The sequence below is a fragment of the Henckelia pumila genome, chromosome 2, assembly GCF_033568475.1.
Source record: "Henckelia pumila isolate YLH828 chromosome 2, ASM3356847v2, whole genome shotgun sequence".
NCBI classification, from domain to species: domain Eukaryota; kingdom Viridiplantae; phylum Streptophyta; class Magnoliopsida; order Lamiales; family Gesneriaceae; genus Henckelia; species Henckelia pumila.
Genome location: NC_133121.1, coordinates 132,226,899 through 132,295,774, shown reverse-complemented (window position 1 = coordinate 132,295,774; position 68,876 = coordinate 132,226,899). Strand labels below are relative to the sequence as shown.

The 68,876-nt window shown below is 35.6% G+C and overlaps 11 protein-coding genes across 14 annotated transcripts; 5 read left to right on the top strand and 6 right to left on the bottom strand.

The window, feature by feature from the left end:
- The first annotated feature begins 3,646 nt into the window (after positions 1–3,646).
- On the top strand, positions 3,647–8,179 carry LOC140881616 (probable aspartyl aminopeptidase). The gene is made up of 11 exons (XM_073287070.1): positions 3,647–3,809; positions 4,246–4,381; positions 4,819–4,897; positions 4,995–5,197; positions 5,280–5,349; positions 6,134–6,253; positions 6,429–6,584; positions 6,831–7,004; positions 7,223–7,297; positions 7,381–7,521; positions 7,739–8,179. Exons 1-11 carry the CDS (start codon positions 3,740–3,742, stop codon positions 7,961–7,963), a joined length of 1,449 nt encoding a protein of 482 aa, XP_073143171.1. The 5' UTR covers positions 3,647–3,739; the 3' UTR covers positions 7,964–8,179.
- An 835-nt stretch (positions 8,180–9,014) lies between these two features.
- LOC140881510 (nucleolar protein 56-like) lies at positions 9,015–12,107 on the bottom strand. Its single transcript, XM_073286882.1, has 8 exons — positions 11,817–12,107; positions 11,218–11,432; positions 10,961–11,118; positions 10,587–10,774; positions 10,258–10,510; positions 10,010–10,158; positions 9,776–9,910; positions 9,015–9,497 (listed from the first exon to the last, which is right to left on the bottom strand). The coding sequence occupies exons 1-8, from the start codon at positions 12,019–12,021 to the stop codon at positions 9,244–9,246; spliced, it is 1,557 nt and encodes a 518-aa protein (XP_073142983.1). The 5' UTR covers positions 12,022–12,107; the 3' UTR covers positions 9,015–9,243.
- A 2,349-nt stretch (positions 12,108–14,456) lies between these two features.
- Positions 14,457–24,734, top strand: LOC140880336 (ribonuclease J). 2 transcript variants are annotated; one of them, XM_073284686.1, is made up of 17 exons: positions 14,457–14,751; positions 15,179–15,407; positions 15,687–15,810; positions 16,363–16,419; positions 16,884–17,075; positions 17,170–17,247; positions 18,565–18,747; positions 18,829–18,909; positions 19,774–19,839; positions 19,926–20,018; positions 20,913–21,038; positions 21,448–21,561; positions 21,775–21,870; positions 21,980–22,077; positions 22,167–22,615; positions 23,813–24,252; positions 24,334–24,734. In XM_073284686.1, exons 1-17 carry the CDS (start codon positions 14,640–14,642, stop codon positions 24,427–24,429), a joined length of 2,634 nt encoding a protein of 877 aa, XP_073140787.1. In that variant the 5' UTR covers positions 14,457–14,639; the 3' UTR covers positions 24,430–24,734. The 2 variants fall into 2 exon arrangements, with proteins under 2 accessions (XP_073140787.1, XP_073140788.1); XM_073284687.1 differs by lacking the exon at positions 14,457–14,751 and having other exon boundaries at positions 15,267–15,407; positions 15,687–15,796.
- Positions 24,735–25,920: 1,186 nt separating this feature from the next.
- On the top strand, positions 25,921–28,908 carry LOC140880670 (exocyst complex component EXO70B1). 3 transcript variants are annotated; one of them, XM_073285306.1, is made up of 2 exons: positions 25,921–27,980; positions 28,690–28,908. In XM_073285306.1, the coding sequence occupies exon 1, from the start codon at positions 26,015–26,017 to the stop codon at positions 27,956–27,958; it is 1,944 nt and encodes a 647-aa protein (XP_073141407.1). In that variant the 5' UTR covers positions 25,921–26,014; the 3' UTR covers positions 27,959–27,980; positions 28,690–28,908. The 3 variants fall into 3 exon arrangements, with proteins under 3 accessions (XP_073141407.1, XP_073141406.1, XP_073141408.1); XM_073285305.1 differs by having other exon boundaries at positions 28,684–28,908; XM_073285307.1 differs by lacking the exon at positions 28,690–28,908 and adding an exon at positions 28,560–28,688.
- Positions 28,909–30,180: 1,272 nt separating this feature from the next.
- On the bottom strand, positions 30,181–33,203 carry LOC140882195 (SNF1-related protein kinase regulatory subunit gamma-1). The gene is made up of 6 exons (XM_073288017.1): positions 32,855–33,203; positions 32,040–32,212; positions 31,742–31,942; positions 31,107–31,382; positions 30,812–30,975; positions 30,181–30,615 (listed from the first exon to the last, which is right to left on the bottom strand). Exons 1-6 carry the CDS (start codon positions 33,021–33,023, stop codon positions 30,315–30,317), a joined length of 1,284 nt encoding a protein of 427 aa, XP_073144118.1. The 5' UTR covers positions 33,024–33,203; the 3' UTR covers positions 30,181–30,314.
- A 1,388-nt stretch (positions 33,204–34,591) lies between these two features.
- Positions 34,592–38,095, bottom strand: LOC140882494 (SWI/SNF complex component SNF12 homolog). The gene is made up of 3 exons (XM_073288540.1): positions 37,894–38,095; positions 35,747–37,335; positions 34,592–35,182 (listed from the first exon to the last, which is right to left on the bottom strand). Exons 2-3 carry the CDS (start codon positions 37,294–37,296, stop codon positions 35,110–35,112), a joined length of 1,623 nt encoding a protein of 540 aa, XP_073144641.1. The 5' UTR covers positions 37,297–37,335; positions 37,894–38,095; the 3' UTR covers positions 34,592–35,109.
- A 983-nt stretch (positions 38,096–39,078) lies between these two features.
- Positions 39,079–42,803, bottom strand: LOC140884345 (bifunctional riboflavin kinase/FMN phosphatase-like). The gene is made up of 10 exons (XM_073291077.1): positions 42,551–42,803; positions 42,233–42,419; positions 41,329–41,459; positions 40,993–41,062; positions 40,691–40,756; positions 40,257–40,411; positions 40,095–40,172; positions 39,732–39,865; positions 39,411–39,503; positions 39,079–39,328 (listed from the first exon to the last, which is right to left on the bottom strand). Exons 1-10 carry the CDS (start codon positions 42,621–42,623, stop codon positions 39,158–39,160), a joined length of 1,158 nt encoding a protein of 385 aa, XP_073147178.1. The 5' UTR covers positions 42,624–42,803; the 3' UTR covers positions 39,079–39,157.
- A 7,314-nt stretch (positions 42,804–50,117) lies between these two features.
- LOC140880331 (exocyst complex component EXO70B1-like) lies at positions 50,118–52,761 on the top strand. Its single transcript, XM_073284680.1, has one exon. The coding sequence runs from the start codon at positions 50,181–50,183 to the stop codon at positions 51,795–51,797; it is 1,617 nt and encodes a 538-aa protein (XP_073140781.1). The 5' UTR covers positions 50,118–50,180; the 3' UTR covers positions 51,798–52,761.
- A 1,007-nt stretch (positions 52,762–53,768) lies between these two features.
- Positions 53,769–54,274, bottom strand: LOC140880332 (protein transport protein Sec61 subunit gamma-1-like). Its single transcript, XM_073284681.1, has 2 exons — positions 54,098–54,274; positions 53,769–54,021 (listed from the first exon to the last, which is right to left on the bottom strand). Exons 1-2 carry the CDS (start codon positions 54,189–54,191, stop codon positions 53,906–53,908), a joined length of 210 nt encoding a protein of 69 aa, XP_073140782.1. The 5' UTR covers positions 54,192–54,274; the 3' UTR covers positions 53,769–53,905.
- Positions 54,275–55,306: 1,032 nt separating this feature from the next.
- Positions 55,307–59,259, bottom strand: LOC140883524 (uncharacterized). Its single transcript, XM_073290029.1, has 3 exons — positions 59,110–59,259; positions 55,961–56,117; positions 55,307–55,547 (listed from the first exon to the last, which is right to left on the bottom strand). Exons 1-3 carry the CDS (start codon positions 59,110–59,112, stop codon positions 55,501–55,503), a joined length of 207 nt encoding a protein of 68 aa, XP_073146130.1. The 5' UTR covers positions 59,113–59,259; the 3' UTR covers positions 55,307–55,500.
- Positions 59,260–62,737: 3,478 nt separating this feature from the next.
- Positions 62,738–63,499, top strand: LOC140878440 (uncharacterized). The gene has a single exon (XM_073282042.1). It carries the CDS (start codon positions 62,738–62,740, stop codon positions 63,497–63,499), a length of 762 nt encoding a protein of 253 aa, XP_073138143.1.
- The last annotated feature ends 5,377 nt before the right edge of the window (positions 63,500–68,876 follow it).

Here is a 68,876-nt window from a genome sequence, read left to right as displayed (position 1 = left end):
TCTACCTATTCCTGAATGGAAATGGGAGTTTATCACAATGGACTTTGTGACCCATTTGCCGGTATCCCCGAGGAACTGTGATGCTATCTGGTTGTGGTGGACCGACTCACCAAGTCAGCGCATTTCGTTGCCTATAGCCGGGAGTACAATGTGGATCGTATGGCTCGGTTGTACATTCAGGAGATCGTTCGACTTCATGGAGTACCTGTGAGCATTGTCAGCAATCGAGACCCCAGGTTTACTTCTAGATTCTGGGGGAGTGTTCAGCGTGCGATGGGTACTACTCTCAGTTTGAGTACTGCCTATCATCCGGAGACTGATGGTCAGTCAGAGCGCACTATCCGTACTTTGGAGGATATGCTTAGAGCGTGCGTCATGGATTTTGGTTCAGCCTGGCAGGATCATTTGCCGTTGATCGAGTTCGCGTACAACAACAACTATCATACTAGTATTGGGATGACACCTTTTGAGGCGTTGTACGGGCGACGTTGTCATACTCCACTCTTCTGGGAAGAAGTGGGGGAGAGACAGGCTGAGAGACCAGAGTTTATCCAGCAAGCAATAGACATTGTTGATCAGATCAAGAAACGGATTAAGACTGCACAGGATCGTCAGGCCAGCTATGCCAATACCAAGCGTAGGCCTTTGCAGTTCGATGTCGGGAAGAAAGTGTTTCTGAGAATGTCACCTTTCCGTAAGATTCTCAGATTTGGCCTTAAGGGCAAGTTGTCTCCCAGGTTTATCGGTCCGTTTGAGATCTTGGAAAGCATTGGCGATTTGGCTTATCGACTAGCTTTACCACCGCATCTTTCCAGTATTCACGACGTGTTCCACGTATATCTGTTGCGACGATATGTGGCGGATGAATCTCATATTCTGCAGCGGTCTGAGGTTTAGGTGAGCAAGGATTTGACTTATGTTGAGAAACCTATTCGTATCCTGGATTATAAGGATAAGGTTTTGCGGAACAAAGTCATTCCTCTGGTTTTAGTTCAGTGGCAACGCCGAGGCACTGAGGAGGCTACTTGGGAACTTGAGGACAGGATGCGTGAAGACCATCCTGAGTTGTTTTGATTTCATTCTTAAGTTGTATTCAGTTGCAAACTCTATAAACGTATGATTTGAATAAAGAATATTTCTGATTTCTGTATTACATTCAGTACTTAAGATCTGATTTCGAGGACGAAATATCTTAAGTGGGGGAGAATGTAGTAGCTCGTAACCAAAATCAGTAATCAAGGAATTAATCATAATTACTTGGAATGAGTTCGGAAGCTCCGAACAGGATCGGAAGCTCCGATGGTATTACGTCCGGCATGACGTGTGGCAAGATCGGAAGCTCCGATCAGGATCGGAAGCTCCGATCACCCCTATCCGAAGTCAACAAGTGATATTTTGACATGTGGCAGATCAGGATCTTCGGAAGCTCCGATGGCAGAATCGGACGTTCCGATCGAGGATCGGAGGCTCCGATCGTTGTCTATAAATAGAAGGCCGAGAATTCACTTTCAATTGCCAATTTCGGATTTTCTCTCTACTCTAGTTGTATTCGAGTTGTTCTAGCCTTTCTAGGCGTCCCATCAGGAATCCGATAGTGGCATAGCGATCCAGGCATCGTAGCGGAGCTGTGGCCTAGTTTTGAGGCACTCGACAGCAAAGGGCTAACGACAAACGAAGGTATAGCTTTTGCTTCCTAAAAATATTTAGGAGTATGCTTTAGCTTAGTTAAGGCTTTTAGAGCGCTATAATGATAGTAGTATCATTTGGCAGTGTAGCGCGGATTATAGGCGTGGACCTAGGGCTGATAGCACTTGCCTAGTATTTGAGGTACGAAAGTACTGTTCGAGATATCCTGACTGAGTATGCATGTATTATGTTACTGCATGGTTTATATGTCATTAATTTATGCTGCATTCATTTGCATACTGAGTTATCTCCTTCGAGATGTCTGTTAGTAGGGTTTTTCCCTATCTGTTAGTGGTTGGACTTCCATCGATTTGGGTCCGGCATATCCACTAGTATTATGGTATGGGAGCCACCTCCTGAAGCGACGGCATAACGTGCTACATACCAGGGTCCGGTCTGTCTCTGTTATCTGATCCTTGACCTCGAGTTTATAGGGAGTTCACTTTGCATGCATGTATACTCATACTCTCGTACTGAGCGTTTTATGCTCACGTCTCGTACTCTGTGTTTCTGGACACCCTATTCCATGGGGCAGGTTTGCGATTGGACGAGGCTGGTGGATCCAAGAGGGGCTAGGCAGTGGTTGGCCAGCTAGAGCTTCGTCTAGGTTTTATTTCTGTTGTTTTGGGTTGATACAGCTATTCGATTTGGTTGTATAATATTTGGATAAATTACAGATTCCTTTTATTGGGATTGTATTTATTTATGATATTCGCCAGTTTATTCTGATATCTGTTTTATTAAGTTAATTGCATGCCTAAGTTCTGTTAGTAGAAGATCCGGGTAAGAGTCACTACATTGTACATCTAACATTATTTTTTATTGTTTATTAGTGTGTGCACTATGCTAAGATTAGCTGACTCGCACATTGCCTATTGATGTTGTGTATAAAATTGTATGGGATACAGCATAAATTTATCTATTTTCGATATTTATGTTAAAAAACCAATGTTTAGATATGTATTTATAAAATATTTTTTATTAAAAAAATATTTTTTATAAATTTTATGTTAAAAATAAATATATGTTTAGACAATTTTAAAAAAAAAAAATTTAACATTTCAAAAATAATGTTATATTTGTTGTTCATCTATGTTTTTCATACGTATATTCTAAAAGCATATCTAAAGTGCTCTTAAAAATTATACTTGAATAATAATTTTTTAAAAATGTTTTCCAAAATATTTTACAAAAATTTATACTTTAAGTTTTTTTCATTTATAAAACACTACAAACATTTTAAAAAACATTTATTTTAAAAAATCTCTACAAAATTCAAACGAGATTTATGTGAGTGATTCAAGCGGAGACAATCGATGAATCTAATTATATAGAATAATGTTAAATGTATAATAAATATCCTATACAATAATATCACGAATTTTTTTTATTTTATCGTGAGATTTGATATTTAATTTATCGTAAAATTTTGATAAATTAAATTTTTTAATTGAATTTTTTGTGTTATAATTAAGATTTGATTTACAAATTTAATTAAATACGTATCTATCTCTCAATTATATATGTACTTACTACTTAGTATTTACTTTTTTTTTTGTGACGTGAAAACCCGCAGGCGTTATCTTTCAGTGCGGATAAACCCCAAATTAACGTAATAACCTGAAAAATACGCTAGTCTGGTCAAACACACTAAGCAAGCCTTGTGTGAAGGGAGAATCGAACTCTGACCAATGATCCAGAGTTCACATACTCCATCAACTTGAACTTTCGGGGCTACTTAGTACTTACTCTCAAGGGAGTACGCTTTACTTTTTTCCAAACAAAAAAATTTAGAAACATACAATAGAATTTTTTTTTTCTTTTTTTGACGGAAAAATATTTTTTTTTAAAGCTTTAAAAATTAGGTTTCGAGAAATGCAATTTCGGCACGACTTGGAAAATTGCCAGCTTTGGACTTTGTTTTGTTTTTATGAAAGAATTCAATATACTTTTTTTTTTTTTCCTTAATACACTTGCGAATTTGCGATCCTGCCTTGAGATATTCTCCCTTTTTCCTTTGTGGAGCAGTGACACTAGAAAAGTTGGGTAGTGAATGGCGAAATCAGTAGCACACGATCTTGTGGAGTTCTTGAACGCTTCCCCCACAGCTTTTCACGCCGTCGGTAATGTATTCGATCTTCATGATTTTTTTTTTTTCTAAAACCCAAAAAAAATAAGACTTGCAGTATGTCGTGATTGCCAAAGATTTGTTTTTTTTATTTAAAAAAAAATCTCGAGAAGCCAATATATTCGACAAGATTTTCTCATTTGCAAAAGTTAGGAGATTTTTGGTTCTGGCTGTAGTGGGCTAATCTTATTATCACTCATTAGTCATATCTTGGTACGTCGACGGCTCTTATGATGTGGGTTGTTTTTTGTTTATTAAATTTATGTTGAGACACATTATTTCTTTACATTTTTGTTTATTAAGGTTGACTATATTCATGAAATGTTGATTTCAATAATAAGATTTGGTCTTGTAAATCAATTGTTTGTACTTATGAAGATGATTAATTTCTTGTAATTAATGATATAGTTTATTGTAATTTTATTCATTAGATGAAGCAAAGAAGAGATTGAGAGGTGCAGGGTATGAGCAAGTCTCAGAGAGGGAGGAATGGAAATTACAAGCTGGAAAGAAATATTTTTTCACCAGGAATTATTCGACCATAGTTGCCTTTGCAATTGGTAAAAAGTATGCATCTTATTATTCCATATGCTTTATTTTGCCCTTTATTGTTTTGTGTCAAAGATGCTTCTTTCCCACAATTATAATTTAATTATCCTAGGCTACTTCGTAATAAGTTGTGGAAGTTTTGTTGCTATTGACGTTTTCCTCCGGTATAGATTTATTGGTTTTGACATTCAGAATTTTAAAAGGTTGTTTGGTGATATTAATTTTTTACCAATCATTATTGAAGCATAATACCGACCACCTAACTAGTTTGATTTATCGTATGCATACTCCCTTTGAAATCAAAGCAGGGGACTTGCGGTTGATCTCAAATAAGTCCATACCATCACAATACTAATGCGTCAACTTAATTTTAGCCATCTGCGAAGCAGCAAATTGCATGTAATGAAAAGTCTTACATGGATTGAATGGATGACGGCAATTGTTTTGTGGTATAGATATGTGGCTGGAAATGGAATTTATATAATCGGTGCTCACACGGATAGTCCTTGCCTGAAATTAAAACCAGTCTCCAAGGTATTTACTTTCTTGTGTTGTCTGGTTTGCATTTATATGTCTCTGTTAATAAGGGTCACATTCAGAGATTTAAAATTTTGAATCACGGTCATTTCAGGTATCGAAAGGTGGGTACCTGGAAGTTGGTGTGCAAACTTATGGAGGTGGTTTATGGCATACATGGTTTGATCGTGACTTGTCTGTAGCTGGAAGAGTAATAATTAGAAAGCAAAAGGAGGGGTCAGAAACATACACTCACCAGCTTGTCAGAATTGAGGAGCCCATTATGCGAATCCCGACTCTGGCGATTCACTTGGACAGGTGCTTAAGCAGGAAATATTTACATTTGATTGGATCTTGGAGTGTGAATGCATTTGTTTATTATGTTTCCTTTGTAAGATAGGGGTGTTAATGATGGATTCAAGGTGAACACTCAGAGTCACTTAGCTCCAGTTCTGGCCACAGTGGTTAAGGTAATTTTCAAGATGGCTTACGGATTATATACTTTTTGTGGTTCACATGAAAGATATAATTACCCATCTCTCTTTGCATTTTTTGTCTGCGACCTCGTTGTCTATGTCTTATGACCATTTTGAAAAGTTTCTATCCCGACGTGGAACATCAACATACAATATTTGCTAGTTTCATAACCCTCTCGACTACCATCATATGGAGGATTTAGTAAATATCAGATTGTACTATCAAGAGAGTTACTAGTTGTCAGATGATTACATTCTAAATATCTAACAGGAGGTCATGGTGTAGGGATAAATCTTTTTCCGCTTAACCAAATTAATAAGTCCACAAGGGCTAGACATAACTCTGAGTAGCATAAAGCTGGAAAAAGGCCTGTAATTGTCCTCTTGAAGCTACTTTTCTCGTGATGTACTTTCTCGAAGAAGCGAAATTCCTAGTTCGACGTTTTATCTCAATAGGTGAAAAATAAGCCTGTATGAACTTAAGTCTCAGGCTGATAAATGTGCAGAAAGAGATCATATAAGGGAGAAATGTCAACGTGAAACAGGGACTCGATTTATCACATCACAATACCCCTACCCTCTTCTAAGTTTTGGTTTAAAATTTGAAGCTCATGCATTATGAATCAGTTCTTCGTTTTTAACTCAATATTGCTGTTTCATTGTTTATCTACATTTGCCAAGATATGACAGGCCTGATGGAATACGGTTTTATATTAAAGAAATGGCTACTTTGCTTCATTTTGGTATGATTCTCTTCATGTGATAATCCATAATTCAGGCTGAGCTGAATAAATCAACTGCTGAAAACGGTTCTGTTGAAAGTGGATCACTTGTTGGGAAGAAGTTTGAGGGTGAAACTAATTCTGGCAATCCAAAGCATCATCTCCCTCTTTTACAGGTTGTGATTATTTTTTGTTTGATTGTAGAATCTTTTTGCCTCTTCATCAACCGAATATAACGGTGGAAGTTCAAATTCTTATATATTGTGGTTACTCCCAATTTATCTTTATCAAAGACATCTTGAATATATGCTTTGATCATGATGTTTTGTTTCTTCATCCACTATACTTCAGCTGATTGCTGCTGAAGCTGGCTGTGAACCAGATGATATATGTGATTTTGAGTTGCAAGCTTGTGATACTCAACAAAGTACAATTGCTGGTGCGCTCAAGGAATTTATTTTCTCCGGCAGGCTTGATAACCTCTGCATGTCATTTTGTTCGCTGAAGGTATCTGTATCATGCTCGTGTGTTGACTTGAATAAATTGTTGATTTTGTTTTATAGCACATTATGCTGATACCTTCAATAATAAAAGGCTTGTGATAAGTATGACAATAGCACGAGCATCGACCAAAGTTATTCCAAGGAACAAATTATTCCGGCGACAATGTCTAAGCTTCCATTTTAACAAGTAACTGCAGTTTTGCAAAAGCTACCATCTAGTTATATTTGTTTTGTTTGATTTTTGTTTTAGGCTCTCATAGATACTTCATCTTCTGAAAGCAGTCTCGAAAATGAGACTGGAGTAAGAATGGTGGCCTTGTTTGATCACGAGGAGATTGGTTCTAATTCAGCACAAGGAGCTGGATCCCCAGTCACGCTCGATGCTTTATCAAGAATAACTAGTTCCTTCAACTCAGATAAAAAGGTAGAATCACATTACTCCTTTTCTAGTTTTAAGTCTTTACTGATTCAGCTTGTTTGAATTTCCACAGGCACTGAATAGTTTCTCTACATTGTGAATTTAATCTTTTTCAATTCCTGATTCCCTTTGGTTTGCTTGAAAGTTTGTTTAATATTTTTTTTCCTGCTTCTGTTCTTATTGACTGATGACTTTTTTTTTTCCTCAATGTGTGTTTTAAAAAGCTTCTACCAATCTCTATTCAAAAGAGTTTCTTAGTATCGGCTGACATGGCTCATGCCTTGCATCCGAATTACATGGTAAGTGTTCACTTCGCTCTATTTGAAAGTATGTATAAATGTTCTTTTTTTATTTTGACATCGCATTATTTTTTTTTAATCAGGACCGACACGAAGAAAATCACCAGCCCAAGATGCATGGCGGGCTTGTCATCAAACACAACGCAAACCAAAGATATGCAACGAACGCAGTAACTTCCTTCATATTTCGGGAGATAGCTAACAAGCACAAACTTCCTGTTCAGGTTTGGCAGATTCTATATCCTTCAATAAATCAAGTTTATTTGATGTTTCCTAGGCAGTTGCGATTTGTGAGCAAACAAATTGAGAATAATATGTTCTTAACTTACAACTATGATATGGTATCATGGTAGTTGAATGTTCACTTGTTTTGAATAACTCTCATGTCTCGAAACTGATAGATGCATTCGTAGCTCTTATACAAGACCCTTTTTAATCCAGGATTTTGTGATCAAGAACGATATGCAATGTGGTTCGACCATTGGCCCCATTTTGGCGAGCGGTGTTGGCATCCGCACTGTTGATGTTGGAGCTCCACAACTGTCGATGCATAGCATCAGAGAGATGTGTGCGGTTGATGATGTAAAGCATTCTTATGAACACTTCAAGGTGTTCTTCCAGGAGTTCTCTCTTCTTGATCCAAAACTCGCTGTAGACGACGTCTAGGTGTATTGAATTTGGATGTTTTTGGTGCTCTTTTTCCACATGTTTGGATGTTGGTTTAAATTATGGCGGATGTGCAGTTCGCATAAGCTGTTTCTTTACCAACTTGATCATTATAGTGTGATAAGTTAACAGAGAACAATGTTCGTTGATTCACAGAGTTTCGTAGCGAAGTTGATTATAATTTATTTCCAACATGAATAAAAGCATATTTTCATTTTTCACTAAACATATTTGAGATAATATGTTAAATTGTTATTTTCTTGAACTTTATATCATTATTATTAGGTACCTATTCCTTTGGTTTGGCTCATCATCGTACGATTAGAGTTCATAGAATTCGAAGTTTTGTTTATTTTCTGTTTTATTAATCTAATTCGAAAATATTTGTAATTCTAAAATTAATCAGGATGATATATATTTAGATTAATCAGAAAAAATATATTAAAACTTTGAAGTGGTAATGTAATTAATGGTCAATGGACGCTTTACCGGAAAATTTTAATATAACGTAATAAAATGAGAATACGCTGGGGAAAAAAATCATTTATTACAATAAATAAATATTTCAGTTCTAAGAAAAATTTATTTATATTTACAAATATTTTGAATATCACGCGGAATTTTTAAATCAACCCATTTATCATTTATTATGATTTCAATTCTTTCCAATTATACCTTGAGTGAATCCATGAACTTATTTATCAACTTTTTAAAAAATCTCGTGATATTTTAAAGAATCCAAAGCCGAAAACACGAAAATACTTATAAATGTCTTGAAATTATTTCTGAATAGATTTAAACAGTAAATAATTTTGAAAAATAATCTGAGATCATTTCAAGGCAAAATTATATAACATGTGCTATTACCAAATAACATACACGAATAAAAGTTCTAACAAGAATGAATCCTTGAACTTATTTATCAACTTTTTTAAATATCTCTTGATATTTTAAAGAATCCAAAGCTGAAAACACGAAAATAATTATAAATGTTTTGAAATTATTTCTGAATATATTTAAACAGTAAATAATTTTGAAAAATAATCTGAGATCATTTCAAGGTAAAATTATATATAACATATGCTACCAAATAACATACACGAATAAAAAGTTCTACCAAATTGTAACACCACCATACATAAACTACTGATACATAAACTCAAAATCCCATAGCAAAACCGTATGTATCATCACAGCTAAACCAAAACTTAAGTTACCAAAAGATGAAGATCTTACCCAAATTCACTTAAGTTACCAAAAGATGAAGATCTTACCCAAATTCATTCGCTCATATCATTTCGCGACTTCTTCTTTTTCTTCTTTTTTCCTTCGCTGGCGTCGACAGCTACAGCATCAACAGCCATCGCATCTTTACTCTTCTTTTTCTTCTTTTTCGCGGTTGCATCTTCACCATTTGCATCATTCTTTTCCTCCGCTTCCTCTTGTTCCATCTTTCGTTTCTCCTTCTTTTTCTTCTTTTCACTCTTAGGCTCGTCTTTAGCATCTCCATTTATTAAAGCAGCAGGCTCGTCCTCTATCAAAGATTGAGGATGAAAGTTTTTTTAATAAGCATAAGGGAAAAATAAAGATCAAAGCAAAACACAACGTATTTCCTGAGTCGCGGAAGCATGGAAATATGCTACCAAAACTGGCCGTTTCTCCTTTCTATGATGGTCAATCATTTTATTTTATTTCATAGGCGTCCAGGAACATCCAGAAACTAAAAGCATATTTATCCATGTAATAAATTGACCCTTCATATGCAAGATATCATCTTTACATAGAGAAGTAGAACTGAATGTATGTCCATACCTTTGGTCTCAACGGTTGTGATAGCAGATTTCATCACATCAATGTTTTTACGAGGAGCGACCCCTTTATCATAAAAGTCTAGCCGCTCTTCAACTTGTTCACGAAGTTTTTCACCAAAAGCAGTTGTATTTTTCTCTGCATCATAAAAATATGACAAGGTTCATCAACAGCCCGATGGGCATGCACAAGACGAGTTCATGTCAATCGACGTGTAGAGAGAAAAAATTAACTCGCCTTGGAAACAGTCAATGCGAGAAGCAATAGAGCACTTGTTTGCAAGAAAACGAGCCATTCGACCTTTGTTACGAGCAGATGCACGACCAATAAAGGAAGAATGGAAAATAAGACCATACTTTGGAGTGTTCCCGCGAGTTTTCAACGCTCTGTACGAATTATTATCAGGTAAAGCCAGGAAATGAAAAACCGATCAAAATTCGCCAAATTATAATAAAAATCAAAATTGTTTTACGAGCACAAAATACCTAAAGAGAGCCTTCTCCGCACCAAGAATTTGAAGAGTGGAAGAAGGGCATTTTGCCAAGTTTGTGAGACTACCAGCATGGGAAATTAAACGTGCGCCTACAACTTCACCTATAAGAGTGGCCAAATTAGGTGCTATGTCATTCATTTTGGCAACCAGATAATCGTACAGCTTTTTCCTGTACTCAGCAAGATCAATCACCCTTTGAGCAAATTGCTTGACATTAATCAAGTCTATTATGGATAAATCCTGTCCTGAAAAACATAAAGGACATGAATCAGTATTAGATACAGCATTCGCTCACAGACCAAGTGCAATCAGAAACTGTACCCATGGAAGCTTTGGCGGCCTCTATGATCTCTTTTGCTTTATCTTCATCCCCAACTATGTCCGTCAGGTCTGATAAGTTGCCCTCAGATAACTTTGATTTATCCTCCACATATTTTGCAACTTTGGCATACAGAAAGTTATCATTCACAATCTTCGCTAATTCAGGAAAATGCCAAGAGTACCATTCCCTGCATGAAAAAGAAGAAACACATCCCAAAATTAATCATCCATCTGCATGTTACCATATGCAAACTGCAAGAAAGTAAAAGGATCACAGACGAACTAATGACCATTCAAGCCAGCACAAGCAAGGACTGAGGTATATAATTAACATACTCCAAACACACCCAAACAAGCCAAGTTAAAAAACTGACCTTGCTCTCATGGAGAAGGAATTGACATCTTTATCAAGAGTATCGAGAATAAAGATAGCCTGAATAACCATATTGTCTACGCGATTCACATTGAACTTCACCTTTGCTCTGCTGTAACTATGACCCAGGCCAAGTTGTGCCTTCACCAGATCACCAGGCTATTTACATTTTAAAAAATTAAAGATAAATCAAATACATGATTTTTAAATACACAACAAAGTGTCCTGATTAAGAAAAAAGTATTGATAACAACTAACCTTAAGGTTCAGAATAAACCGATCGAAATGTAATCGCACACCTCGAACAATCTCAAGAATGAACTCATTGCTCTGGCATGGAATTTTAGTTACTTCGTAAATATTTGATCCAAGCTTTGGCTCTGCCACTCCTAAGCTGAACTTTGGCTTCTTACCCTCCTTGACTGTTGGAAGGGAAAGCTCCAAAAAATTCCTCAGCTTGTCAGTCATTTGCCCTTAACACACACAACCAGCAAACAACCAGTATTAGTTTATACATCAACAATCGCATTCTAAAATAAAAACACGAAACTTCACATAGAATAACACTTTAAAAAACCCCGTTATACGTCGATTCACAGTTTCCTTTGCCGTTTCTACAATAGAAAAACATACTAATAATTCACTAAAAAGTAAAAAGGCATAAGAAGCCGACATTCCCCGGATTCTTATACACAACACTCCTTCCTACTTCTAAAACCCTCTAAAATTGATGTCTCCAACTAGCTCCTTGATTAAATCTCACAATATCCACGAACCCCCCAAAATAAAAAAACCCACTGTCCCTCACCAGCAATGACAACCTCCAAAAAATGAAAGAAACCAAAGCTTTTTTTTACCTTCAGAGATTGCGTTACATTGGTTGAGAGCATCCAGCGCAGACTCGTAAGGGCTAAAAGCAACCAGACGGACAACCTTCCCGAACCGGTTGAGGTCTGATACAGAGGTCCTAACAGCCTCCGTATTCTGCCCAATTTCATCAATCCCATGCGCCAAGAACAGCCCATATCCGGAAGCCGACTCGTACAACACGTGCAGAGCCATCTCTCACCCCCTCTCCCTCACAAGAAAATTTTACAACACAGATAGCTGGGGGCGGGGGGCTGTATCTTCCAGTTTAGGGTTTAGGGTTTTCCGCTGCAGCTAAATAATATATCAATATCTATATATATATGTATATTATTTCAACTATCTCCTAATTTTCATTATTTTATTTATTTTACTTTCAATAAAGCACAACTATATTTGTTTTGGTTAAAATGATTTTTTTTATAGTTTTATATATATAACAGTGGCATTTTATATTTAACTTAGTAATTTAATAATTACAAGATGGGGTATATGTATAATCATATGCACGGAAGAGTAGACCGTAGAAGCTAACATATGACGTGATTTTGGTCCATTGATGTTAGCCTTTGGGCAGCTATCCGAAGTGTAGTATCGATTCTCCCCATATGCACATATAGTACGTGACTTTTTTTATGGGGCATTTGTTGTTAGAGTTATATTATATGTACAATCGTATGCGGAAGATTGCATATATTTTTTTTTTAAATAAAATGTATGGATAATTTTATAATCTCAAAACGAATGTGAAATTTATTGTGTAACACTACTACATGTATGTGATATCCGGAGGAGAAAACCACCTCAGCTCATCGATGATTCTAAGATAAAAAGATCGTCCCTAATCAACTAGGACCATCTCGGGAGCTCGGCCAAGCTTCCCCCACCATAATTCCCAGCTCGGGTCGGGAGCTCGGCCAAACTCTCCCACCATAATTCTTAGCTTAGGTCGGGAGCTCAGCTCGGGAGTTTGGGAGCTCAGCTCAGCCCTGATGTCAGTAGGGAGTTAGCTTAGTAGATTGGTTTGACAACCTTGGTTAGCTAGCTAATATGTTAGTATCAGTGTTTAAGGTGAGTTCAGAGGTTCAGCAATGACTCACTCACCCCTTTCCATATGACACCAGGGAGAGCAGCAATATAGAGTCCTAGTGATGACAGTTCAGCTCGGATAAGATGTACATGTCAATATTTTCCTTTATCGAATGAGATTTAGACGAGATCTCCGCCTATATATTCGGGATCGTGATCCCAGGATTCTCGGGTTCTTGATAAGGAAGGTAAGCGTAAGATCCGGAGCCCTTTTCTATAAATACCAGGTTTATTTTCATTGTTTGGATCCTAATTTTCACTCGTGTGCACACATCACTCTATATATTCGCTATCCTATCATCTGACTTGAGCGTCGAAGGAGATACGCTGGACCCTTAATACTCTTGTTCGTGGTTTCAGGCCAGCAACTGTTTATTTTTTGTTAGAGGAGTTTTGTCATCTCGTCAAAAGAGATCACTTTATTGAGGTATATCAATGTAGATGTAACGTTTCTTTTATTGTTATTTAAAAAAAATAACTAAAAAGTTTCAAAAGAAAAAAAAACATAGGAATTCAATGCTTGCACTGTTTTATACGCAACCTTTAACTTAAGTGGGTGTATCCAGTTTGAGAGAAATATGGAGAAATTAATGAATTTTAAAGATTTTGTGTACAACGAAAATAATAGAAAAAACAAAATAAAAATCAAGATGAAACAATAATTTATAAAGAAAATAAAATATATTTTTTAATTATATAATTGAGTAGATATCATTATTCACTATAGCTTGTGACTTATAATCTTTAAATTTTGCAATATTTCAAATTAAAATGACATTTTCAGTAAAATTTAATGGTATACACATGAAAATCAAAATTTTATTGCTCTACAGTGCAAGACACGATGCTATGCACATCATATTCAAAAACAAAAATATTTTACAATTATGCGGAATTCTATACAAATCAATATAATTTATGAACTTTGCAGATTTCTATATTTTTAAAATTAAATTCATGAACTTTGCAAATTTAAGTGTGAAAAATTCTTGCAAACCTCCATTGTTTATTAGATAGACACGTCCTCAAGTTTTTATTACTTACTATATAACTAAACCATGTTCATTAAACTGATTTCAAGTTGTGAAATCGAATAATTTTATAAAAAGTTTAGTGTTTCTCCTATTTCTTCATTTGCTAATTACTAATTAATTGTTGCATGATCATATTATTCTAATTCTTTATCTCTCATGTATACATGTTTTTTTTTTGTTGGTTTTGAGTTCATTATCCAATACTATTTTACATTGTTATGGATTTAGTTATTCTTGCACAATTATTAATCATAAAATATCAAAAAGTAATGATCTTGCTTCAAAAAAAAATTGGAGTTAAAAAAAATATTTATTCATTTTGGGCTTAATTTATCTCCCAGATATATACACACACGACGAAAAGTGATATTTTTCATAATAAAACAAAATTTATTTTAAAATCGCTCTTAACGTAAGACGCGACACATGACGTCACGCGCAAGGCCCATTTTCTATCCTTTTTCTTCTCCCTTTTTCATTTTAGTTTTGTTGATGATAAGCAACGGATATTAGCTATTGTTCCCGCATCACAAATCGCTTAAACCCTGCGCGCACACACGCACTCCAGCATTTTGAAGTTCAGGGTTTTGGATTTTGCTTCCCCATCTCTCATTCTTTCTGAATTAAAATGCTCCAGGCATAGGAAAATTTCCATAAGTACACGTGATTGTATATCTGTATTGTTCGGGAATGGCTTCTCTGGGTGTAATTCCTGTATGTCCCCACAAGCTCTTATGGTGGTGTCAAGCAAAACCCGGAAGAAGTTCCATTTCTTGTTGTTCATCAGCTCCTTCTGTAAAGCGTATGCTGCTAAAATTCGTCAAAGTCTTTGTTTTTATTTGAAATTCTGTGTTATGCTTGACAAAATATGACATGGACGCATTTTACTTGGTGTGGTGTGATTCGACATTGTAATGGGGATTGTATTGACAAAAAGGTTGGCTCAAAGCTCGTTTCTTTCCTTCTTTTCTTTTTTTTTGTACCTTTTTTTTATCAAGAAAGGGGAATGAGTTGATGACAGATTGAATTGGAGTGGTGTTGGCATTTGTTTGTCACCATTAATCGGTCTTATAATCAGGGTATCACATTCTTTTCGCGTCAAATACCGAGCATTTGCTATTTATTGTGCATCTTGGATAATTTAGAAATTTTGACTCGACACTATTTTCCACATTGTGATAGTGTTACAGTTTATTATTTGATGAAATAATAGTACTTCTTTTCCCCAGGTGTCCGTAGTTCCAAAGTACCTCGCGGAAGGTCAGGGAGAACAGAAGGACCTGGAAAGAGTATGGAGGATTCTGTTCAACGCAAGATGGAACAATTTTACGAAGGATCTGATGGACCTCCTTTACGTGTACTACCAATAGGCGGTCTTGGAGAAATTGGGATGAACTGCATGCTAGTTGGAAATTATGATCGTTATATTTTGATTGATGCTGGTGTAATGTTCCCAGAGTAAGTTTCATATCACAAAAGTACCTGAGTATTCACCATCTTCGGTATTCAACATTCTTGAAACTGATGGTTGTTACACGAGGAATTTTTTCTGTCTTAATCTTGCTCCTTCATATTCATTGTTGTTTCTTTAAGAATAGGAAAACTGGTGTTCTTTTTCGCACAGAAACAATTTGTGGATATTGAAACGCTCTACTTCCAGATGCACATAATTCATCTTTTTTTGACACTTAGTTTCTTTCTGATCAAATAATATCTTAATCACGTTTGTAATTCCAGCTACGATGAGCTTGGTGTCCAGAAGATTATTCCTGATACTACTTTTATAAAAAAATGGAGTCACAAAATTGAAGCAGTAGTAATTACACATGGGCATGAAGATCACATTGGTGCGTTGCCTTGGGTAAAGTTTCTATTCTGATTTCTGCCTCTCAAAATGTATCAATTTTAGTATTCAAAATGGATAATTCTTCATGGGAATGTGAGTAAAAAGTTTGATTTTGTCTGAATAGAAGCCCAATTAGACTCTGAAAACCCGTCATTTTCTTTCCTCGGTATCCCATTTAGCTGCTCCTGCGGTGGTGTACATCCATTTGCTTTATGTTTAGTTTTAAAAGGAGCACGCTTTGCCAACTCAATCAGAATACTACCCTGTATTATCAAATATATTACATGTATCGAATATAATGCTATTGAGAGACCTTGCAATGTTTCTCACCTTCATTTCTTTTCTCTCTTTATTCTTCTTTCTCTGTCTTTCAAGGCAGATGAATAGTATGTGGTTTTATGTTCTCAGTTATGACTGGGCAAAGGTTTATGATATGAATATTGTGCCGAGGTAGCCTTCGAGAACGATGGAAGACACATTAAATGTTTGCTGGCATCAAGATGCATGTCTAGTTCCTTGTGCACTTTTTTGCAAAACCCTTGTATAATGACGTCTTAATGTTTGCAGGTCATCCCAGCTTTGGATTCTCACACACCAATATTTGCTTCGTCCTTCACGATGGAGGTTCGTTATTATTATGGTTTTATGTGTCTTTTCTGTTCTCGTTTCACATTGATGGAATCCCATGTTGACATGATTAATGTGATGTCTACCTCGTTTATACCACTATATCATCAATCTATCACTACTCATAATGATTAGAAAGATGGCTAAGTGGGATGGATGTGAATGAACAATAATCCCCTTGTTGTTAAAATAGGATATGGGGTAGAACAATGGCAATGCTCATTCCAACACTCTTGTCATATCATGTTGATATTTGTTTCCTTATCGTAGAAAATTTCAGAAATTACCTTATATGTTCTAGACAGTTATCTTAGGACCAAAACTATTTTATAATCTTCCCCGCTGTAGTTCACTGATTATTATTGATTCGTTAAGGACTACTAATAAATTCCAAGTGTTTTGACTTATACAAACCTGCACATATGTCTCTGATTTTTAATTTTCCTTCTTGGTCCATGCAGCTTATCAAAAAGCGTCTAAAAGAGTTTGGGATTTTGGTTCCATCTAGGCTAAAGGTTTTCAAGACACGGAGAAGATTTGTTGCTGGACCGTTTGAAGTCGAACCAATTACAGTCACACACTCAATTCCTGATTGTTCTGGGTTGGTTTTCCGCTGTGCTGATGGTACCATTCTTCATACGGGAGATTGGAAGGTGATTGTTTATTTTTATTTTTCTGTTTTTGTGAGTGCTTACTCTTATTTGTATCTGCTTAAACATTATTGAATATTCACTTTACATTTGACAGATAGATGAATCTCCACTGGATGGGAAAGTTTTTGATCGTGTGGCATTGGAAGAGCTCTCAAAGGAAGGGGTAACTTTGGTGAGCACCTGACCCTATGTCTAATAAATCCCATTTAAGTGTAAAAAAATTCAGAATTTCTGGGTTGAAAAATCTTTGTATATTGAATGAGCAGAGTTCTTTATTTGTGGCAAAGAATGTCTTTTGATTGCCAGAAAAAGATTCCTGGTGTTAGAAAACGTGCATTGTCTAAAATGACTTGACGATTGTATTTGTATGTAAAATATTACTTTAATTTGGAGACCTTAAGGTGCACTTAAAAAATTTAAATATACTGCATTACCGCCCGAGAAGTAAATATGTCAAAACAACCCAATTGGAGGCTGAGTTGGATTCCACAGTTAACATACATGCGTAGATGTCGGGTCTATATTTTTGGTTTTGACTCCAATCTGTACCATTGGATTTGGTGTTTAGCTAACAAAGTTAACCAAATGTTTGAATCTTAGGCTTAATAATGGAGTTGGCCCTTTGAAAGGTTGAATGATGAATGACAATAAATTTTTTGTAGTCAACATAGGTTTGTCCAGGATCAGGTAATATGGACTTAATTTATGGGTGCATCAAGCTATGAATATGTTTTTCTTTGTCATTCAATCCTTATTTACCTCGATTCCCGGCATTTTGTGCACTGGAGAATTTTCTAAATACCGGTGTTGCCTCAAACACCAAAAAGACACAGATCAAAGAGCAGATTATCTTCATAAAGTTGTTATTTTACTTTTCCACTGCTGAATTGTTACTCAGGTTTCTGATAATTTCTGCAGTATTTGACTGTGTGGCTAATGCTATGGATTAACCTGAATGCTTTTAATAAGTTGGGTTGCCTTAGCATATTAATTGTGCTCATCCACAGTTGCACAGCCCTAAAATGGTGTTGCTGATTACCTTTTCATTTCTCGACTTTAAAAGACACTTGAATTTCCTTAAATGGTGATACATAACTAAAGCAGAAACATTAAAGTTTGATGCTAGTGTTGAAAGGTTTTTAATTAGTTGTCCTAGACTCAGGGTTTGCTGTAATGTCCTGCTTAGGATGATATGACCTAATTGAAATTAGGAACTCAAAACCAGGAAATGGGAAAAAATCTTACTTGATGTTGTTTTGATGTCAAGAGCAATGGGTAGTGTGCACCTCCTCTGAACCTGGCTATTATTCTTAAACTTGGTCCCAGGCTTGGCTTCCATTGGTGGTTTCTATCATTTGTCAGGAACTTGGTTTAAAGTGCTAGTTGGAAACTTTTGCATTGGTTCATACATTGGTATAGTGATGCACCGACAAATTTCCTTTCAAAAATGACATGAAACGCAATCCAACATCCATATTCTGTTCTGCAGATGATGAGTGATTCAACAAATGTACTCTCTCCTGGAAGGACACTTAGCGAGACAGTTGTGGCAAATTCATTATTGAGGCATATTTCTTCCGCCACAGGAAGGGTAATAACCACTCAGTTTGCGTCAAATATTCACCGCCTAGGAAGTGTAAAAGCAGCAGCTGATTTAACTGGCCGAAAACTGGTATTCCCCGTTTTTTAATGCTTATCTTCCTTTTCCCCACTCTGAAAAGTTCTTGAGACAACACAATCGCCCCTTTTTTAGGTGTTTGTTGGTATGTCCTTGAGGACGTACCTGGATGCTGCATGGAGAGATGGAAAGGCACCCATTGATCCATCAACTTTGGTAATAGCTTTTTACATCATCGTGGTTTACAAATATCTCTTCGAAATTGGATTTTAGGTGGATCTATGTTATATAGTTTAATTTTCTTTTTTCACTGTGTGACGTATCCTAGAGCACAAGTATGAACTAATATGTCATTGACTACTAAAATGACATGACATCAATCAAATAATCTTTTTCATCTGTTTTGGGATGGATAAAATTAATGCAATTTTGAGTGCACCAAGTATTTGTTTATAGTTGATTATGCCAGAGTTTTTCTTTCTTCCTCCTCAATGGGCCCAAGACGCGATAACATGTCTCAACCTTAAACATGTGCAGCAGTCCTGGCATGTTATTTGCTCTATGATGAACTTTATATTTATTCGTTTTTCTCCTTAAATTGGTATTAGATATTGTGAATCATAAATTTGTTTGGCTCCATTTACTATTTATGGATGTCTGTGAGAAGGTTCAAGCTTTTTGTAACTGGTTTCGTTGAGTTTTCAACACTAAATTGTGTTAATCATTGGTACAAAAGTGAGGCTGAATGACAAGCAACTGCAATTGACATCCAATATGACATTTGCCCAAATTTTTATCATAATTTTTCAAAAAAATTATGTCGATGTGGTATCATGAACAAATTAGTTATTCAGTGTTTTTTTGGGTCTTTCCTTCTCCGTATTCTCACCCGACCCTGTAATTGGATGTTCATTTTTGGACAGAAAACGTGAAGTTCCACAGATCTGAAAAATTAGCATATAGACACATGAAAATAAAGGGCAAGATTGATTCTTCTCCCCCAAGTTGACAATTATGAACTTTTTGATCTCATTGTATTGTCATTTCTCCAATTCTTCCTGAGATAACTTTGGTGTGCAGGTGAAAGTAGAAGATATTGATGCTTATGCCCCCAAGGACTTGCTAATTGTCACAACTGGTTCTCAAGTGGGTAACGGCTGACATTATGCTTGCGTTATTTCCTATGCTTTATTCCACATTGTTGAGACTAGTGTGTGATTTATGTTCTTCAGGCTGAACCACGTGCTGCGCTTAATCTTGCATCATATGGAAGTAGCCATTCTCTCAAGTTGAACAAAGACGATTTGATTTTATATTCTGCAAAGGTAATGAATCTGACTTGTCAATAGTCTTCATATTTTGGGTTAATACTTGCAAATGTAATAACGTGTTGTCACACAATAACCTGTCAGTGTGAATAAAGTGAAGAAAATAAGAAGATGGTGTGGACACAACATAATTTGGTTCTTGAGCAAAAGATTTTATGAGACAAACGGCGTGTACAAGTTAAATAAGTTTAAAATTTTGAATATCTGTGAAACAATATTGGATCCTATTGAATAAAAGAGTGGTGTTTAGACACTATGGGTATTGCAACTCAATTAATGCAGCAGCATTGGCGTGGTGTCTATTTATAGTGTACTATTGTGGTTCTAAGGATGACACAGCGAGTTAACTGCTGCATGTGTGGTTTGTAAATTGATTGCATAATTCATTTCTATTGTATTACCATTTCCCAAATTTCTAGAGGGGGTTTTGTTCCCCAGTGAAAAACAAAGGAAGGAAGAAAGAAAAAATGCTTCTAATATTGTTATCAGATGCTTTGTTAGGCTAGCACTCTTGTATTTCTGTGCTTTTGGCATCAACTATCCGCAAGACGTCGGTCATCTGTGAATTAAACTAACGGAAAATGCTTCTAATATTGTTATCAGACGATTTGTTATGCTAGCAAACTTGTATTTCCGTGCTTTTGGCATCAACTATCCACAAGACGTCAGTCATCTGTGAATTAAACTAGTGCAACTGATACGGATAGTGTTTAGCCACGTGAAAACAGTGTAGGAGAACCAACTTGTACAAATTGCCATGTTTTTATATTTCATTTTGACAAGACCATGTTTTTATATTTTGAACCTTGTATGGTTGATTGTGTATTTACGATTATTTTTTGTTTTCGCATTTTTCCATAGATACCATTTAATATAAACCCATTTATATAGGTAATCCCAGGTAATGAGACGAGAGTAATGAAAATGCTGAATCGTGTATCCGAAATAGGATCGACAATAGTGATGGGAAAGAATGAGATGCTGCATTCATCTGGTCATGCCTATCGTGAAGAACTGGTTTGGTTTTCATTTCTTTACCAGAATCTCTTTTGAATTTCTATTTTTTGCCGTGATGATGCCTGAAGGATTGTGTTTAACTCTGGAAAGTTCGGAAGCTATTCTTGAACATTCGGGTCTCATAATAGGCCTATAGTGTTATGCTGTTATCTGGATGTTCTTCATCCCTGAGACTGTTGTTTTACCTTTTCGTTCCATAATTTGCATATGCATGCCAAGCTTTCAAGGAATAGACTAGAAATTTTTGTTACATAAGAAACCAAAACTTCAGGGTGATTTTGCTATTTTCTTATAATAATAATTTTCTAGTACTGTATTTTCCCCATAATTTGCGAGATTAATTTTACATATTGTGGGCTCCACTAACCTTTTAACTTTTTGTGGAATTTAATATGATTCGTTTTTGAAGGAAGAAGTGCTAAAAATTGTTAAGCCGCAACACTTTCTACCCATTCATGGAGAACTCTTATTCTTGAAAGAGCATGAAATGCTGGGGAAGTCAACTGGCATTCGGCATACCACAGTAAGTAATCTATTTCAGTTAAAACCTCTCTTCTCCATGTAGTTTTTTTTCTCCCCGGAAGCTTTTCATATTCTTTGGCTTAATTTTATATAGCGGCCTCATTATTTCCCTCTTATCAGTAAATGATCATATCATCATTTGATCAAAGCGTTTTAAATTTCTCTCTAGATTACATCTACTGGGTGCCTTTTTCACTTGCTTTGCCCCTTTTAGGTTATTAAGAACGGTGAAATGCTGGGTGTGTCACATTTGAGGAATAGAAGGGTCCTGTCAAATGGCTTCACTCCCCTGGGTAAACAGAATCTGCAGGTCTCTCTCTCTTTCTCTCTCTCCATCTCTCTCGTCTATGTCAGGCAACCTACATGCTCTTGTCTTTGAAGAAATCAAAACATTCTGCTGTCTAACTTTGATCATTCAGTTGATGTACAATGATGGTGACAAAGCATTTGGTACGGCAGCTGAACTGTGCATTGACGAAAGAACGAGGATAGCTTTTGATGGTATTATAGTGGTCAGGTGTGCCTTTCTTTCGAGGAGATCAGAGCAAAAAAACAACTTTGTTGACTTTGTTTGTGCACGATAACAATCTTATGCTTGTTATGTAGTATGGAAATTTTGCGTCCTCAAGCTACGGATGATTCAGTCGAGAAGGCTTTAAAAGGAAAAATAAGAATTACTACACGATGCTTATGGCTTGACAAAGGAAAACTCTTAGACGCACTTCATAAAGCGGCGCATGCTTCACTGTCAAGCTGTCCTGTAAATTGCCCTCTGGCCCACATGGAAAGAACGGTTGCTGAAGTTTTGAGAAAAATTGTGAGGAAGTACAGCAGCAAAAGACCTGAAGTCATTGCAATTGCGTTTGAAAATCCAGCAGCAGTTGTAGCTGATGAGATCAATGCAAAACTATCTGTGAAGTGGCATATTAATTCTGAAGTTTCGACTTTGAGAAAATCGGTCGATGGGCAGAAAAATAAGAGACAACCTGATTTACTTGAGGAAGATGGAATTGACCTTGCAATTGCAAGAAACACCACAGAACTAGAATTGGAAGGTAATGTTTTATTCTTGCTAACTACTTTATTCAACAGTATTCTGTTTTCAAAGTTGTAGACCAAATACTTGTTTGTTCATTACTTACTTCTGTCAGTCTGTGGTTAGGTCTGTTCTCTGTGACTCATTGTGCATTAAATCGAATAGGTGATTGGAAGGTGTGGGAGCTGAAATCCATTGGTAATGATACGACCACAATGCAAAATAGAGATAATATTAACTATGTATAGAAAATAGTGAATCGAGAACACTGTTGCACGGTTACAGTGACTCAAAGCAACGAGAACTTCAATAATCTGAGAGAGACTCCCAGCCAAGGATTAAATCCTTTACAAGAAGAAAGACATACCTCTTTCCCTACCCTAGCGCAAAGCTACCAAAACAATCAGACTGCTAGAATGCCTTTCCTATAACCAACTCCAGCCTTGTATATTTGTTTCTCTTTCCCCTTGCTAAAGTTACTTCTTTTTCTAGGGTATTCTTGTGGAGTAAAAGCATGATCTTGATTTTCTAGGCCCAATATACACCATAACAGGTATAAAGTAGTACAAATTGTATATAAAATGGTTACGGTGTAATAAAGAAATGGATATATGACTGATCATTAGAAGCATCACATACTTTATCGAACATATATTTTACCTATTACATGTTGAAAAACAAAAATTCCCTCTATCGCAAGATTTGATTGCCTATGTGGTACAGAAGTCGAAATCTGGTGTTGGGGTCGTTATATGGTTTAAAATATCTGAGTTGCACTGCAATGTTTAGTTTTTCCTTCTTTTTTTTTTTTTGGAAAATAGCTAATGCTTGATTCAATTTTATAGTTCTTGGAAGCATACTAGTTGAACTAGATTTATCAAAACTTTTTAGGGTGCATTTGGATGAGAGAATTTCAAAATCAAAGAATTTCAAATCCTAGATGTTAATCCATCCCGACTTGTTTGGTTTGGGTACTCTTGAAATACATGAATTCGAACTCTTTCTGTCTCAATTTTAACTTGTTTATTAACTCTTAATGTAATGGATTTAAAATTCATACAAAAATGAAATCCTTTGAAATATTTCCCTGAAATCCTTTTCTCAAATCAAACTCCTTAAATCCAAATATAACCTTTCGGAAATTTGATTTGATTGCCTGAACTTTTGTTAATGTTTTTTTGGGCAGTTAATAATAGAGAGTTCCGTTTCTTTGCAGTTAATAACGAGATAGTTTCTTATGAAGACGAAATGATGTCTGATTCTGACTTGCCTGAGAGTGCTCCCAGTGCTGACGAGTCTGAAGAATTCTGGAAATCATTTTTAACCTCGTCAGTTCTCAATCAATCCAAAGGGAACGGGGATCTGCTTCCAGAAGAGGAACACAAAGAAAAAGCCGAACAGAAAAACAGTAAACTTGATTCTGGCCTGCCAAAATCTAGTATAAGAACCACTACACCGGCAAAAAGGAACAAATGGAAACCCGAAGAAGTGAAGAAACTCATCAAAATTCGCGGGGAACTTCACAGCAGGTTCCAAGTCCTCAGAGGCCGAATGGCACTTTGGGAAGAGATATCTTTGAATCTCTCGTCTGATGGAATTACTCGAAGTTCAGGACAGTGTAAATCTTTGTGGGCGTCTCTAGTTCAGAAATACGAGGTTTACTTTTTTCTTTTTCTTTAGATGAATTATCCATAATAGAAGCCTTGTGAAACTTGTCTTCTATTTCTGTTTCGACAGGAAAGTAGAAGTGAGATGAAAATGCAGAAGAGCTGGCCGTATTTTGAGGATATGAACAAGATCTTATCAGATTTGGAGACGAAGGAATCCAAATGATCGGTGAGTGCAGTTTATATGGCTAATTTTTCGAAGCAACGGGAAGGTGGTCATTCTATTGAAAAACAGGAACTACACGCTCTGAGAGGATACAATGCATTGAAAGAAGTGCCAGGTTCCCTTGATTGATGTTTACCATACAATGTAAGATTTTTATGCAACTTAGGCATTCATGTTTCTCGTTTATGCAAACTGTTGGAGCTGTAAAAAAGAATAATTTTGTAGCCTAGTGTCTTGTATAAATTGCTTAATGAGTGTAGAATTAAATTCAAACTTATACATGGATCTGTAAACTTAAAAGTTCATTTCATGTTGTTTCCTGGAAATTTATTCTTGGGGAATTGGTTGTCCCAGGGAATAGGGGACAATTTCGCCAAGCTTACAAACATAGAAAGTTTGGATCGAGAGTAAATGACATTTTTCATGTAAAAATTCTCGCCTCAAGCTTAATAAGTTGAGTTTCTTCATACTGTAAAAAATGACAATTTTCTTATTAAAAGATTCTTGCCACAACCTGAATAAGTTGAGTCAAATACGAGAGTCCAGTTTTTCATTGTTCACATACCAAAATCTCTGAAACAAGCAAAAATAAAATAAAGTAAAAATATTTTAACAAAATTGGAACAAGTGTTTTTGTCTTCATGAGCTGTTGGGCAAGTGAGTTGCTTCCATCTGCGTACAAAGATATTTGTTTATTATATATATGTATCACAAAATCGTGTCTTCTTGTAATTGCACCATCCAAATGAAATCCTATTTTATTTCTAAGAGATAAAGATTGAGCCACCTTTTTTGAACAAAATAATAGATGAATAAATAAAATATTTACAAAAATGATTGAGATCATCTCAGATGTTAAAATATTTTTTGTACTATGTGTCTGGTTGATGCAAAAATATTATTTTGTAATTATTAATATGAATCGAATTCATCTATATGTGAGACTATTTAACCAAAAAAAAAAAAAAAACACCGTCGCAACTGTTTTCTTTCTTTTCATTTGGAGTCAACATGGCTCTCTCTTATATTTCGTTTTATTATATATTATATTATAATTATTATGTCACGATAGTTACAAAGATCTAAGTCAACTAAAACTACAAAAACTCACATTTCTGATACATCAAAAAAAAAAATTATCTGTCAAAAAAAAATCACGTCCGTAGTAATTATTTATTGTAAAAAGTTTATATTGAATTTGGATTATTATTATTGATCTAAAAAAACAATTTCTATTACAATTCATAATTTATTTAGTTAAATTTAGAAGTTTTTTTTTTAAATATTTTTACTCGAAATAAACAGGTTTAGAGTCCACGCTCAAATTCAATCTACAGTGCAAACATATATTTTATATAATTGTAATTGTAATTGGATCAATATCCTATTTATACTCGCAAAAAAATTATTAAAGGAATAAAATGAAAAGAAATGACACGTCATCAACGCCCAAATTTGGGTTTGCAGTACAAAATACAAATAATTTGTCCATCCAGTTCCCACTCCTCATCCCCAATTTGAAGCCCTAATTTACAAATCCAATCTTTACGTACAAAAGCAGTATCGCCTCGGAGGGGAAGAACGCATGGCGGCGGCTACCGAAGGCCAGGATAAGGTGTTGGCCACCGCGCAGCGGATTGTGCAAAGCCTACACAATACATCCGACACCGATGATATGCTTTTAATCCTCTCCTCCTTCGATAACCGTCTATCCACTCTCTCCTCCTTCGTCTCATCCGAAGACAACACATCCACCGCCGTCGTTGACCCCAGATTCGCGGCAGTCGAGCATTTCATTCTCAACGAAGCAGATTCCTCCTTTTCGGACGATTACTTGACTGCAGTGGACGAGATCATCCATTTGACCGAGGAAATCAACCTCAATCCGCGTGCCGCGGATGCCGGGGACGATGTGATGGACCGTGCGGAGAGCGCGCTGCAGCTTGCGATGGCTCGTTTGGAGGATGAGTTTCGCCATATCCTGATCCGTAACACCGTAGCACTTGACACCGAGCGTCTTCATCGATCTTCGCTCTCTTCCTCTTCGGCTGCGATTGCTATCGCTGCTACTGAATTTTTCAACGATGAGGGGAATGAAAATATTGAAGATGTAAGCAGCGGGAGGTACAGTCATAACGGTCATGGCAGGGGTATTAGCTTTGGTGGGGATGATATGTCATCCCTCGATTTGATCCATCCCGACGCAGTGATTGATCTGAGGGAGATTGCAGATCGGATGATCCGATCTGGTTACGAGAAGGAATGCTGCCAGGTATATTGTAGTGTTCGCCGTGATGTTCTTGACGAGTGTTTGGCGATTCTTGGAGTGGAGAAATTGAGCATTGAGGAAGTACAGAGGATGGATTGGCGGTCCTTGGATGATAAGATGAGGAAGTGGATTCCAGCAGTTAAATTAGTTGTCCGGGGTCTTTTATCTGGCGAGAAACGTTTATGTGATCAGATTTTTACTGGGTCTGATTTGATCAAGGAAGTTTGCTTCTTGGAAACATCTAAGGGATGTGTGATGCAGTTTTTAAATTTCGGAGAGGCCGTTGCAGTTGGGAGAAGGTCCGCTGAAAAATTGTTTAGGATTCTTGATATGTATGATGCATTGGCTGCGGTTTTACCAGATCTACAGGCACTTTTTATGGATGAAGATGCAGGCGATATGGTGTGTAGTGAGGCAAAGGGAGTTTTAGATGCCCTGGGTGAGGCTGCAATTGGGACTTTTGTGGAGTTTGAGAACGCTGTTCAGGGGGAGGCTTCGAGGAGGCCGATGCAGAATGGTGAGATTCATCCACTCACTAGATATGTTATGAATTACACAAAATTGCTTGTGGATTATAGTGATACACTTAATTCACTATTGGAGACTGTGGAGGATAACTCGGGATTTGGAAAGGAGAAAAATGATAATTTGGAGACAAGCATGTCTCTCATTGCTCAGCGCCTCTTGGCATTAATTACTTCTTTGGAATCAAATCTTGAGGAAAAATCGCGAATATATGAGGATGGCGCAATGCAATATATTTTTCTGATGAACAACATACTTTACGTTGTACAAAAAGTGAAGGACTCTGAGCTCCGAACCGCCTTGGGTGATAACTGGATTAAAAAACGACGAGGTCTGATTCGGCAACATGCTACACATTATCTTAGAGCAGCATGGACCAAGGTCTTATCTTGTTTGAAAGATGAAGGGATCGGCGGGAGCTCAAGTAGTGCAGCAAAGGTGGCTTTGAAAGAAAGATTCAAGAACTTCAATATTTGTTTTGAAGATATCTACAGGATTCAAACTGCTTGGAAGGTTCCAGATCCTCAGCTTCGAGAAGAACTCCGCATATCCATTTCTGAAAAAGTGATTCCAGCATATAGATCATTCTTGGGAAGGTTTGGGAGTCAACTAGAGAGTGGAAGGCATGCTGGAAAATACATTAAATACTCTCCTGAGGATTTAGAAAATTATTTGTTGGATCTGTTTGAAGGAACACCCCTTATTCTACACCACATGAGAAGAAAAAGTACATAGAAATGCAGTACGAGGGTGGCAGGTATCCTTTTTTTTTTGTTTTTGTTTTCAAGAATAGTTCGACTTTTACCATCAGCTTGCTGGTGTGCTCTTCACTGTTGGTGTGAGTGTCTTGGACACGATATGTTGTGAGAGGAAGGTATTCACACCTCTTTGAGGTATACTGTAATAATTTTGTACATGTACTATATCATCAATGTGTGGAACTATATATGTTTCATGTATTTATTATCATGAGTCACATTTCGCAATGGGCAGCAGGTGATATTTGGGAGTCGTTTGCCACAGTTCTTTAATTCCTTCAATCTGTTATGGATTGTGTTCATGATTGTGTTTAGTTGTAATTTTTCTGTGGTGAATCTAAACTGATACTTTGAAAAGAAAGAGGAAGTGAAGTGAGGGTATGCCTTAAGCAACAAGATTTGAATTCTGTTTAGCTTTCCGCCCCTTTTGTTGTATTATGATTTTTCCGTTAGTTGGGAGAAAAGCTATTCTCATGTGCTTTTGCATGACCCTACCAGTTCTCTAGTTGTTTCAATAGTCTCATTGCAATTAGATTGCAAATTTTGCAAGGCCATTATGGGATCCTTTACCTGTTTAGATATCTAATATTGTGCTGGCTAAACGTCGTCAATCAGCGGTGCTTGATGGTGTTTTACATTGGATGAATTATTCATGAATGATACAGTAGTTAAGATACCTAATAGTAGTCTGTTTTTATGTAGCTTCAGTTGGTGGATTGCCTTGGATGGCAGTTAAATGCTTTCCACGCTTGATTGTGATTTGTGTGGACTAGAGCCTGATGGCTTGCAGCTCTATAGACTTGTGGTTTTTGATTTTGTAAACGGTTGTAATAAACTTCTTATTGAACTCCAATGTGTGAGGTATATGGCGTTGTTGTACATATGTTAATTTATTTTTAAAAAAGAAATGACAGGTTTCCCTATCTAGACACCCCTGATGCATTTGTTATTACTGTAACAACCATTTTTTTTTTTTTTTGAGTACAAATACATCGGATATCAAATTACATCAAATTGAACAATAAATAATGAAATTGCCCGCACAATTTTTTACTAAAAAAAAAGCCTTACTTTTTGGCTTTCAACTTTGTCAAGTTCCTTTTAAGAATAAAGGGCTGCCTTTCTAGGTCCGAAAGCATGGGGTCTATGTTTGACCCCACGGTCAAGTGAAAAAATAATTGGGTTCAATGGTGGCAATTTGATAAAGAACTCAACCCATTTTTACTCTCTTTTACATTGTGGCAATCATTTTCAATGGATCTTTTCGTCATAATTTTCAAAAATGTTTGTCATAGACGTTATTTTCATTTTCAAGTTGTGTAAGATCGGTTGAAATTTGCCGTTCTATATATTTCGGCTATAAATCTTAATTAATAAAGTGTTTCCAATCTTTTAAAAAAACTTTGATTTTTCACTTTTCAATTGAAAAAATTAGTGTTTTTTTATAAAAAAAAATTTATCTCAAATTCAGTTTCTGCTTCCGATTAATTTAATTAAAATTCAAAAGTTGTTCTTGCTAATTTCAAAAGTGAATACCAAATGAAAAATTTTCGATCATATTCTCTCCGATATTTTTGTTTAATAATTCATAGTTATCCATTAAATTCATTTACGTTCCACAATACCCAATCAAATCATATGTCAATAAGAGTTTTTTTGTGTGTATTTTATTAAAAATCTAGTATTAAAATAATTTATTTACAATTTTTTTTTGTATATTTTTTTGGTTAATTAAACTTCTAGTTTAGTTGGGTTTCTCGTTGCTTACATGATATAAGCTCACATCTCATCAATTGTAAACATTTTTTTTTTGACAAGTTTGTGAAAAGTTTATATTGTCAGTATAGTATTTTACACGATGTTTATCTATGAAGTAATCATTTTGATGATTGTATTTTTAGGTATCGCTTACTGTAGAAGATACGAAATTGATTAAACTTTACTTCATTTAATGCTTGATTTAAATTCTACAAAGAATTAATGTCATTTACCATCATTTTTATTTTATGCATTCTTTATTCAAGTGTACCTTAAAACAAAAGCTATAAGCTCATTTGGTCAAAAGCTATTTCCATTGGTTCCCGAGACCTACTTTTAAGAAGTGCTATGAAAAAGTGAGGAACAAATATGGTGGCCTAAAAAAAACAGAGAGAGAACAAAATGGTCAAAAGCTATTTCCATTATCTCACTTTGTGCAAGGAAACAAAGACCATATCAAAATTTTATTGCACAACTCTACAAGACAAACAGTAGCTACATCTAATTTGGAATATGTTCATACACAAGAGATTCTTGCAACAAAACAAACCAACTCACACTAGTTTGCAACGAAGTTAAACCCTGCTATTCGCGGGCAGTGGCAAGACTCCATCGAAGAAATCCCCGAAATAACCCCGAGGCTCGTGTACCAGCTTCGAGATTATGTCCCTCAAGGTTATGACACCCTCCAGGTTCCCACCTCCATCCACCACATATATTCTGTGGATCTTCATTGAGTCCAGCTTCATTATGACTTCTTTTAAAGAATCGCCTCTCCGGCATGTTACCATGCCGCCCAACAGTGGCGACTCCTTCTCATGCTCCTCCTTTAGATAGCTTCTGACTGTTGTCAAGAAGTTCTTTGCAGTGATAGATCTGTACAAGTATGAAAATATTTCGAATGAGCATGGACAAAACATTCGAAGTTATCCAACTCGAGCCAAGCTCGAAAATGATGGGAAATATTTAAAATAAAACATATTGATTACTTTTCCACAGACAAATTAAAAAAAAAAATGCCATGAACTCAAACTGAAAACACTGAGAAAAGAGATTAATTATGGAGAGAGACCTGTATTCCCTGTAAATTTGTGGTGCAATGAGAAGGAACTGGATATCCCTGATGCTTATATTACCAATTGCCTTACTTCCTCCATTTTCAACCACTGGCACCCCTCCTACTCCCTTCTGCCTCATCAATTTAAACGCCTGCAGCACGGGCTCGTCTTCGTTCACCTGAGCATGCCAAACAAAACATATCGAATCAGAAAGCAAACTCTGAGATTATAAGCACAAATTTTGGCGCAAGAAAAATGAAAACTAGCCCATATTGAGTTCATTTAAGGTTAATGTCTTTCGCCGAGCACCTTGATGATTTGTCTAGGTTTCATCAGGGGAAGGCCTAGTTCAAAAAGTTTCTTTGAACCCCAGCTCTCGAACCAATGAAGTCCAGCGCATTCTTTCAGCATGTGAATAACCGCGCTCTGAGTGATGACATTATCAACCGTGGCTTCTCCTAAGTCAACCACAGGAACACTTTTCATTCTGTACTTCGATAGCAATAAGAGCATCGTCAAAAAAGAGTTTGCTTTTTGCAGTGCTAGAAATGGAGCCCAACGAAAAGATCCAGATATATCGCCAACCTGTTTATGTATACAGTAGGCACATGGAGTTAGGCCATAAGTTGAACTTTGAAGAGAGCACAAGCTCAAAAGACTAGATTATTAGGTATGAGATGAGAGTGTATTTGAGTTCATTCCGACCCTTGCAAAATGCAAGCACGCAATGGCTCGCTGCCAATGGCGTTCAATATGTACATCAATCTAGCCTATAACATAAATATATGGGTCGTATAATCGAAACAGTTACTTCAATTCTTAAAGAAATCGAGTACCAATGTTAGGTCATAAGATCAAGAAAAGAGTATAAACCTAAAAATTTAGCATATCTACCGACTACAAACATGAGATCATAATGAATGTTGAGGCGAGAGATTAATGACCTTGGTGTTCTTGTAGAAATCAGAAGAAGTAAGAGTCTCAAAAAATTTCCCACAAGTTGCGGTGGGAGAGTCGGGGTGCATGCTTTTAAACCGTGGAGATGACATCCCATTTGCAGCCGCAGCAACAGCCGAGGCAGTAGCATCTTCTGCATCGTCTGTGGCTAGATCAAAGGCAGTGTTGCTGCCTTCCATCCTCTCAGACTGCAGCCAAAGTTTAAATTAATATCTATTTTAGATTATTGTAATTCAGAGAACAAAAGAATTTTATTGGGACAACCATTGAACGAAAATATCAAACCTGATGTAATATCCAAACAACAATGCCAGCAAACTCTACAATGCCAAGATATCGGTCGATCCAACTCGCATCTTCTGGTGCATTCACATCCACAACTGGTGCACTAAGGAGTTTATGACGGGCAAGTAATTTAACAGCATCCGCAAGAGTTGTATCTGAATTTATCTCAATAACTGCACATGAAATCGCTTAGAATTAAGCCACAATATCCGAAAGAAACTGAATGGCCAAAGAAGATAATCCAGATACATATTAATATATCCAAGTAAACCCCCAAGTAGATTTCAACATAACGTTACAAAAGAATTTTTAACGAGGCATCAGGCATCTGCCATATTTTCATAATCTACTATCAGAGTTTTGGCGTATGATCTGTGCACAAACACGCCTATCCGGCAATTAGTAATATCCGATATCAGCTATTATTTTCCAACTCTTGTCCTAAATAAACTTTGATTTGCATCCAATACAAAGCAACACTAGCATAACTTCAAACAGAAACAGAGTAATCGCAAGGGAAACAATACGACTGTAAAGTGAACCATAATTCCAAATCACAATAAACTGACTCAGAAAAATAAGAACTTGAACCCGAAGATCACAATAACAAATCTTCCCTAGATTCAAATTCTGTAACACGTATCATTGATCACCTAAATCACCATCTATTCACAGACACCATATTCAAATCACCCCACACACGCACAGAAAAAACTATTACAAAACAGACTTCAATGACCATATAATCGGTGACCCAATCTTCGATCAAGAGCAGGAATCACAGTAAATACTTTATTCCATGAATCAAAAATTACCTTGGGAAGAAGGAGCCGGGGGGAAGGCGGAAACAGGAATACTCTCAAAACAAGCGTTAAGCTTCTCAGTAGGTGTCAGCTGCTGTTCTTGAATATCCCATAAATCCTCCACTTGAAGACCCACCTCAGCTTCTGGGCTCCTCGGCGTTTCGCTTTCTTCCATCACCATTCTTGATATGTATGAAATATGTATCTCTGTTACGTATATGTCTTCACACACAACCCACGCCTAAAAACACAAACTTTCGCAGCTCCCAAATGATCAAGAAACGATTTTTTTAAAGAAAGAAAATGGAATCCTCCTACCAAATATCACAATCTTGAAAGCTGACACAACAGGAGTACATGTAAGATAATAATCACTTATGATCATCATTATCATATAATAATGGAAAACCGTGGGACGTGGGCTGCTTGCTTGGTGGATCCTGGCCGTCGAATCCGATCTGGCGACACGTGGCCATTTGCAGCAGTATGATGGTCAAAGGAGAGGACAAAAAATTCGGGTCTCTTTTGTTGGTGCTTATCCATTGGAGTTCTATTTTAACGATCACACTCATGACTCACCCCGAGTTTCACTTGGGGCCACTTGCATTCAAAACAGACAACGAAAGAATGGCATAAAAAAGGTTGCAGGTGGTTTGAGTTTCCCTGTTTAGATTTTATTATCATATCTTTATCTGGTAATAATTTGGACACTTATTTGTAATAAAATCGTGTCATGGATTAGTTTATTAGATTAATTTTCTAACTAAACTCAATCTATAAAACTAATATTTTTTTTTGTCTAAATCAATATTATGTGAAAAATATTATACTCATGAAAAACATTACATTTTATGTCCAAAATATTGTATCCACTTGCTTTAGAAATTTAGTCACCATAGAAAAGATACAGAACACAAATAAGGGCTGAACAAAAAATATAAGCAAGCCTTTTTTTTTGGGGTGGGGGTGGGGGTGTAAAATATGTGCAAAAATTTTTCGATCAAAAAATCTGTTCTTATCAATTTTCGTGTTGTAAATCCATGTGGATAAAATAATTTAACTGAGTCAATCGATGGCTTATTTGATGAATATACATAAGCCAATGATAAATACTAAGTTTTTTACAAAAAAAAAAAAATTGAACAAATAGATAATTGAATGTCATTTTTTAAAAAGGTTTCGCAAGTAAATGATAAATATCAATCTTACGTAAGGTTTTTTTCTTTTGGAAGTACATTTTTTTTTTCCAAAAAAACAAACAAACTAGTGTTCATAATATTTTGAGAACAGTATAATTTTGAACATTTTGAGTCAGAAAACCTTTACTCGTTAGTCGTAATACGAATATGCCGTACGGAAGGTATGATTACCTCAAAGTCGCACTAGTTTTTCATGGTAATAAATATTATTAATTATATATGGATTTTTCATACAAGTATTGAATGTGTTGCTTTCCTATAAAAAGACGCCTTCGAAAGTAGATGTCACATTCATTGCCTATATAGTTCATAATGAGGAATGGCTAGAATACATACAAACAGCCCTAAATATAACCTTAACATGCAAAGATTTTCAATCCAGCAAAGGCAAGAAACCAACCTAGTCTATCCATGTACGCAAGGAACCTCAATCCCATTTCGATACAGATTCGAAATTTTCATAAGACATAGATAGTGTTTGGGAGAGCTTCTTAGAAACACTTCTCAGCCTTTCCGGTAACAAAAGTTTGAAATTTTATGAAATTTTGTTAACGAAAAGCTGATAAATGCTTCTTAAAAGCACTCCCAAACATTACCATAATTTCATTCCCACCAAAATAACTACGCTTCATAGCTGAACAAAGAAAGCAAAACTGCAAGAGAATACGAATTCATTTCAAATATGCTGACAGATAGTATGAACTATGAAGCGCACAACCAAGGATTACATAATTCAGATATTTTCATCGATGGTTCTGTGCCATGAGAATGTGACACGACTTTAAGGACAAAGAACAGAACCTCTGAAAATAGAAATACAAGTTTTAAGGTTGTCACTAAATTAGCATATTTTCTAGACTGGAAAATATTAACATGAAATAAAAGTCTGGACAGGTTAATGGCATTCTAACTAATATTGCTTCTAGGATAAGGCTACTACTGATATACCCTAGAAATGGATTAGCATTAAGCTTTGAAATGGCCCAGAACGAGCTATCAATGAGACAAACCGACAAAAGGTAAAGGAAGTTACAGATAAATTAGTGCACAAGTTCTATGGCTGCTCAACTATTTGCTTCCAGGAGTTTCATTGCCAGCAGCAGTCTTGCGATTTAGGTACCGGATAACTGCATCTTCAATCCTATGCCACACAAAAAGGTGAATTAGAAATGCCCCCAAAAGGACAAAAATAAACATGCATCAATAGTTTTACCTATAAAGATACAACTGTCTTGATTGAAATATTAGCATAATAACAAGCGGACAAATACAATTTGCATTCATGGTAAGATACCGAAACAGAAGACAGTAGAGGATATGCCACAACGTTTCGATCAGTAGATAGGTTCATGGAAAACTATGAGTAAATAAATTCTCAAATGGAGCAGAAAGAGCAAATTCTTTAGATTTCAAGCCACTCATTGATAACCTAATTTTGGTTAGGCATTCACGGCCACAAATCAGATATATAACCGAAGAACTTCAGAAGGAAGAGAAACCACAACGACATACTGGCATAAATAGACATGTCACTGCTCAAACAAACATCAAAATTGCACACTGCAACATAAGTAATCAATTTTAAAGATAAAGGTGTGTAAACTACGATTTCCATATACAGCAGTTCATGCAACAAATAAGTATGCCACAGAGTTTCGAATTATCCTCAGTCACAAATGCCAAAGTATAAAAAAATAAAAGATACCATGGTTGATTGTAAAACTCGGCTTGCCGCTCTTTCTCCACATCACGGTTGGTATCTAGTGCAGCAAGCTTCAAATCCCTAGCTTGAGAAGCAATTAAGGAATTGATGAACTCTGCAGGTGACTGACTAAATCCAAGAAAGAAAGCTCGCCTTTGGCCGTGCTCATGGATTTTCTTTATAGCAGAATAAATGGCATCATCACAAGATTCAATCTCCTTGTTCATCTCTACGTTGGCCAAAAAATTTGACATTTCCCTTTCTAAAGTCCAAGGAACGTCAACAAGCACATCGTAGCAGGTATTTCCAGCGGGACTACAACCAGAAAGCTTAATTTTATGCTCTATGTGTATCGGACCAGGTGGAATCAAATGGGGCGTTATCTTCTGCATAACCATGGAAAATTTCAACTTGTCTTCTCCAAACACTTTCCTAAGGGGTGAATCACACATGAAGGAGGAAGTGTCACCAGATATTTGTAATTTTCTCGTTTTCACATAGTGCCAAAGTGCTGCAATAATTCTAGGTCGTGTCTCCACCTCAATGCCAAGAACTTCACGCAAAGCTTGTGAAAGCTTAAACTTTTCGGGGAAATAATTCATCTCCAATCTAATAACTGCCGCGAATTCCTTGTCTCCTTTCCTCTTCACCTCAAACCCCTCGTGAAGCACGGGTGATCGAGAGCTCTCCCAAAGTATTACGTGATTATCTGGATACAGATTTTGATCCAAGTAAATAGTAATTTTCTTGAAGAAAGTTGAAAACTTTGGGCTTGAAGTGCTTGATTTCTGCACTTCTCCTTCCAAAAAGTGATCTTTGCCATCTTCTAAAATTCTCCCAATTATCCGGAGTGTCCAAGAAGGAGGCTCAGCATTTTCCTTCACGGAATCTGTCTGTGCCTGGTTGGCAAATGTGTTGAACAAATATAAACGCAGGATTTTCTGAGCACGTACAGGATTTTTCAGGGCTTCTAAAATGTCAGTCTTCTTCCTCGTAAGGGCAGCATCTACACGTGACTCGAATTCAACCAATTGAGTATAAAGAGCAGATTCTGGCACAATCGCTGCAACTTTATCAGGGATAGCTTTATCCGGCAACTTCCGCTTCCGTCTATGTGCAGCTGGGGTCAGTTCCATGGTTTTCATGTGGGAAGCAGTTCCCTGAGCTGATGAGCCCCCAGAAGGCCGAGAAGGCGGTTTGTGCAGGCGCTTCCCTGTTCCAGCCCCTCCAGAGCCAGGAGTGGGAACAGATGGTGAGGAAATACTGACATTAATGTGGCCCTGAGGCTGGGTAGCCATGACTTGCACTTGAGTATGGACTTGAACTGTTTGGCCCTGCGCAAATGCCTGCGCCTGAGGTTCTGATGGTTGAAAATGTCCAGGAAAGTAGGGCCTAACTGGAGGCTGGTTCTGGGAAATCATATTGGGTATCTGTTGCTGGTTATGATTCAAGGGCATCTGCATCGGAATTTGCATTTGATTTCCTCCAGGAATTCCAAAACTCAAATTTCCCCTCACAGGTTGGTGGTGGTTATGAATATTATGATGATTCATAGCAAACTTTCAGTTCTATAACATCCAAAACCCACAATTCTGCAATTTGAAAATAATTTCATCATGTTCCAGAAAAAAAAATAGCAAGAAAATTCATCCTTTTTATTCGATCAGCAACAAAAACTAAACAGATCTTGTTAAAAAAATTCAATTGGGAACTAGGATATCACAGGATTTGAGAAGATTAGGAACCAGAGGTGGTATGGAATCATTAAACAGAGTTCGCACATGAATGGAAATCTGGGATTTTATTTAACTAAAGAAATTCTCGTCAATATCGAATTTTGACGCAAATGAACTGAATCGAGTGGCTCGTTAACAAAATTTTCTAGCCGAGAGAATGGACCAGCCCTGCACTGGTTTGAACATTTGAAATTTAGGCTCCATCACAGCTCGAGCCTATCAAAAACCAATTTTGAGACGAACTTAAACTGCTCCAAATTCCAAAATCATATGGAAACCGAAAACAAATTCAAGCCCAGGAAATTGAAAGGAGATAAAGTAAAATAAAATAAAGATAAGTTAAAACATAGAATGATATTATCATATAGGTTATAACAAGAATAAATCCATACGAAAACCTGAAATTTAACGTACCAAGAAAGAGATGGAGTATAAATACGCGAGAGTGGGTGAAGACTGGGAAACAATGAGGACGAGACGCGGGCGGAGGCAGAGGAACCTATCTCCAATTTGTTACAGGCGGCGGCGGCGGTGGTGGGGTGGGGATGCGGCGGGGACAAAGGTGTCGGAGCCGGTGATGATGGCCGTGGGGTTTTGCAGAACGGTAAAAATTTGGAAATTATAAATTGTGACGGAGCCGTGATTCAACACCGGTTCTTTACTATAATATTTTTTAAATTTTTTGATAAAAATAGTTAATTTTATTATTTTGAAATTAAAAGATCATATGAAAAATATATATTAATAATTAGAGTAATGCTACATGTATAACGAAATTTGTACAATAAGTTTTACTCTATAAAAAATTCAATACAAAAGTATAATTTATCAAATCTCATGATACATCAAAATCTCACGAGCTAATAACAATATATCACCAACATAATTGTTGTAAATATCGTTTATACAATATATTGATTTTATATTAAAATTATTCTATTAAAAATGGTAAATAGAATAAAGTTAAAATTTTAATTAATAAAATTAAATAATAATAACAATAATAAATAAGAATATTATTAAAAGTAAAATAATTTTTAATTTTTCAAAAACCGAATTTTTCAATTTAGTGTTTTCGGTCGACTATTGCTTAATACCAAAATTTTGGTCACCAGCAATTTTACCAATGTTAACTATTTTTTGTCGTAAATTTTATTAATTTTATATTTTGTGATATTTTTAGCATCACAATCACTATTATCATCATTATCATAATCAAGCAATCAAAACAGTAATTTGAATTTGTTTAATTGTTTTTTTTTAACTTTTTAAACAAAAAACTAAATTAAAAGGCGTAAGATTGTAAGAGGGGGTTTGAGTTTAAACGATGTGAGGACCAAAATATCCCTGCTAACTTATATGATACCTCAAATATAAATTGTATAATAACGTGATAATAATACAAATACAAATTATTATCATGTGAGGACCAATATTTCCCAATGTTCATGTTCAATCACTATTGAAAATGAGTACTTTATTTTTGTTCTATTTTTTGAACTGATCTTCCACGAGAAGAATAGTTCAAGAAAAATTGAAGAAAAAGGCGTGAAGGATATATTACTGTATAAATTTGATTTGCATATATAATTGCATAAATCATAGTTTTATTTTTTACAGAATGAAGGGTGAATCTGCAATCAGTGCACCCTTTATTTGTGAGCTACAAAAGAAAACCTCAGACATGAACATTCTTAGATTTCCTACTCAACACACAGAAATCTTCTGCACCATAATTTTCCACTTTGAAAGATTTGCATAATTTGTAGGAAAATGCAGGCAGACTCAAAGCAGCATCGGCAGTCTCTCTATCTTCATCGAGTATGTCGAGGTTGTTCAACACGTTGCCCTGTGTATGGTCTCCAAGCAATTAGCAGAAGCTTCCAAAAAAAAAAAATCATATGGATCCTTTATCAAGCAATGTCGCTTACCGCACTAATGGACCTTTGAAAGTAGCCAACAACCAACAGCTGCATCTTGCCATCGTAAACGTTGTGATCACTTCCATCTAGTATACAAGCTTTCTGCATGAGAATAAAATTCACTGTGAGAAGTGTGAGAAAGCAAATGTGTAAATTAAATTCTGACCGTTTCATTGAATGGAGTTTACATGTGATTATACATCTGTTTATGTAACAAAAGTGCAGGTTTTGCGAAGGAAATTTGCAAGTGTTGTGAAAAAGAAATCAAGAAGACATGGAAATCTTTACACAAATGCATCGGACGGTGAGTGGTACAAGTAATGAACTCACTATTTTTCTCTCGAAGTTGCAACAAATTAGGCTCCAACCTATGCTGATCACAGCCTTTGAGACCTGCTCGTCAAATTTGACCCAGCCAAAGAAGAGTCCCCAGATTTGATCAGGGAGCACAGACAGGCTATTTTCTGGAATTTGTACGTATAAAGATGTTCCAAGGACAATAACATATGAGACAAACCATATGAAACTGAAACAACACACGCACAAAAGAGATGTGTACACAGAATTTAACACCTTCAGTGCATCAATGAAATGCTAATTAAAATTTTCAATACTGCTTTGACATGGTGTAAAACTAAAACATTCGTACAATGAAACATTTAACACGCAGGAAAATGAAATAATTATTGAAACCTGCATGTGAATGGAAAAGCCCATTAGTAAATATGCCTGATAGATGAATGGGTTCGATAGGCAAAGTTTTTCCAACCCCTGCAATCATCAAAATTTGCTTCAATCTAACATGCATTCGAGATTTGACAAGATAGCGAATTTAGCCAAAAACAAGAATCCTACAGTCTTCAAATTGTGGAAGACCCCATAATTCTGGCTGGAACTCTAGAAGTGAGTGAAGTACGGAATCTGCAACAGAAAATGTATCCATTCCAGTTTGGAGCGAAGGCACTGCTACTACCGTCATTTGAGCAGACTTTCCTGCTTTTACTCCCACTCTGTTAAAATCGAGGTGTGGAATAAAAAATAGTTTCAAATAGGAAAAAAATATGCAGGTTATTAGGCATGATGGAGGTAGTGGCGGACCCACGATGGACGACGAGAGAGTGATTTAATATATTTGGGGCGAAACATAAGGCTATTAGACAAATTACCATAAAGTTGAATTGTTTTTTTTTAAAAAAAGGCCAAGTGTGTGATCCCACTATCACCTCCACTCGGTTTGTCCCGATGAAGTGTAACCTCCACAAGATAAGAAACAATGTAGTGACACTTACAGAGAATCTTCTATCACAAGACAATGCAACGAATCAACTCCCATTCTCTTTGCAGCTTCAATGTATCTGATTACCAGAGATACTCAGATAACAACAAGAAGGAAGGAAGCTTTGTTGCGATTTAAAGTAAGCAAGTGCTACATGGATGTTATCATGTTTAACTGAAAACTATAAGCATAATTGATGTTGCTCGTTTTAGTAGTAGCAATAGCAATCATAAAGTAGCTTTACAAAAGAAAATTGCAAGCTTCTCAATTCACAATGGTAGATCTTGTATGTGGCTCTATTAAATAATAACTTACATATCTGGAGAGGGTTTCCCTGACTTGACCTGGTCACTTCCAAGAATGGTAACAAAGCGTTCTTTCCAACCTATAAAAAGCAACACCATACAATTGATAGGCTTAGGACGTTTTATTGTCGCAAAATTACTTTATCGGTGCATCCCTTTAGAAGTGATTCTAAGTAATGAAGTTATCAATACCATATTAATGATCAAATCTCCGTGTAGGGCAGTGACCTTGAAAATATGCTACAACTAACCATAGTACCAACATAGTACTTCTGAATAACAAACAGAACTTTATGAACGAGATATAGTGATTTGGTAGAAATATTAATAAGGTCAAAAACATTACCGTCATGGTGTGATATTTTTCCATCAATGTTTTTGCTCAAAGAATTTGAAGCGAGTGCAAACTGTATTCCATGTTTGTGAAGATGTCTCATAAGACGTTCAGCACCAGGAATTGGTTTGGCCTCTTTCCACCTTATAAAAACAATGGATGATATTAAGCAAGTATAAAGTAGGGAATAAAAATCAGTTCAATCAATCATGATCATCAAGTTTTACAAACATTGATGGTTCTTACATATTTATGACACTCGAATTACCATTTAATTGCAATTTCCAAAATTCAACAGCTATTTAGTGGAGGAATATATTTATTTATAGCAAGTCTAGTTGCACGGGTTTTGAATAGGCAATGAAAGGAAAGAGAGATCACATAGAGACATATTCTAGTTTGAGACATGCCATTTACTCTTTCGTGTACTTGTTCGAAAGTGCTAAGGTGTCAACCAGAGAGCCTTCGATACTTAAAACTTAAAAGTTTACAGATGTAGAGGTACATGAAAAACTTTTACACAAACAGTTGAGAATTGCAGTTGATAATGGAACACAACTGGCTTTGGTAAAGAAGATTCATTCAAGTAAATTAAGAGATCAATATCTTTCCGTGACCAATTTTCGCACTCAATTAAAGTATCCATCATATAAAACAAACTTGAAATGATTAGGAGTGAACATAGACAGACAAGTCCGTGACAACTGATGAATACAACAAATCATTGCTTCTTTCCATGTTACGCACAGCATACTGACTGTAGTAAAAAAAATATGAACTTAACAATGGCAGCGGCAATCTAGTATATGACTTCCAGAATCTAAAAAACTCATAGTAAAAATCAAATTTTCGACTAGAGGTACTTTCGGCAACATGAAATTATATACTACGCCAAGTAAGAGATTTAGAAACTCACAGTCCGTGGTACATTGGCATGATTTCTTGGGTAAATTGTTCCGGAGTCAAGGGAAGATCATAGTCATTCACAATTGATATAGCTGATTCTTTATGCGTCATCCCCAATCTTTTCTTTTCCTTTTCATTGTCCTGGATCTTCCCATATTTAGCCAAGAAAATCTTCAGAATGTCCTTCGTCACTTGCTCTGGAAACATACATACCCAAAAGTCACCACCGACATATAAAACTCCACTTCCCCGGGCAAACCACGAATCTTTTAGATGGCGGAAACTAAAAATTTCTGAAAATTGACATGAACTTCGAACAGATATATACCTGTATTCAAAAGGGTCCCGTCCAAATCAAATATAACAGCAAAAACACGAGTCTTTGGACATGAATTCTCCATTGAACTAGCAGAATGTAGTAATTAATATGTGCCCGATTGACAGGAAAAGGAATCGATCCCATTAATATAGAGAAGAGGCTGAAAGAGGGATCGATTCCCATCGCAAATAGGCTTTATTGGTAGATAGCGTACACAAGTTACGCCTCTGTCTCCAGCAATGGCGTAGATTCTGAAAACTAATGTGAAGTGTCGCGCATATGCCAAATGCTACAAACATATTCGATATAATTGCATCACTTTTATTGGTTTTTAAATTTTAATTTTGATAATTGATTTACAGTTTTGGTCACATTAAAGAAAATAGTTTGTGGTAAAAAAATATTTTACTGGTGTTTTGACTATATATATATATATATATATAATAGAAAAGTATGCTAAATTTTTTGGCCTAAAGTTTCATTCAAAAAATAATAAATACATTAATACAAATAAATATAAGATTGAATTTGAACTCATAGATAAGAAATGAAAATATAATATCGAAGAAATATAATATTAGTACTATAAATTTCGTATTTTTTTTAAACGAAAAAACAAAAAAAAATAAAAATAAAAATAAAAATAAGATGATATAATGAGTAATACACTTATCTAAAAAATTTTAAAATACAAATAAAAATACGATTAAATTTAAACAAAATTTAAAATATTTTTCTTTATAATGAAACAAAATTTAAATTTCTATTCAAAACATAGATAAAAATACCGTTAACACAAGTTAAAATAGTATTTTTTATGATCAAACAAAATTTAGTTTTTGGTTAATACGAAAATTGTTTTGCCTATATGCATATAACTATATATATATATATTATAACATTTTTATATTAAATAGTTTATCATTCATAATATCATCATTTTGAATATATATATATATATATATATATATATATATATATAATATGATTGTATTTAAATAAAATTTAAAATATTTTTTTTCGTTACCAAATAAAATTTAATTTTTAATAGGATGGTTATTTTTCCAATATGCATATATAAATTTACGAGCAAATATATTTTAAAAAAAATGATGATATATGTATGGTAAACTATTTAATATCAAAATTTTAAAATCTATCTATCTACATATAAAATCATACAAATCAACGAGCTTTATATATAAACTTTTTGATGAGCTTTTAAGTTGTCAGATTTTATTTTTAAAATAAATCGTTAAAATGTTTGAATAAACTTATTTCAAATAATTTAAAGATATTTATATGTTTGATATTATAAAAAAAATTTATTATAAAAAATGATATAATCCTGCAAAGGTAATTTAAGTAATTAGATATGTACAATAATAATAGTTTTTGAATTTTGTCATAAATGGTTAAACACATATTAAAAATATATATATTTCCCAACGCTTTTTGCTAATAATGGAGCCACGCTTTCTTTTCAAAAATAAAATAAAATAAATTAAGAATTGTTGTGAAAAATAAAAATTTATAAAAACTCAAAAACCAAAATATTCTCAAACTCCATACTTTAAAATATCTTCTATCAAATTGTGATTTTCTACACAAATGAAGAGACCTATTTATAGATCTCAATTGAAGATTAGTCCAAAAATTAATTCATCATCATCTACATCATCACACACTAATTTTCAAATAATACAACTCAATTTTCAACATTCAACTCTAATATAATATAATATATTTTTAACACTCCCCCTTGTGATGATGATCGTCATACGATGATTGTTTTTATTACGTGTTTTGCTGTCTCGTTAAAAACTTTATTAGGAAAAACCCAGTGGGATAAAAACCATAGTAAGAAAAAAAGAGTGCAGCCACGTAAACTCCCCCCTCATGTTAACATGAGTTATTCTTCACATATTCCGTAGATTGCGCATCCCAATGTTATATATATGTTTTCTGAATATTGACGTAGGAAGTGCCTTTGTAAAGAGATCTGATGAGTTCTCATTTGATTGAATGTAACAGATATCAATATCTTTATTCTTCTCAAACTCTTGAGTGTAGGCAAAGAATTTTGGGGGGATATGTTTGGTTCTGTCACTTTTGATGTATCTTTATTTCATTTGAGCAATACATGCAGCATTATCTTCATACATCGTTACAGGCTTTTTGTCTACTGATAATCCACAAAAAGTTTGGATATGTTATGTCATTGATTTTAGCCAAACACATTCACGACTTGCTTCATGTAGCGCAATAATCTCAACGTGATTTGATGAAGTTGTTACGAGTATTTGTTTCTGTGAATGCCAAGAAATCGCGGTGTCTCCACGAGTAAATACATATCCGATTTGGAAACGTGCCTTATGTGGATCAGATAAATATCCAGCATCAGCATAACCAATGATACTATGATTGGTATCTTTTGAGAACAAAAGTCTCAAATATGTTGTTCCTTGTAAATAACGAAATATATGTTTAATTCCGTTCCAGTGTCTCTTTGTTGGATATGAACTGAATCTTGCCAATAAATTTACAGCAAAAGATATATCAGGTCTAGTGCAATTTGCAAGATACATAAGGGCACTAATGACACTTAGATATGGTACTTCAGGACCAAGAATAACTTCATCACCTTCACATGGACGAAATGGATCTTTTTCTATGTTTAATGATCTTACAACCATTGGAGTACTTAATGGATTTGATTTATCCATATTAAAACGTTTAAGGACATTTTCTGTATCATTTGTCTGGTGAACAAAAATTCCACATTCTTTTTGTTCAATTTGCAAACTCAGACAATACTTGGTTTTCCCAAGATCCTTCATTTCGAATTCTTCTTTCAAATACATCATAACTTCTTGAATTTTCTTATTCGTTCTAATGATGTTTAACTCATCAACATATACAGCAATAATTACACATCCGGATGTTTTTTTTTGTTGATAAAAACACAAGAGCATATTGGATCATTTACACATCCATTTTTCATCAAGTGCTCACTTAGCCGATTATACCACATTCGGCCGGATTGCTTCAACCCATATAATGATCTTTGTAATTTTACAGAATAAAATTCTCTGGGTTTTGAACTTTGTGCTTCAGGCATCTTAAATCCTTCAGGGATTTTCATGTATATATCACTATCAAATTATCCGTATAAGTAAGCTGTAACAACATCCATAAGACACATTTCCAAATTTTCAGACACTACCAAACTAATCAAATATCGAAACGTAATTGCATCCATAACAGGAGAATACGTTTCTTCATAATCAATTTCAGGCCTTTGAGAAAAACCTTGTGCAACAAGTCTAGCTTTATATCTTACTATTTCATTTTTCTCATTTCGCTTTCGAATAAAAACTCATTTGTATCCAATAGATTTTACACCTTCAGGTGTGAGGACTATAGGTCCAAAAACATTACGTTTATTTAGCGAATTCAATTCAACTTAGATGACATCTTTTCATTTGGCCCAATCATGACGAGTTTTACATTCACCAAAAGATTTTGATTCATGATCCTCATTTTCATTTATGATGTCATATGCCACATTATAGGAAAATATATCATCAATATCTTCTATTTTTTTTTTTGGTTCCATATTTTTCCATTATTAATATAATTGATAGAGATTTCACGATTCTCGTCAGTTTGTGGTTCTGACAAAACATTTTCATCATCAGGTATTTCTTCTGGAACACCATTTTCTATTTTATGATCATCGTGTTTCTCTATACCTTTTCTTTTTCGAAGATTTTTATCCTTGGAACCGACTGGCCTTCCACGCTTCAGGCGTTTAATGACATCATGAGTGTCTTCAATCTGTTTCTTTGAAATTTCAATTCGAGCAGGGGCATTTACAGCATGTATATATGATTTAGTTACCCCTTTTGTGTCTGCAAATGCATCTGGCATTTGATTTGCTATTCTTTGCAAGTGCACAAATTGATGTACATCTTTTTCCCATTATTTGGTTCTCGGATCCAAATGCAATAATGTTGGTACATACCATGTGATTTCTTTTTCGATGTGTTTCTTTTCTCCCCCTAACATTGGGAATATATTTTCATCAAAATGACAATCAGCAAAACGTGCTGTAAACACATCGCTCGTTTGAGGCTCAAGATATCGAATGATCGATGGACTATCATATCCGATATAAATACCGGTCTTTCTTTGAGGACCCATTTTTGATCTTTGAGGTGGTGCAATAGGCACATACACCATACATCCAAAAATTCTCAAGTGAGAAATATTTGGTTCTTTACCAAATGCAAGCTGCAATGGAGAGCATTTATGATAAGCACTTGATCTGATGCGAATTAATGCAGCGGCATGTAATATTGCATGTCCCCATATAGAAACAGGGAGTTTTGTTTTCATAATCATTGGTCTAGCAATCAGTTGTAGACGTCTAATCAATGATTCAGCTAATCCATTTTGCGTATGAACATGAGCTACAGGATGTTCAACAGTGATTCCCATTGACATACAATAATCATTGAAAATCTGGGATGTAAATTCTCCAACATTATCAAGTCTTATTTTCTTGATTGTATAATCGGGAAATTGATTTCGCAATTTTATTATTTGAGTCATTAATCTTGCAAATGCCACATTTCGAGTTGACAATAAGCATACATGTGACCATCTGCTAGAGACATCGATCAATACCATAAAGTATCGAAATGGTCCACATGGTGGATGAAAATATCACCCTGAATACGTTCAAAAAATATGGGTGATTCAGTTTGGATTTTAGCTGGTGATGGTCTTATAATAAGTTTTCCAAGTGAACATGCTTTACATTGAAACTTATTATTCTGAAAGAACTTCTGGTCTTTCAGTGGATGACCATGTGTATTTTCAATAATTCTTCGCATCATTGTTGAACCAGGATGTCCCAATCGATCATGCCAATTGGTTAATATTGATGAATTATCCATCACCATATTTGATTCAATTGGACTTATATGTGTATAATGCAATCCAGTAGGGAGCATTGGTAGTTTCTCAACTACATATTTTTTTCCTGACTTATATGTGATAAGACACATATATTTCTGATTTCCATCAGTCATTGTCTCAGTATCATACCCATGAGAATATATATCATTAAAACTCAACAAATTTCTTTTCGATCGTGGTGAATATAAAGCATCATTTATCAAAACTTTTGTACCATTAGGTAACAAAAATTGTGCTTAACCAAAACCTTCAATCAAGTCTACAGGACCTGATATTGTATTCACCATTGTTTTTGTTGGTTTTAGTTCCAAGAAATATCTTTCATCTCGAAGAATAGTGTGTGTTGTACCACTATTCGGTATGCAAATTTTCATGAGATTATTTTCATGTTTGCTCGTAGCATTTTCCATATCAAACTTCACAAAAATGCAATAAGAAAAAAATAAGTACAATACAAATGCAAAATGTAACATGCTTTATAATACAAGAATGCATGAAAGATACAAATTTGTTACAATCTAGTCTCACCAATCTTTTAATCAATGTCTTCGAAATCATTCATAAAATCTGCAGCATTGAAACTAGTTGAACCAATTAAATGGTCACTATTTTCAACAAAATTGGTCTCTTTTTCCTTCCTCTTTATCGATTCTTTATAGAGCTTACAAAGGTGCTCAGGGGCTCGACAAGTACGTGACCAATGTCCCGGAGTGCCATATCTATAACAAACACTCTCGGTTCTTTTTGAGTGATTTTCATTTTCACTCATGTTTTCATGCTGCCTTTTTGGTGGGTGGTACGTGACGCTCTTTTGAGATGAGTTACTGAAATAACTATCTCGATTATTTTCATATCCACGACCGCGTCCATGACTACGGTCATTTCTACGTCCACGTCCACGTCCTCGACCTCGTCCATGACCAAAATCTTGTTTATGCCTTTGATTTTGGTTTTTATTTTTAATTACGACATTTGCTTCAGGAAATGCCGTTGATCCAGTGGGTCGGGATTGATGATTTCTCATTAACAATTCGTTGTTCTTTTCGGCCACAAGAAGACATGCGATGAGTTCAGAATATCTCAAAAATCCACGCACTCTATACTGTTGTTGTAGAGTTATATTTGATGCATGGAAGGTGGAAAATATCTTCTCAAGCATTTCCATTTCAGTAATCACATGCCCACAAAATTTCAATTGCTGAGTTATAATCACTGACTTTTTTAAAGTCTTGGAATCTTAATGTATTCCATTCACCTCAGGCGGTCGGAAGTATAACTTCCCTTATATGCTCAAATCTTTCTTTCAACTCTTTCCATAAAATCATTGGGTCTTTTTATGTAAGATACTCACATTTCAACCCTTCATCAAGATGTCGGCGTAAGAAAATCATAGCTTTTGCTTTATCTTGTGAGGTTGATAAATTATTTTCTTTGATGGTTTCACTTAGACCCAATGACTCAAGATGCATCTCAACATCAAGAGTTCATGACATATAATTTTTTCCAGTGATATCGAGTGCAACGAATTCAAACTTTGTCAAGTTTGACATGGTGGTACTAAAAAAATAACAATGCATTTTATTAGTTAATTTCCATTAATATGACAATACAAAATAATGAAAGAACAAAAATTACAAGTGCGTGTACAAATAGAGAAAAGTATGTGGTAAAAAATCGCTGGTGAGTACAAGACTCGTGAGCATGATGATCATAATCGTTATGAAAAATAGTCATATACATGCCATCATATTCATCTTAAAAAAAACCGAGTAGAAAATATTTTGAGAGAAAAAATGAATTTTGGTGTGATGAAAATGAGTTTGAGTGAACATATTTATAGGCAAAAAACTAGTCGTTTTGTTACTGTTGTGACCGTTGGGGGTAAGGAAAAAATCGAGTGTGTGTTGAATAAAAATTTATGATAATGATGCAATGCATATAATGATAATCATAATTAAATAATTATGTATATCATATCACATTATTATAAGATCGATGTCATATACAACCTTTTATATAATAACATGAAATTATACAAATATGATTATATTGTTTAAGAACCTTAGAGGCTTTTATACTTGTCGTATCCCTCATCGGGAGTGTGGAATGTCGTCTTAACATCCTCCCAGGATTTATAACAAGTTTTTGAAAAAATTATTATTATTTTTTTCATAACATGATATTATATATTAAATATATACACAATAAATAAATAAACAATAAAATAAATATTCATATTCTTGTTACCTTTTTCTTGTGTTTGTGAGCTTTGGAAATTTTACAGAACCTTCGAGCGATCGTGCTGATAACGTGTTGTAAAAAAGTAAAAATTTATAAAAATTCAAAAACTCAAAATATTCTCAAACTCCACACTTTAAAATTTCTTCTCTCAAATTGTGATTTTCTACACAAATGGAGAGACCTATTTATAGATCTAAATTGGAGATTAGTCCAAAAATTAATTAATCATCATCTACATCATCACACACTAATTTTCAAAATAATACAACTCAATTTTAAACATTCAACTATAATATAATATAATATATTTTCAACAAGAATGATAATAATGGAGCCACTTTTCATTAAAAAAAAAAAAATTAAGAATGATAATTCTTGACAGTCTACCATTTGTCCGAGGAACTGAGCCTGAATGAACATGCTGCATCTCTCGATGTCTCGTTTGGAGGATGAATTCGGGGATATCCTTATCCGCAACACCGTCACACTTGACCGGGACCGGATTCATCTATCTTCGCTCAATTCCTCGGGGGCTGAAGTGAATGAAAGTATTCAAGATGTCAGCAGCAGAGCAATAAGCTTTGAAAGGGATGATGATATGCCGTCCCTGGACTTGCTCCATCCGGAAGCCGTGAATGATCTGAGGGAGATTGCGGATGAGATGATCCGATCTGGTTATGAAAAGGAATGCTGCCAGGCCTATTGTAGTGTTCGCCGTGATGTTCTTGATAAGCGTCTGGCGATTCTTGGGGTGGAGAAATTGAGCATCGGGGAAGTACAGAGGATGGAGTGGCAGTCGTTGGATGATATGATAAGGAGATGGATTCCAGCTTTCAGATCAGTTGTTCGGGGGCTTTTATCTGAGGAGAAACGTTTATGTGAGCAGATTTTTAGTGGGTCTGATTGGATCAAGGAAGTTTGCTTCTTGGAAACGTGCAAGGGATGTGTGATGCAGTTTTTGAACTTCGGAGAAGCGGTTGCAATTGGGAGAAGGTCTGCTGAGAACTTGCTTACGGTTCTTGACATGTACGAGGAATTATCTGCGGTTACACCAGATTTACAGGCACTGTTTATGGATGAAGATGCGGGCGACACGGACACGGTGTGTAGGGAGGCAAAGGGAGTGTTAGATGCCCTCGGTGAGGCTGTAATTGGGAATCTTGTGGAGTTGGAGAATGCTGTTCGGGAGGAGGTTTCGTGGAAGCCGATTCAGAATGGTCTGATTTCTCCATTCACTAGATATGTTATGAATTACGCGAAAGTGCTTGCTGATGATAAGATCCATTCACTCACTAGATGTGTTATGAACTATGCAAAACTGAGAGTGGATTACAGTGATACACTGAATACACTCTTGGCGACTGAGGAGGATAACTCAGGATTGGAGAAGGAGAACAATGATAATTTGGAGACAAGAAGCATGTCTCTCGTTGCTCAGAGCCTCTTGTCTTTGATAACTTGTTTGGAATCAAATCTTGAGGAAAAATCGCGAATATATGAGGATAGAGCAATGCAGTATGTTTTCCTGATGAACAACATACTTTATATTGTACAAAAAGTGAAAGAGTCAGAGCTCCGAAACGTTTTGGGATATGAGTGGATTAAAAGACAACAAGGTCTGATCGAACAACATGCTACACATTATCTTAGAGCAGCATGGAGCAAGGTCCTATCTTGTTTGACAGATGAAGGGATCCGCTGGGGCAAAGGTACTAGTACAATAAAGTATGTTTTGAAAGATAGAATCAAGAACTTCAATGCTTGTTTTGAAGATATCTATAGGATTCAGACTGCTTGGATGGTTCCAGATCCTCAGTTTCGAGAAGAGCTCCGCGTATCCATTTCAATAAAAGTGATTCACGCGTATCAATCATTCTTGAGAAGGTTTGGGAGCCTAATAGAGGAGAGTGGGAGGCATGCTGGAAAATACATTAAATACTCTCCGGAGTATTTAGAGAATTGTTTGTTGGATCTGTTCGAAGGAACACCCCTCACTCTGCACCGCATGAGAGGCAATAATAATACCTAAGAAACGCGTATCCTTTATGTTTTGTTTTGTTTTCAAGAAGAGCTCGACTTGTAACTTGAGCTGATGTGCTCTTCAGTGCTGGTGCGATTTGCAAGTGTAAGGCATATGGGGAGACAATGGGTGGATAAGATTTCATTAATGATCCATTATTAATAGAAATACTCTGGTTTGCTGTTAAAAGATGCTAAAATATAATAGATGCATAAATAGATTACAGATATATGATGATATCATGAGTTGAGTTGAGAGTAGTCAGTCGTTAGTATTATTTTGTTTTACTCATTAGTATTTGTTTGTTTGTTTTGTTTTGTTTTTTGAAGTCAAATAAGTCTAGAATAACTTAAACAACCAATTCCCTCAAGTACATTTGAGTTTAAAAATAAAGGGACAAAATCTGAAAACTCCAGATTACTTCCAATATTAACGCCCTGAGTAGCTAAAAAGTGTGCAAACTCATTGCCCTCTCGGAGACAACGGACAACAGAAGTCCCCCGGAGCCTGAATCAGCATGCTGCAGCTTTCGATGGATCGTTTGGAGGATGCTTTCCGGCATATACCGCCCAACTTGGCCCTGAGAACCTTCGTGGATCTTGGCTCCATTGCTCAGGGGCTGCAACAGCTATTGATGCAACTGAGTTATTTTACGATGATGTGCATGAAAACATTCAAGATGTCAGCAGCAGAGGTATAAGATTTGATGGGCTACGATATGTTTTCCCTCGACTCGATTCATCCGGAGATGGCGATTGATCTGAGGGAGTACAGATGACGGAGTGGAGGTCCTTGGATGACAACACAAGGATATGGATATCAGGCATTATCTGCGGTCATACCAGATTAACAGGCACTGTTCATGGACTGAGGTGCGGGGTATGGAGTGTGTATCGAGGCAGAGAAGGTGTTAGGCGCCTTCGGTGAAGCTGAGATTCGGAATTTTGTGGAGTTTGAGAATGCTATACAGGAGGAGGCTTCGAGGAAGCCCACGCAGAGCGGTGATATTCATCCCTTCACTTATGTCATGCACCACGCAAGATCGCTAGCAGGTTATGGTGACTTTTAATTCAACTTTGGAGACTCTGGAAGATAACTGGGGACAGTTGATTAAAGGAGAATACTAATAGATATGTTTGGAAGCCTTTCCTTAACAAAAGAATAACAATTTGTTAAAGAAAAAAAAGATGAGAAATCGAGAAGCTCACCTAAACACTACAATGATCTGAATACGAAAAACATGTCTCTAATTACAAAGGGCCTCTTGGCATCGATAACTTGTTTGCGTTTGGAATTAACGTAGTGTTTGGTAGAGCTTTTAAAAAACACTTCTCAGAACTTTTCATTAACAAAATTTTGAATTTTTTTGAAATTTTGTTAAGAAAAAGCTGAAAACTGCTTATAAATTCTCCCAAACACTACCTAAAGCTCGAGAAAAAATCGAGAATGTATGCGGATGTTGAAGTGCAGTATATTCTTCCGATGAACGACATACTTGACATTGTACAAAAAGTGAAGGACTCCAAATCCCAAACATTTTGGGAGATAAATGGATTAAAAACGACAAGCTCTGATCGAACAACATGCTACACATTATCTTAGAGCATCATCGAGGAAAGTGTTGCCCTGTTCGGAGGATGATTGGTTTTTCTGGTGCTCAAAACTCTGGCTAAAGAAAAAATCAAGAACTTCAATGCTTGTTTTGAAGATATCTATAGGATTTAGACTGCATGTAAAGTTCCAGATCAACAGCTTAGCGATGGTTTCGCATAAAGTAATTATGGCAAGTTGATCTTTTGACGCAAAGTTTTCTTCTATGAGTGAGACACCCTGCGATAAATGAATTGTTTTTGAAGGAAACTGAAAACTATTTTGGGTTCTTTTCTTTTCGTTTGTACAAAATATTCAAAGATTTCAAAGATGTTATCTGGGTAATAAGTAGGAGAAAGGGATTAACGGAATGCAGAAAGATTACCGCAATTTCACATCTCAAATTCATAAAATATAAAGAATCTTTGAAGCTCATTACATTCATAAAGAAACAAAATTTCAAATTTAATCGATATCAGCAAAATAAAGACAGATCACCAGATCACCGGTCACTGGAATGGGATTCATCAGGAAGCACCCACGATGATATTGTTGATGGGGATGAAGATCAACTTGACGAAAAACCCGACAAATCCCATCACGACGAAACCGATCGCAGTTCGAGTAGCTACCTTCGAGAATTCTACAAACAAAAATCAAAAGTGATTCACAAAATTAAGAAGAAACTCATACGACAGAGGGGATTGCTGGCGCGCTACCTTTGCGGTCAGGCTTGTGGCATCGTTTCACAAGACGAATGCTGTCCTTGGAGAATTCTCTGAGTGGATCGAAAACTGAATCCAAAGCATCCATATCTCCGATTGTTTCTCCTTTTCACTTTCCTAAATCTGGGAATTAAGTTCGGAGATTAACAAAATTAGGGTTTTATGTTCCAATATTTATAATATTGGGGAAAATCAGAAGATGCAATGACGCGTGGACCATTTCTTATTGGTTGAAGTCTACGAGGATGACGGAATGTACTATTACCGAAATATCCCTAATCTCATGTGATGTTTTACCCAGGCTCCATCTATTTTTTTTACACTACTAGTAATTGAATTTTTATTATTGTAATTATTTAAAAAGTATTCGGAAAAAATACATTTTCTTCACTTTGGTTTTTTTTCCTATTTATTTTACTTTTATCTTTTAAAATATTTTGTTCACTCAAATTCGCAGTCCAAAAAACTATATTATAATATCGCCTAAACGTTTAGCACATATTGTATGTCATATTATGTATAAAATATCATGTATTGCAATTGGAAGTATTTATAATTACAGTAATAAATATTTTAGCATATTTAACTTTGTAAATCTCATAATAATTAAATAAAAATTTGAGAAACAAAATATGGAATTTTAAATACACTTTATTACTAAACAAAAATATAAATAAATCATGTTCATTAAATAAAAGACGATCATCTTTGAGATTCAAAAATAAAATTATGTACATTAGAGCTACTTTTGAGAAAATTAATTAATTTGGAACTAGAAAAATAATGACCTAAAATTAATTAGATATATTGAAATCTCTCCATTATTTAATAATATAGGTAGACTGTTGAATAATTATACAGCAATTACTTTTTATGTACAAAATACCAACTTTTTCATCAACAAATCCTCTCCATTATTTCCTTGAGAAAAAAAAAAACAACAAATGAAAATTAAAACATAATTTTTCATTTTTCATCCCTTGCTACATAATGAATTAATACGAGTAGATGTAGCAAAGGTTAATTATTGATAATGTTGTATTTTAAATTCATGGTCAAATAAATATTATTTTCTTACATACATATTCCCTTGTTTTAATGGAGAAACAGTCTTTAACTACACAATGTTTCTTCTGGTATAGTCTTCGGACTTCGATTTACTAATTAAATGACCGATGATGGAAAAGTTGAAAGACGTAAAAATTATAATCAATCACTTATATAATAATATTATTAAAGTCAAACCAAAAGATACAAAAGTGTCTAAAAAGGCTCTCCGAAGTTAAACCTTTTGAACTAAGAGATGAAGTTCACATCTTAATTCCATGCCAAAAGTGAACGAACACCACTGACCACACCTAAGTTACATAATCTACATGCTGAATTTCACAACACATTCACGCCATGCCTCCACTTGTTGCCATTCGGATAATCTGAAACAAGGCTGCAAAAATAGCAAATAGATAGAGCAATCAGTTGACGGCAATCGAAGCAGATTAACATTAGAAAGCTGTCAGGAGTCATGCAAGGATCAGGAGCCATGCACCTTCGCTCGCTGAACATCACGACTTAAAGTCATGGCACCTGATTCATAGACTTATACAACACACATTAAAATGACAGGGATTGGGGGTATCAAAATATTCACATCCTCGGGATATGGCACACAAACTGGTAAATGAGTTGCATTTTAAAAGATAAAAAGGTTATTGCAAATAATTTTGCAACAAATCAACGTTACATGGATGCATGACATTAAGGTAGTTAAAAGTATGGTACATAAGTGAAGCTGAAAGCGTCTTCTCTACTCATATGACAGGAAATGGTACATATGTGTAGGAAAAGATAGCTACTTACATGATCCAACAACAACAAATATGATGAACCCAAGCACCATAGGGCCTACAGGATAAGAACTGCCTTTCTTTTTAGTTGTTTCACCAGTTACACCTCTCTTCTTTATGTTCTTCTCAAATTTCGATACCTTCCTATCGGCCACACGCCTTGAGGTTGTCTAAAGATGAAGGCAAAATAAAACATTGTAAGGTAACAAAGAGGGCGATCCAAATTTGCAAGTTGTGATTATACCACCCTAAAATTTATGAGAATCCACAAATTAAACTACTTTTACTCGTGGACACAACATATCCCCAAATGTTCCAAAACAGCAATGGAAGCAGCTAACGTGAGGCCATACAAATTTGCTATACAGTTGACAAAAAACAAAACCTTGCATCATCAATTATTTTTTAGCATTTTCTCATGTAACTAATTCATCTGAAGAGTAACATATGCATGTGTATACGTATAAATTTGCCTTGGATACCCAAAATATAGCAATCTATTTTTTATCCCGTAAATTATAAGTTTGGACAGACTAGAACCATGCATCATTATAGAATCAAATCTCATGAAAGACATTCTACCATTTGCGCTCTTGAAGAGAATCAAACTAAAAATATAGAGTTAATTTACCGGCGAGATGCAAAACAAAGAGATATCAGAGGCAAATAGACAAGTGGAGCTGAACTTCATGCAACATCACATCAGAGGCACAATTCACTAGCTACATTAACTATTAAAGCAACATATGTCAACAGTAGATTGGGGGTTTGGCCAGACCACCCATCAATTTTACGAACTGATGAAATGAAGGACATGTTGGAGAAGTGTTCTTTTCCTCCCATGAGAGAAACAGGCCCATGCATGAATGGATGAGGAACCCCAGTCTTCACGTGGTTACCAGGTGCTTAAGCTAGACCATCCCAAAATCAATGGCATCAAGTCATTAACAACTGAATAAACAGAATAGAAAATTTTCTCTCTTCACCTGGTTTCAGAATCATTTGTTCAGCGGGTGGTGGCCTTCCATGTGGTAAGGGAAAAGTATCAGGCATTAAGGAAGGATTGGAATTGTTATCCTTGCAGCTGGGAAGAAGTATCAGGCATTAAGAATAAAATGGAATTGTTCCCCAAGCAGCTGGGAGATTCATAGATCAATAAATTGAGCAATTTGGCTCCTCTTTAATGACAAACAACTAGGATGGATCAAAGATGACAGGTAAAGTCTGATACTTCCAATAAGAATTCAAAGAATTGATTAACATAATTTTCAGGGTGACCAAAACAAAGCTACTGAATTTTCCAGTTGAGGGCATAGGCTAAATTACTGATCATACCACCCAAAAAGTCTTAATGAAGCATTGAGGAACCACGAAGGCTCGATTATTTGAAGAAAGAACCAACACTACATGAGGATGGTGTGTCACGGAGGGAAGGAGTGCAGCTGAGAACTGCAGCTGTCTCATCCTGGAAGTGCCTATGGTTAATTAACACATCGGTGGTCTACCAATCAAAGCTGTAACAACTAATAAACAATTAATAACGGCTAAGAAATGGAGAAAAAACTGAAAACTCCATTTAAAAGAAGGATGCCAACAGAAATCCAAGAAAAAAGAGAGAAGACGTTATGTTTTAGCTGTAATTCCAAGTATATGATTACCCATTGGTATGATAACTGAGAAATAGTAATACAGGTACTGAAGATTCACCACGGTCAGGCCTTCGAAATTAAGGGTGCTCTTCGATGAACGGTTGTGCCTTAGCTTGTGTCAATTCTCAAGAGCTGAGGGTAAGGTTATTGTCGTAGACATGGGAAGTGAAACATAAGTCACAATCAAATTGGATCCAATGGAATTTGGAGTTATGAAATTGGATGAGGCCCTACCAATCAAAGCATCAGAAAGCAGCCCAAAAGGGATAACAAGACTAAAAAAGGCCCACAAACCAAGGGAAAATATCAGAGAAAGTGTTTGGAAAATAAGATGATCGGAGGTTTATTGTGGACAAAGGGGGAGGGAAGAAATACGGCGCTCCATCCACTCTAAGGAAACAGCTGGTGAGCTGGTCTTAGAGTGAAGAAGGGACATACTTTTACACTTGAAGTTAGGGATGTTCACCTGTTGGTTCAGTTTTATTATCCAAATCTGGTTTGGTTTTTTATTTTACAAATGTCTAAATCTAAAATACAAACCATTAGTTTGGTTAAGTCTGGTACGGTTTTGTACCGTATTGGATCAGTTTATACCATTTGATTCATTTGGTTTGAAAAATAATATATGTTGAAATTCAACAAAATGCATCAGTTTTGCCGCACACACAAAAACCAAACAATCTAATATAAAATATTTAAGTTAGACAAAGACAAACGCGTAACTTTAAAATATAATTGTAAAGTCAAGAGAAAATAAAACATAAGGTAAATAATAATAATAGCAACATTTTCAAAAAAGCACTAAGCTTTTAATCATTTCACCAAATATTAAAACAAAAATTCAAATATGTAGCTAAAAATGTGGAATCTTTTAGAAATTTAAACCCAAGGACTACATGTAATTCATTCTAAAACAACAGTAGGTTCGATAAGATGGGGAACAGAAAGAAACGATTAAAAGGTGGGGGAAGAAAAGAAAAAAAGAAAAAAATTGAATTTTTAATTCGGTCACTTTTGTCAGTTATATAAGAAGTATGGCCCCAATTGGTGATTGGTATTTTACTGGTTTACCAGATTGGTAATTTACTGGTTTACCAGGTTTAACTAAGTAGTATTAGTTTGTCTCATACTCAATTACTCGAAACGTAATGGCATCAAATATCTCACAACAAAATTTTGCATTTGACATCTAGTTCAAATAAAATTTAAAAAATCGACTAATGTAAAACCTCAGGCATTACCCCATCACAATGGATCAGGCAATCAGCTAAAATTCATCCAACCCCAGGGCCAATATTTTTTTTTCCAATGAATTTTGGATCCACATTTATATACTTAAAATTCCCACAATCACATAACGAGACGGCCAATTAAAACACATATAATGATGCAGTGTCGTGAAATAATCAATCCCCGTGCTATCGACCAGTAAAATAAAGGGGGTAAAAAGGAAAAAAAGAAATCGAAACATCAGCTGCGGAAAGAAAACAAGAATCAAAATGAGAGAATTTACCATGGTTGAATGGAGCAAAAATTGCCGTGGCAATTGGAACCGTCTGGTAAGAGAGTTTCGATCTTCTTTAGCGGATAAATTTCTTTGGGGCTTTTTTACTTCTGTCGATTGTTTTAGGAGGAGATTTGTGCGTTCAGGAAGGGCAACCCATATTTGTTATACAACCACATTTTTTAATTTATATTTATTACATTATTATTATTATTATTTTAAACCACAACCAAATACACAAATCTCAATGAGAAGCATATAATAAAATTTGTTTAAAAAATCTCTATAATTACTTATTTTTAGAGTTTGCAAGCATTAATTTCATGATTTGGGAGGAATCTCTTACTTTTATTTCATCAAATTATTATTTCTAAGACATTACAATGAAATGATTTTTCAATTATTTATTAGTGATTCTTGAAAGTTGAAATTCTAATTTGTAGAAGCATCTAACTATTCAATTTTTTTTATATTAAATATTTTTGTGAACATCTCACGTACAGTATTTGGAGTTAAAATGGGTAATAAAAGTGGTTAACATTTTTCTATTTTCGTGTTAGATTTGTGGAGCCAAAAGGTATATATTCAGCTAAAAAGATTACTGTTTAATAAATTATTCACCGATGTCCAAAAAAAAAAATAAAATAAAATATTCACTTCTTTAATATATATCGGCCCACGTTTTGGTTTGCTTTCTTCAGAAAATAATTTTAAAAGATCGATTTTGAGTTGGTATTTAAAATTTTTGAATGCGTAATATTTAATTAATTCCATATGGAGCCGCAACACGCGATGCGATTAGGAATCTCCGCAGGCCTATAAAAATTTCACTTTTAATACTTTGGATAATATGAAATAATGTTTTCTTCATTTATTTGACTTATTTTTTAAAAAATAAAAATAAAAAATATTACTTCGTAAATTTTATACAATCTCACAAGTCACAACAGCACCGTGAACCTAGATTTCAAATACGATGGCTTTAGAAGTAAGAGGCCTCGAGCATATAATAATAGTTCCAATCACTGCATTATAGTTGTGGTCAATTAAATAGTAAAACGATAGGTTTTGTGGTTTCGAGTATACCGAAACAAGTTTTCTCTATGTAGCATAATATCATTTTATTTCTTCCCCTTTTTATGTTGAATTCAATGCACAATCCTAAGAATGCGTATCACGACCATGCAGGATCTGAAGAACCCATATCATGGGATAAAAAAAATTCAGCATATTGTACAATTTGCACTGAAAACATGATCCACACATGGATTGGAATAAATAAATTCGAGTACCTACACACAAATTAACTTTTTTTTTTTCTGTGACGTGGGAACCCGCAGCCGCTACTTTGAGGTGCGCTCTGGATAAACCTTCGGACTAACGCAATAGCCTGCAAACTACGTTAGTCAGGTAAACCACATTGGGCAAACCCTGTGTGACAAGCTAGCCCAAAAAAGTGTTGGCAAGAAAAATCGAACTCCTGACTTCTGGCCAAGAGTTCACCTGCTCCACACTCCGGAAGTATCAAGTCATTACAGTAACGCTCATAGGATGTTTTTCATGTAGCCTCGGTGAGTTGGCGACCTTTTCATCAGCATATCAACTGTAAGAAACAAGATTATTACAATCAATGTGAGCAAGCATCCACATATTCTGTAAGCAGAAAGGCAAGTTGATCAAGTTTTGTCGCGACGCACAAGCATCTCCAAATAAAATTATGACAACAACATCACATGCATGAGGAGCCATAATTAATCTAACTGAATGTAGACATGTAGTATACACACCAAAGAAAGGATGAAAAAGGTAGTATAGGACAGAAACAAAGTAGCTCATGAGTTAAAACAAAGCAATTTTTTTCGATGGTTGCGTTTGTTAAATGAGTTCGTAATCAACTTTGGTTAGGAAATTATATCCAGGAAATATTTGCGAAATTTACCTTAGAGGCTCTATTTGGATTCATCTACCTTAATTTTTTTCACTGTAGATGTAAACAATGAAAAAACCCCAGTGGAACTCCCTTGAGGCTTGCTTAGATGCAACAAGTACGTACACAGTTAGCGCCAGTAGTACACCATTCTACTCTTTCAGATAAAACTGTGTCATGCCTCATGCTTGTACTCGTGCATTTGCCAAGATAAAGTTGCAAGCCAAAGAAGTAACCCCACATCTTTCCTCAAATAAACCATTTCATCAACATTCCAAACCAAATTAATGGCAATGAGTTTAATATCAGTAAGATGAAAAAAATTTGTCAAATAGCAAATCAACATCAGGATGCTTGCTTTAATATCCAACATCAACTTCATCTATCAAAGCTTATTCCTTTAATAAGTTAGCTTGCTGAGTTGGTCACAAAAGTGAATAATATTTTCTTACGTAGCACAACATCAGGTCGCTATCTATGATTTTCCGAAAAAGGTTCATATACCGATCGACCTAATTCCTTTTATATGTTTGCACACTTTCTATACCCCCTTGATGTACGTAAAAATCATACCCTAACAATTCCATTAACTAGTCACATGTTTGCACTGGTTAAATGTATTTACATTTGCAGAGGCCGCAACAACTAACAACCTTTAAGCTACTGAGAACCAAATTAGCCAAGCACAAAGTAGGTACTCTGAATCCTTATAATGCAAAAAAAAAAAAAAAAAAGGAAAAAGGAAAGAAACATGATGTGAGCTGTAACTCGCTATTATCTTGATCTATGATAACTGACAGAATCAGAGTTTTCTGGATTGTGAAGTATAATATTTATTTTATCACACAAAGAAGCAATATCATAGTTTAACTCAAATATTACGGACTACATCGACCTCCCAATTTCAAGTACCAATCACAAACTACACCATAGTAACTAAACCTTCACACACATGTGCTTAGGCTCCAGGAACAGCGAAACTCAATCCTATACATGTTTTGATTGCGACAGATCCAAAATAAAATTCATGATAAATCCAATTAATTTTTTCTAGGAGACTAGCGACTAGTTTTATTGTTATTTAACAGTTTGTAAAGTACATGATGGAGTATGAAAATTAAATTCCAATAACAATTCAAAGAATTGATTAACATAATTTAAAGGGTGACCAAAACAAAGCTACTTAATTTTCCAGTTGAGGACATAGGCTCAATATTTACTGATCATACCACCCAAAAGTCTTAATGAAGCATTGAGGAATCACGAAGGATATATTAAAGTAATAATAGAAACACGTTTTTAATACATAGCAAAAGTCGTGTTCGCGTTTCTATTATAAGTATGTATATATATATATATGTTTTGGCAGTTTCCAATTTATATATATAGAACAGAAACATTTTTCACTATTTCAATTGTAATGAACTTGGGTTTTCTCTTCGATTATCTCTCAATGAAGATTACTAGCTTCTTCTTTCAATTTTGTAACTCTGATATGGTATCAAGTTAAGATGCTACTCTGATTCGTGTTTGCAATGGCGAGAGGACAGCAAGCTCTAAATAATCAAGCTCCGCCGAATCTGATCGGACGAGCCTCTTGAAGATACTGGTAGTCCATTATATTTGCAGAATGGGGATCATCCTAGTATGAAATTGGTATCATACTTGCTTACAGGTAATAACTATAATTCCTGGAATCGATCTATGTCTATGACATTAACAGCCAAAAATAAATTCGTATTTGTGGATGGATCATTGTTACGGCCGAATTCCGATGATTTGTTGTTTGGGGCATGGATTCGATGTAATAGTATGGTAATTTCATGGATATTGAATGATGTGAGTCGTGACATTGCGGATAGTCTATTGTTTATCACTACTGCTTCTGAAATCTGGACGGATCTGCGTAATCGATTTCATGAAAGTAATGCTCCACGCATTTTCCAGATTAAGAAGTTATTGAATGGTCTACAGCAAGGATCTATGGATGCTAATTCATATTATACTAAACTGAGAATTTTGTGGGATGAGCTCAAGGATTTTCAACCGGTCTCTGTTTGCAATTGTGGTTCAATAAAAGAGTGGATGACTTATCAAGATCAGGAGTGCGTTATGCTGTTTTTGATGGGTTTGAATGATTCTTATGCTCAAATTCGAGCTCAAATTCTAATGACGGAACCAACTCCAACGATTTCAATGCTTTTCTCATTAGTACTACAGGAGGAAAGACAACGCTCTATACACAAAAATATGCTTGACAATGGTGTGGATTTATCGTCAGTGGCAGCTCAATCATCTCATATTGCTGTTGTGCGAAGTTTTCAAAATAACAGGGGAGGTCGAAATGGATATCCTAATGACAAAAACTTTGGTGATAGACCTCTGTGTTCTGGATGTCATTATCCTGGTCATACTGTTGATAAGTGTTTCAAGATTCATGGCTATCCTCCGGGACATCCTAGGTATAAATAGAGACAATCAAATGATGGGCGAATGCGAGCAAATCAAGCTCATGTATCTCCTGATGTTTCTGTGAATGATGGAAGAATGCAAGTCAATCAATCATTTGGATCTCCTGGTGTATCCATGAGTAATGTGAATGATTCTCTGAATCCTGATCAATGCAGACAACTTATTGCATTCCTAAGTTCTAAACTTCAGTCAGGGCTTGGAAACACATTGGGCAATCAGCAGCCAGAACCTTTTGTTTCATTCTTGAATGATATTCATTCTTTATCAGTTGGCTTTAACTCTAATCTTTCGTCTGATTGGGTCCTTGATACAGGTGCAACACATCATATCTATTGTTCTTTGAATTTCTTTTCTTCCTATCAACCAAAAACTTCTCGTGTCACCTTACCAAATAATTCCATAGTGTCATCTACACATGTTGGCTCAGTTCGAGTAACGTCTGCACTGATTTTAGACAATGTCTTGTTTGTTCCACAATTCTTCTTTAACTTACTTTCTGTAAGTTCATTGACAACACAAATGTCTTGCTTAGTTTCCTTTTCTCATGATTTCTGTCACATTCAGGATCTTATTAAGGACAAGATGATTGGGATGGGTAGAAGAGTTGGAAACTTATACATTTGAACACTCAAATTCCAGATTTTCCTCAAGCAATCTGTAATGTTTCCTTTAGTACTTCAGAGCTTTGGCATTATAGATTAGGTCATCCTTCTTTTTCAAAACTTGATATTGTAAACAGTGCTTTGCGTACTACTTCAATAAAACATGATGATTCACTGGTTTGTGATACATGTCATTTGTCCAAACAAAAGCGTTTACCTTTTATTTCCAATAATTCTCTTAGTGATGCTCCTTTTCAATTGATTCATATTGACATTTGGGGACCGTTCCAGATTTTAAGTGTTGAAGGTTATAAGTATTTCTTAACAATTGTTGATGATCATACACGCTTCACATGAGTTTATCTTCTTAAATCCAAGTCTGATGCAGTCACCACAATTCTTTATTTTTGTAAGATGGTGCATACTCAATTTGGGCAAAAGGTTAAATCTGTTAGATCTGATAATGCTCCAGAGCTTAACTTTTCTCAATTTTTCAATGATGAAGGGATTCTTTCTTATCATTCATGTGTTGGGAGTCCACAACAAAATTCTGTGGTTGAACGCAAACATCAACACATCTTGAATGTAGCTAGAGCTTTGGTTTTCCAGTCTAACACTCCACTGGAATATTGGAGTGATTGCATACTCACTTCCGTTTATCTCATTAACAGAACACCTTCTTCACTTCTAGCCAATAAAAGTCATTTTCAACTTCTCTTTGCTAAAAGCCCTTCTTATGATCACTTACGAGTGTTTGGGTGTTTATGTTATGATTCTACTCTTTCTTCTCATCGCCATAAGTTTTCTCCTCGAGCTATAAAATCTGTGTTTTTGGGTTTTCCTCCAGGCTATAAAGCTTATAAATTGTTAAATATTGAAACAAATCAGGTTTATATATCTCGTGATGTAATATTTCATGAGAACTCTTTTCCTTTTCAAGATCAAGTCACTCTTATTCCAGATATAGACTCCTTCTTTGATACAGAGTTTCCACAGCAGTCCACTGCTCCATCATCCTCTTTGGATCTTCCACAAACTTGTCCCACAAGACAACCATATATGACACGTCCTCATCGTGTTCCCACAAAACCCACTCATTTGCGTGACTTTCATTGCTATGCTACTTCTTCTTTTCCTTCATCCTTTTCTATAGTGCATCCCATGTATTTAGTTTTCAGTGATCAGCAGCTTTCTAGTTCCTATAGTTCCTTTGTTCATAATGTGAAACGACCCTAACTCTATAATAAATAAATATGCGGAAATTTTTTTTTTTTTATACTTACTAAATAAAATATGTACATATATGCCCATACATATATGCACAGAGTAAAAATATTTAAAATGAATAAACAATTAAATACTTAAATAAAAATGCATTCTTAAAAATATAATAAATATCTGAGTCAAACATTAATTAAAAATATACTGCATAAGTAATTAAAAGTTTGCATGCACTGAAAATATGAAATAAATATTCTAGACCCTCAATCACTGAAAATAATAAAAATGTATCATACTGACAAAAATATCAACATGCATGTGACTCAAACATCTATCACGGTCACGGGGTCACTGCATGCATGCTCATACGTCCTCGCCTCCGGTGGGTACAATGTCATCCTCAACGTACTCACCTGCACCATACCAGTGTAGTGAGCCTAGAGGCCCAACATGCTAACATAACGAGGGTTTAAAATAATTTAAACCAATTTAATACTAATACATACATATACATGAATGAGCATGCTTAAAAATTACATAACATAACTTACTTAAATAAACATAATACATAACATAATACATAACAATATTGAGCAATTTATTTTCTAACATAGCATGGTTGTATCCGTAGTGTAACCTTAAATCATACATTAAATACTGATCAGCGTGGAAACCTACGTACGTGGCCGGTGACGAATCACCTCTTAAATTGGCAGTAAACTGCCCTTCAATCATATGGGGACGAATCCCCCTTAAATTGTCACACTACTTCAACTTCCAACATAAAATATTTTTATTGCTCAACTTAAACATTAAATCATGCATAAAATATTATTTCATGAATGCATGTACTTGAATAAAATGTGTGTCCATCATATATATTTAATTTAATTTCTTACTAACATATAAATATTAAAATAACTTAAATGCATATAAATAATTAAATATATATTCAGGACACATGCAAATTTTCTCATGGATGGTCCTGGACTGCTGGCCCTACACTCAAGCCCATTAACACTAGCTTAGGCCCAATAGCACTATCCCTGGCCCAATGGGCCCAAAAGCCCAATAACTGGCCCACTAACTTTCATGGGCTCCCAAGCCCATAAAATTTTCTGGCCAACTTAAAAATTTAAATAAAAATTATTAAAAGCCCAAAAATAAATAAAATAACCCAAAATAATTTAATGGACTCCAAATAAATTAAATGGTACTAATTAAATTTTTGGGAATTTAATTAGCCCATTTAATTCCTAATTAACTTAAAAACTTAAAAATAAAACTACCCGAGCCCAACTAAAATAACCCGGACCCGGACCCACTTAACTTAACCCATATTATTTTAGACCCGACCCGGACCCAAGACCCGACCCGGAACCCACTAGAAACCCTAGAACCGAAACCCTAGTCTACTTACCTCTCTCGGCCGCCGAAGCTTGGGCAGCAGGCCTTCAACGCCTGCTGCCGCCCTGCTCCGGCCACGACCGGCCGGAGCGCCGCCGGCAGGACCTCCCCAGGGTCCTGCCGGTTCGAACCATACCAAGGTCCCAACCCCATGCTTACCCTACATCGAACCGAAGCCCCTCAAACCCAAAACCCTAACTGCTACTCGGCCGAACCCTTTGCTGAACAAGGTGACCACCTGGGCTCGTTTGGCTCGAACCACTCGAGCCACTCGAGCCCAGACCACGTTCCCACACCCCCCCGGAGACCTAGCCATCAGCCGAACCATGCATGGATAGGAAGAAGACGTGAACATGCTATGAAATTCGAAGGCAATGCACCAACAACAAACTTCAAACGATTTTCTGAAAAGTTTCTAAAAGAATTTCCATGCCTACCTTAACCTACATAATATATACTGATATGATGTTAAAAACAAGAAGAAAATCATGCCTTTCACCGTAGGAGTTGATTAGAACGCACGTAGGACGTTTCCGGGACGACGGGGCGAACACACCTTCGAAGCTTTAAAAGATTTGAGCTATGGAACCTCCTAGGCTTGAGGAAGAAGATGAAGATGGAGAATGGAGGCGGCTAAGGGGGTGAACGATCGGCTAAGGGGTTTGGGGTAGATTAGGTTTAATTTTTGTGTTAATTAAAATATAGGTTAAATAAATAAGGATAAAAAGTTTTAAATATTAAATATACAACTTAAACTCTTAATTAAACATTTAAAAATCTGATAACATAAATAAAATCTCGAAATATTAATTTAGGGAAATTTTAAAAATACTAAAAAGTCAATATTATGGCTAATTTTGAATAAAATGGACTCCTAAAATTATATAAAATTAAATACTTAAAATTTTGAGATAATAAAACTCAAAATAATATTTTAAGGCTCCAAAAAGGCTCATAAAATAATTTGGCTCGAAAGTTGTCATCTCGTCCGTCCACGGTCCCGTCTACGCGATCAAATAATAAAAATACTAAAAATCATAAAAATCACTAATTATGGGTTAAATGCTTAAAAATAAATTAAATCATGCACAAATAATTCACATAATTATTTAACCCATAAATCATAAATTTAAATAATTAAATATCCTAATTATGCAGGCGGATTTATGTAATTAAAAATACCGGGTGTTACAATTCTCCCCCCCTTAAATTGAATTTCGTCCTCGAAATTAAAGTACTTACCCGAACAACTCCGGGTAGCGAGTCCTCATGTCAGCCTCGGTCTCCCAAGTAGCTTCCTCCTCCGAGTGATTCAGCCACTGGACTCTGACCATCGGTATGACCCGCGTCCTAAGCCTCCGCTCCTCTCTAGCCAAAATCCGCACTGGTCTCTCCTCGTAAACAAGATCTGGTGGCAACTGTAAGGGCTCAAAATCCAACACATGCGACGGATTGGAGACATATCTCCGAAGCATGGATACATGGAAAACGTTGTGCACTGCCGCTAGCCCTGGAGGTAGAGCTAAACGATAGGCCAACGTGCCAACTCGCTCCAAGATCTCGAATGGCCCTATGTATCTCGGATTAAGCTTGCCTCTCCGCCCAAAACGCGCTACTCCCTTCATAGGTGACACCTTCAAGAATACGTGATCACCTACCGCGAACTCCAAATCGCGTCGTCTGGCATCCGCATAACTCTTCTGCCGACTCTGCGCTGTCCTCATCCTGTCTCGAATCTGCGTCACGATGTCAGCTGTCTGCTGCACAATCTCCGGACCCAACAAAATCCGCTCACCAACCTCATCCCAATGCACCGGAGATCTGCATCTCCTCCCATAAAGTGCTGCATATGGAGCCATACCTATAGACGACTGAAAGCTGTTGTTATAGGTAAACTCCACCAATGGCAGTCTAGTCTCCCAAGAGCCCCGAAAATCAATGACACAAGCTCTCAGAAGATCCTCGAGAACCTGGATCACTCTCTCAGACTGACCATCTGTCTGGGGATGAAATGCTGTACTGAACAGAAGCCTAGTCCCCATAGCCGTGTGCAGACTCTTCCAAAACGCAGATGTGAATCTCGGATCTCTGTCTGACACAATAGACACTGGTATGCCATGCAGTCTAACAATCTCTCTAATGTAAAG

What these genes read in the sequence shown, in the direction of transcription:
- LOC140881616 (XM_073287070.1), top strand. Translation starts at nt 3,740, where the DNA reads ATGGCGAAATCAGTAGCACACGATCTTGTGGAGTTCTTGAACGCTTCC. An exon ending in AATTAAAACCAGTCTCCAAG is followed by an intron (nt 4,898 to 4,994) that starts GTATTTACTTTC and finishes CGGTCATTTCAG; the next exon opens with GTATCGAAAGGTGGGTACCT. An exon ending in ATCATCTCCCTCTTTTACAG is followed by an intron (nt 6,254 to 6,428) that starts GTTGTGATTATT and finishes ACTATACTTCAG; the next exon opens with CTGATTGCTGCTGAAGCTGG.
- LOC140881510 (XM_073286882.1), bottom strand. Translation starts at nt 12,021, where the DNA reads ATGGCTCTGCACGTGTTGTACGAGTCGGCTTCCGGATATGGGCTGTTC. An exon ending in ATGTAACGCAATCTCTGAAG is followed by an intron (nt 11,433 to 11,816) that starts GTAAAAAAAAGC and finishes GTGTGTGTTAAG; the next exon opens with GGCAAATGACTGACAAGCTG. An exon ending in GGTTTATTCTGAACCTTAAG is followed by an intron (nt 11,119 to 11,217) that starts GTTAGTTGTTAT and finishes AAATGTAAATAG; the next exon opens with CCTGGTGATCTGGTGAAGGC.
- LOC140880336 (XM_073284686.1), top strand. Translation starts at nt 14,640, where the DNA reads ATGGCTTCTCTGGGTGTAATTCCTGTATGTCCCCACAAGCTCTTATGG. An exon ending in GCTGGTGTAATGTTCCCAGA is followed by an intron (nt 15,408 to 15,686) that starts GTAAGTTTCATA and finishes TTGTAATTCCAG; the next exon opens with CTACGATGAGCTTGGTGTCC. An exon ending in ATGCCTATCGTGAAGAACTG is followed by an intron (nt 21,039 to 21,447) that starts GTTTGGTTTTCA and finishes TCGTTTTTGAAG; the next exon opens with GAAGAAGTGCTAAAAATTGT.
- LOC140880670 (XM_073285306.1), top strand. Translation starts at nt 26,015, where the DNA reads ATGGCGGCGGCTACCGAAGGCCAGGATAAGGTGTTGGCCACCGCGCAG.
- LOC140882195 (XM_073288017.1), bottom strand. Translation starts at nt 33,023, where the DNA reads ATGGTGATGGAAGAAAGCGAAACGCCGAGGAGCCCAGAAGCTGAGGTG. An exon ending in AACCTAGACAAATCATCAAG is followed by an intron (nt 30,976 to 31,106) that starts GTGCTCGGCGAA and finishes TGGCATGCTCAG; the next exon opens with GTGAACGAAGACGAGCCCGT. An exon ending in CAAATTTACAGGGAATACAG is followed by an intron (nt 30,616 to 30,811) that starts GTCTCTCTCCAT and finishes ATACTTGTACAG; the next exon opens with ATCTATCACTGCAAAGAACT.
- LOC140882494 (XM_073288540.1), bottom strand. Translation starts at nt 37,296, where the DNA reads ATGAATCATCATAATATTCATAACCACCACCAACCTGTGAGGGGAAAT. An exon ending in GAGTTTTACAATCAACCATG is followed by an intron (nt 35,183 to 35,746) that starts GTATCTTTTATT and finishes TGTGTGGCATAG; the next exon opens with GATTGAAGATGCAGTTATCC.
- LOC140884345 (XM_073291077.1), bottom strand. Translation starts at nt 42,623, where the DNA reads ATGGAGAATTCATGTCCAAAGACTCGTGTTTTTGCTGTTATATTTGAT. An exon ending in ATGCCAATGTACCACGGACT is followed by an intron (nt 41,460 to 42,232) that starts GTGAGTTTCTAA and finishes TGTTTTTATAAG; the next exon opens with GTGGAAAGAGGCCAAACCAA. An exon ending in TTCAAAGGTCCATTAGTGCG is followed by an intron (nt 39,329 to 39,410) that starts GTAAGCGACATT and finishes GACCATACACAG; the next exon opens with GGCAACGTGTTGAACAACCT.
- LOC140880331 (XM_073284680.1), top strand. Translation starts at nt 50,181, where the DNA reads ATGAACATGCTGCATCTCTCGATGTCTCGTTTGGAGGATGAATTCGGG.
- LOC140880332 (XM_073284681.1), bottom strand. Translation starts at nt 54,191, where the DNA reads ATGGATGCTTTGGATTCAGTTTTCGATCCACTCAGAGAATTCTCCAAG. An exon ending in CCACAAGCCTGACCGCAAAG is followed by an intron (nt 54,022 to 54,097) that starts GTAGCGCGCCAG and finishes TTTTGTTTGTAG; the next exon opens with AATTCTCGAAGGTAGCTACT.
- LOC140883524 (XM_073290029.1), bottom strand. An exon ending in ATTTGTTGTTGTTGGATCAT is followed by an intron (nt 55,548 to 55,960) that starts GTAAGTAGCTAT and finishes CTATTTTTGCAG; the next exon opens with CCTTGTTTCAGATTATCCGA.
- LOC140878440 (XM_073282042.1), top strand. Translation starts at nt 62,738, where the DNA reads ATGACATTAACAGCCAAAAATAAATTCGTATTTGTGGATGGATCATTG.